Raw genomic sequence first — 72,089 nt, 5'->3', positions numbered from 1 at the left:
GATGCACAGAAACAGGAATTACTGTTTCTTCATAACCCAAAGCAACAGCCATTGTGTGTAAGTCAGAAAATTGGCAATCGTAAACTGGGAGAAAGGGGGGAAATAATCACTCTTCCACTTAACATCTCTAAAACAAACTCTGTCTCTACACCAGCTGCTATGTTCAGCAGCGGATGACATGGTAGGAGTCACTATTCACCTGACTTCTAGCCAATCACGCCACTGCTGCTTATGGGAAGTGGGAGGGGCAAGAGCTCTCAGTCATTCTCACTGGTAGAATGAATGAGAGCTCTTACCTGAGGGCCAAACTTACACGAGGGCCAAATGCAGTAAAAAGAAGAGTTAAAATACTTTTAAAGGAAAAGTTGGGATCCTCAGTACAAGAATGTCAGCTCAGCACAGAGAGATAAAAAGATTTCATGGCATTCCATTGCCTAATTCAACAAAGTGCAATACTATATGTAGTTGTCACTTTTAGTATTTAAAATGTTTTAGTGCCCCCTGAGCAATCTTATTTGATTAATAAGAAGCCAAATGAGCAACCCACCTCTTTTAAGTGTATTTCCTTCCATGAGGCCTCTGATCTATTCTATTGATTAACTTTCGGTTAGTTTCACTCTAATGTCTACAAATAGTGTCCAATGTGCTCCAAAGTCTATACTGTGACTTACGTTATACAGAACTCCCCTGGATTAATTCTGGATTTATCGTTGCCAGTTGTGCAGTTTGAGAAACATATTTTAAAAGCATTCAATATCAGTCATTCCACATTGTATTTAGATTGGTCAAGCCATACATCTTTTTTTTTTTAAAACCTCCAAGTTGAGACATCCTGCTTTTTGGTGGAGTCTAGCAATAGTGACATCAACTGAATTGGCATTTGTGACTATTTTATGTTCTCCCTTACAAGTGGTATAAAACTAAATGTAATTTACTGAAAACAATTTGCAGAGCTAGAGGCTTCAGACTCATTGGGATGAAGATATTGAAAGACCAGATCGTTCCTGATATATCAACAATGGGTATCACTAATAGGTGCCATAACTTCTGTTTATGAGTCTGTAGGGCATTTTTCTTTTCAATAAGTATTTTCCATGAAGATTTGTGATGAGGAAATTACCTCAGGCCTACAACACATATGCATATGCTGTACCAACTCTTTGGCTTATGCACTGAAAGCATGTGTATTCTAGATGTATTCTAGATGCACTCTCGATGTATTCTCAGTTTGCCAGCAAATTTGTAGGGATTTCTTTAAAAAAATAATAAGGCTGAACAGAATATCTCTACTATTTATTTATTTCAGGTTAGTCATCATCTCATTGCGAAAAGAGTCTTGAAATGACTTACAATAATAAAAATACACAAGAATACAACTGACTACATTCTTTAAAAGCAATTCAGCAGATATAATGGCCACCCAAAATAATCAATTGTAGACAAACCCCTCCCAAGCCTTCACCACTCCACACCTGGATGAATACTTTTCTATTCTTTCCAAGTCCTGAATAAAATCATACAAAGCTTTTCTAAAATTCAGGACACTTTCAATGAACCCACTGAGCAGTAACCATACCACATTCACATAAGGATCATTAAAAAAATGACAAGTAGAAACAAAAGTTTTCATGAGCAAAACACATAAGTGTGGCAATAACTGTTTGCTTAGCCTCAAGACTACAAAATGCATGATTCACTGCCATCACAAGCTATGTGCTCAAAAGCAACTGGGACTTCAATTATAGGTAGATCCGGCTGAAAGCCTCTGCTATAAAGACTGTATAATACAGATTGTGTAGGAAGCTAAATTATTTTGTGTTTGTAGGAAACTAATTATCTTTTGTAAGTTGCTTTGGGACAACTTTGCCTTGAAGGCTGGCATGTAAGGGCTAAGCATGAATGAATGAAATATGTAACTGACAATATTGGAGAGAAATGCAATTCAGGAATTAAAAAAATAGAATTCTACCAGCAGGACTTCTACATAACTACTGTATATCCACATATTGGTGAGTTGTGTCAGAGCCGGTACTCAGATCCTTTCAATGGGCTAATTTCCAGTGGTACTTCTTTTCACATGTACTCACAAAGTCTGTTTCCAATCTTTAGGGCATTAGAAAGAGAGCAATTAAAACCCAATTATTATCATTTTTATGGCTATTCCAAATGTGAACATATGATGTATCAGTGAAAAATCCCCCTAGGAATTAAAATATAGAGCTACTTAGTGTTCAGGGATGGATTAATTTTTGATCCCTCACAAAGTGTACACATTCCAGGGTACTTGAACTGGCCCATAAAAAAGTGGTTGCAAGTAACTACTTCATGCTTATTTAACTTTTTTGGATGCAAGAGCCCTAGTGTGAACTTATACTCTAAATAGGATTTTTTGGGATTCATATAAAATGTTTCTGTTTGGCTGTTCTAGTCATTTGAGTTAAGCCAGTAAAAGGGCTAGCATAATGGGTTCTAATAATATATTGTTATAGATCATGCATCTGTGGGATAGACTGTAATGTCTTATAATTCATGCATTCAATAGGACGTCCTAAACTTCTCTAGATAATACTGTTACGGGGTGGTTTTTGGAATTTGTTGTTGTTGTTGTTGAGGGATGAGTCTGGATTATATCTGTACGTCCTTTCGATTCCTATAATTCTGTGTCAAGGAGGTTCAGAATCTTGTAGAAGAGGACATTGAACTGGTCTGATATCAGGGACTGGGCAGAGGCGTAGTAGTGGTGGAAACCACCTCCCCATTCTGACCCTTCCATGGAGGAGGAAGAGGAAGACAGTATAGATTTACAACAGAGGTTTGCAGGAGGTCACAGATCAGAGGCAGATGAGGGGGGAAGTTGGGAACTCATGGGAGAGCTAGAGCAACAGCTGCCTGACACAGTGTCTTTAGAAAGCATTCCAGACCTACCATCTCCCAGAACCTGGTGGGCCTTAAAAGTAGGAGAGCAAAGAGCTCAAAGACAGAGGGCACATAGCAGCAGCCGTAGAGGAGGTAATGATGAATGAGGAGGTGGGAGAGAAGGGGGGTGGATATTCACTTGGGATGGTGCCATTATCCAAGAGGTTGAGTTCTATAGCCTCTCTCTGTAAAGTTTGAAATAAAAAAGGACTGTAAGAAACTTTTCCTTGTCTTTGTAATTTCCTGGGCAACCAGCCGGGAGCCGCTGACAGCACCCTGACATCTGACCACTTTCTTTGTGTGATAGTGGGCCTTAACTGGCCATTTCAGTGCCACCATTTACATATCCAAAGAGTTTGCCCTGTTGCTATAGAGACAAAGTTGGGGGAGGGATAACCCTCCTTCTCCTCCTCACCTAGTTGGAAGTTCCACCATCTTGTAAGGTGGAAGAACAATAGCCAAGGTTTGTATGTGAGTTTGTGGTGGGCTGGAAGCTGGAAGGAGAGACATAACTCTTTCTGGGTGCTGAATTCCAAAACGATGGCTTGCGGGCAGAGAGCTTTTCTCGAAAGTTAGGGGAATCTTGGGGAATCAAGATGTGTTGGAGCGTTAATGCTGTGAGCTCCTCTATCCTATGCTCAGGTAAATAAAACCATGTATTCTAGGACTTCCGGGTCAACGCCATCGACGAATGGCGGAGTTCCTCCAACCGGAGGAACAGGCTCCGTGGAAATTGGGTCTTCCCGCCGCGGCGAAGGCGGGGGCCCGTTAGAAATCCCAGGCGGAGAAGCCTGGGAACGTGGGGTTCGGCAGAGCACCAAGAGTGCCTCCCCTACTCATGAGGAAACCCCTTTTCGGGGCTCCGGAGTGAAGTGGGGTGAGCAGCGCGGTGCTGCGAACCGATCGCTATTTCCATGGAGGGAAGCCACGCAGCCATCGCCGGAGAGTGCTGACTTTTTCCTGATGGCATTTGGACTCAAGCACCCGTGAGTAAAAATGGAGAATTGGATTAAGAAAATTGCAAAATTTATGAATTAGGCACGAAGTGGGAAGGTTTAAACAGGAAGTCCACCTCCCGCTTTTTGTATATAGACTGAAGCAAAGACCCTGCAACCTAAAAACTGCTTTAAAATTGGAAATTTCCTGCATCTACAACTAATAAAACCCCCTTGGAAGCAGGAGAAAGGGGGGGGGGGAATTTGACTGTTCAATCCTGCAGGAGGAGAGTAAAGGAATTTAAGTTTCCATCGTCCCTAACCTGGGGACGGGGTGTCGGGACAGAAATTGTTTGAGACGTCCATTGATTGAAAGCGGAGTACTTTTGACAGATAGCTAAAGAGAAACAAATTAACTTCAACGCTACTTTCTGCATTTTTGCATTTTAAAGAAACAAAGTATCTGAAAATCGAAAGGACTTGAAATAAAAAGTAATCTTCTTTGGTGGATACATTTTAAAATTGGATACAAATAGAAATTGTGTCCCCTAGAGGGAGCCTGTCAGTTTGTTGTTGCAGTTTATTTGTAGACTCTACAGCTGCGAGATTTGGATTGTGGGACCAGCCATTTGACCTTGACAGAAATGTGTTGGAAGGAAGATTTGGTGTCTGCCCTTGGCATGACAAATGTTTTGCTGGAGCAGCTGCATGATAAAATGAACTTGATGCATGAAAAATTGGACTTGATGAGTGCTGTGGCCAGTGAATATGATTTAACAGAGAATAAGGATAAAGAAGCTATACAGCGATCAATTCAGGAATCTGGCTTAACAAGGCAAGTCCAAGGGCAGATGAAGAAGGAAGAGGTAGTGATTACTCCTCAAACAACACAAATGGAGAGATCCAAAGTCCTGCAGGAACAAAAGCCACTGCGTTGGAAGATGGAACTTGGAGAGTGCTGGGAAGTGTTTGAAATCAAGGAAGCTTTTAACTCTAGTGGGACCATGAAACAGGTGAAGAACTATTTTTTGGATAAAGTTTCTTTGGATTACAAAGATGTCGACGGGGAGTGGGACTGGGGGGAAGGGGCCAGTCTGACGAAGGAAAATGGAAATTATTACCAGATGGAACCCTCCGGAGACCCACTCCCCAAGAAACTAACAATAGACAAAGAAGTGCGTAAGCACAAACAAGAACAAGAAAATCTGCAGAAGGGGCCTAGAAGAGATTTAAGGGCCTTGGACATTAGAACACCAGATTGATGGACTGGATGTAATGGACAGAAAGGACTGACACAATCCGAAACCAGGAAGAAGGGACTGCTGGATAAAAATTAGAGATACAAAGGGAAATTCTTTTGTTAATTTTGGAATCAGTGTAATATAAATATTAGGGAATATGCTGGAAAGGAACTAAATTGGCTTTAGTAGAAATGATTTAAGGAATATGTATGAATATGATGTAAACTTTGAAATTTTAAGATTTTTAAGATAAGATAAGGTTAAAGAGATTAAGGTAAATTGAATAACAGATAATATTAAAAGATGGAAAGGTTATGTCGAATCAACAAATAAGATAGATTGTGAAGATTAATTATTTAAATTAAAATTGAGAAACATGGGAAGAATTTGCTGGAATAACAATTTAAACTAGAATACAAAAAGGGAGGTGTGAGGAGGTTCAAGAAATAAGCAAATGAAAATTGTAATCTGAGATTTGTATTTTTCTTTTTTCTTTTTTTCTTTTTCTTTTACTTTTTGCTGTATTTTTCTTTTTTCTTGTTACTCTTTTTTGTGTTTATGTATGGATGAAAATTTGAATAAATATCATTTTAAAAAAAATAAAAATAAAACCATGTATTCTAAAGACACTAAAGTTTCCAGTGACCTTCATTCCAAGGAAACCGAACCCTGGCCAAGCACAGGGACCCCCAAAGTCTCTCACTGCTTGGAGATTTGGGCATGCACAGCAATACACATGGATGTGGTGTATTTCCTTTTTAATTTCTAAAAACTGGTTTCTTAGGTGTAACTGTTATGTCTGAAGGCTGCAAATATTTTGAAAAATCAGTATTTGTATAAAAGAGTATAAAACTGATGGTTGATTGATTTTCCATAATGCAAAATGCCCTGCACTGCAGCAAAGCTAAAAATGAAAGCAGAAAAGTCTAGAAGTGCATCTCCTAAGACTTACAGCACAACCCTTTGAATGCTTATTCAGAAGGAAATCTCATGATGTTCAGTGGGGCTTACTCCCAGGTAAGAGTGCCATGGCTCTAACATTTGCACTTAGCTACTGTAACTTTGAAAAGTTTGCCATCTGAAGAATATGTTGTAAATCCAGTTCTCCAAGGATCAGCAGGAATTCAAATTAACAAGACTTTGACCAATGCAGGACTTTGGTGCCCTGTGGTTATATGAGGTACTCATGGAACATTCAGGAAAGCACACTTTTATACTACTATAATAAGCATTTTGGTTTCTCCAAGTACATGACGATCATCTCTTTGCTTTATAAAGAAGGATTTAAAGGTCATCGGTTCATTGTCCTTGAGAGCCTGAAAGCTTTTCAGAGTAATGTTTCTTCAATGGAGTGATTGTGCAGAATAGCCCAGGTTGAAATGAAACACTTAGGTTCGTTCTCTTCCCGAGCTCCGCAATCTAAACATTTCTTTCTCCATGAAACTTAATGCCCAAACCTAAATTAATGGTATCAGGGGGGTTTGCTAATTATGTATATAGGTCAGAGCTCATACAAGCAGGAGGTCAATTTGAAAACGTAGGTGTTTTGTTTTCTTTCCTGTAAGCATTTCATGTAGATTTGTGGCCTTCAAATTAAAGGGAACCTCTTTATTGGCATAGGACTAGGGTTCAAGCTGGGAGCATCCATATATTAAAAACATGCTATTGAATGAAACAACACAGCAGTGGCCTCCAGGATGCCCTACCTCCCCCCCCAAAAAAAGTGGCTTGTAACATTTGAAGGGTTTGACTTTGAAGCAAATGGTTGTATCCCCAGGAAAATGAAATATTACCCTATGTGGTTCCTGTAAGGGACTTGGCACTGTGGGAGGGAAGAATGTGAAATTGCCTTCTGAGTTCCTCTGGAGCAATATTGGGGCATGCATAATGGTGGTACCTGGCATAACATGTCCCACACACTGACTCTAGAGTAATTGCATTTTACACAGCCTGCTGCTCACACAGCACCTTTATAAGTGAACCATAAAGACTTGCCTTCTCCAACTTTATTAAAAGAATAAAACCAGCCGAATGATACTGCAGCGCTGACCCAAAACACATGGCTAAACAATAAAACACAACAGTAAACCAGTTTGGAAATGTTTGATGCACTATACAGTCTAGAATACCTATAAAGTTTTAAGTGAATTGTGGAAAAAAAAGGTTTTGCTGCTGTTTCCCAAGTGTTCTCAGACTTAAAAGTCTGACCCAAGGTTAGCTATAACTATGTTGTGACAGGCGCCACTGCAAAGTATTTGAGTGCAATAAACTTAGCGTGCTTCAGGTTTTGAATCTGAACAGAATATTTAATGCCCCGTTCCATAGTTATTTGAAACTAACTTACGTCAGAAAAATCATGGTTAATATTAGGATATGTGATGAATATATATGTGTGTTTCATACCCAATGTAAACGATATATTTGCAAAAGGTACTTTATGTCAGTGTAATGTAATTCACAGCAAAACTGCACAATAACAGATTATGCCATGGATATGCTCAGCATTATAGAATATTCAGCATCCTCGCTGTGCCATCCAGCAGAGCTTATCTGGGTAGTCTGGGTCCACTTGCAGTCTGGCCTGAAGGAGGTAGTAGTTCGCTTAGGGCTGCCATACGTCCTGATTTTCCAGGACATGCCCTGGAATTTGCATCCAATAATGGTGTCCTGGATTATTTTTCAGAAATCAGGCAAATGTCCTGGAAAACCAACAATGGGGGTGAAATTGGCTCTAAAACTCAAAAATTATTGTAGCTGGTGTCCTGGTTTTTACTTTTTGAAATATGGCATCCCTAAGTTCGCTATGACTTGTTTGCAAAGCATTTTGAGGACAAAACTGCTTTCATCCCCTGGGATCTTGACTCTGCTGTTATAGCAGATGAATCTGAAGGGGTGTCTAGAGCAATCTTTAGTCCTCTTACATTGGATGAGTTTCAGTTAGTAAGGCTCAGGAATATGGACAAGCTGCTGGATTGGTCGGCGCACTTAATCAATATAATGAAAATAAAAATGGGTTAAAATATAAAATTGGAATATATTATTATTATTAATTAAGTAAAATACAATAAATATAATAAATATTTATATAAATGTAATAATATTAATATATAAATACAAATATATTAAACATAATGAAGTAAAAATATATGCTTGGTACTAAAAAAATAGTATTCAGTAGACACTGGAAGCTGAATAGGAATGGGGTCTGCCTGATCTCAATTGGAAGGTAGTTCCATAATATCAGGTCTATCATTGTGAACATATGGCTCCTGGTAGATACTACAGTGGTAGCTTGGTTCTCGAACGGCTCCATTTTGGAAGATTTTGGCTCCTGAACACTGAAAACCCGGACATACCGTAAATGCTCTGGTTTCCGAACGTTTTTTGGAAGCCAAATATCCGACGTGGCTTCCACTTGAGTGCAGGCAGCTCCTGCAGCCAATCGGAAGCTGCGCCTTGGTTTTTGAACAGTTTTGGGAGTCGAACGGACTTCCAGAACAGATTAAGTTCAAGAACGATGGTACCACTGTAGTTGTGCATTTGAGCCACAGGGGACCACTAACCATGACTTCCTCCAAAGATCTCAGTGTTCGGACAGGGATGCAACGGATCAGGCAGTCCTTGAGCCTTCTGGGAACCATGAATGTGAAGAGTGCTGCTGCAGGCAGGCCCTGCTTCTGGATGTCCCATAGATATCTGGTTGGCAACCATTAGAACAGGATGGGCTACTGACCTGAATCAGCCAGACTCTCCTTTGTCTTCCTTGTTCAAACACCAATTCATGGCAAAATCCCTCAATTCAGAAACGAAGCCTGTTTTTCTTTTTTTAGCAAAATGGAAGCTTGGCATGCAGTAAACTGTGAACCTGGTATGCTTTAAATTGCTATCAAGTAGAACTGAAATAAATGGTGCATCTCAAAATTTATGAACCACATTCAAAGATATTTCATTTATTTGGACTACTGGTGAAATTTAATACATACTGTGTTAAATTCATTGAATTATGCAGTCCCCCTGAGTATTCTTTTCGGTTTGCTGAAATCTTTCACAAAGAAAGCCAGCAACAGAAAGCTAGCAAACCAGGTATTATAGCCACCTATTTGGACTTCATCTCCGATGTTCCTCACTATGGTCACCAAGTGAACAGCGTTAGTTTTCTCTTGGCTATGTCCATGAAAACAGCCTTTTCCTCTCTGTGATGTCTCTATGGTCTTCCTGACCAAACCAACCACATTCTTTATACCAAGTGGGGTGGTAAGGCAATTAGACATGGGTGATAGACAAGACCTAGCAATGAAGTAATTTATTTCACCTGTTCCTAGTCCACAGGGCAGGGCAGCTTCCAAACTTCTTGCTTCTTTTGTTTGCCGCGCTCCTGGATTCTTTCTCTGATGTCTAGCTCTCTGGCTCTCTTATTGGTTTATATATGCCCACAAACACACAATTCCAATTCCTTCTCCCAACCTCTTAACCAATCAGAAAAACTGTCAGGCTTTGGGGAATCGGCTTCCTCTCTCATGGCTATAAGAAGATCAAATGAAAGGAACATCTTACCAGTTAGATTCTTTAATTATCACAGTGAGAGACAACAGAACAGAACACGTCTCCCTAGAAATGGTGGTGCTCCCAATTAAGACACACCCCCTCCATCCCTATTAATCTACGTCACTCCTACGTTTTGTAATCTGAATTTGTACCCTCTGCGCTTCCTGTTCTGAGACTTTGAGCTCTTCTTGACCTTGGGGAGGGTGGTGGAGGAATGGTGTGCAGTGACTGTGAATCTGTTAACCCTCTCTCTTCCAGTGTTTCTTCTCCTAGCTGTTCCCTATCCAGTATTTCCCAGCTTCTGCCTTCTGAACTATGCCCCTCTGCAAACCACTGTTCCAAATCTATACTGTCCTCCTGCTCTTGGGAAGATTTAGGATCAAGGGAGGGGGTGGCTCCCACCATTGCTCCACAGTGCAGTCCTCCTCAGCACAAACCTGACAAAAACAAAACAAAAAACCAGAAGCACATTATAGTGTTGCTAAGTTTCTAGCTCTCATACAAATTAGGCTTCTCTGCCAGCTAATGTTTCAGTTTTCTGGGTTGACTTGTTGAACCTTCTGAGACACTCTGAACCCCTTGGCAAGAACAGCGTCTAAATAACCCCATGTATAAACAGAAGGGCATGTTTTATAATAACAAGCAAATACACAATGCCTGAACAATTTCATTCCTTCACAGTCTCGGCCTTTATATATGCGACTGTAATTATGGGATCTTGAAATCTGTGCATGCCACCCAAGGGCATGTTTTGGTGTCTCTCTCTATGCAAATTTCTCCTTTCTTTTTAGAAAGTGACTTTCTCTTTTATGTGGGATTCTTCTTTTCTCCATTCCACTTGAGACCATTGTCACACAAAGCTCCATGGTCAGTTGGTCTATTTTAATATTTTGCCTCATTACACAAACTGATAAAAGTTGCCCAGCTCCCTTGCATGCCAGATGTACTAAATTTTTATTTTGTCCCATGTTCTTTCCAGTCACTGCTCAGCCATTCACTCTTCCTGTGTCAGTCCCATTCATCTGGTGTTGAAGGCTGTTTATGTTATGACTTTCTGTACTAGAGGGTGAAACTGGTGAAGGTGATATCATGCAAAAATATTAGTGCAACCCAAAATATTTCATCAAGGCAAGCTGCTGGGGCTTCTGCTTCCCCCCCAAATAGAAAGCTGAAAAAGGAATGCCCGAGAGTAGAATGGGAAAAATATGTAATATGTATTCCAGCTACTACTAATACTACTACTACTACTACTAGAACAACCTGGTTTGGGAAGAGGTTAGATTGGAAGCCCATCTCCCTCCTTCTGAATGACTTACTTTTCATGGAGGACAGGTGACTCTCATGGATCTCTATTATTATTATTATTATTATTATTATTATTATTATTATTATTATGCTGCCCATCTGACTGGGTTGCCCCAGCTACTCTGGGCAGCTCCCAATAGAATATTAAAAACTCTGTAAAATATCAAACATTAAAAACTTCCCTAAACAGGACTGCTTCTGAACTCAATTCTATCAGCCCTGTGGATAGCTCAGTCGATAGAGCAGTAGACTCTTAATCTCAGGGTTGTGGGTATGATCCCCATGTTGGATCAATTGACCCTTGTGGGGTCAACTCTACAATTACATGTCACTAGTATAGGTCTAGTTTTTTTAAATAAAAAAATGGTTAAACATCTTCCTATCCAACTCAGTGTTCTTCAAAGGGTGGATTCACACATGCACCCCCCCCCAGTACAATTGACAACATGATTGTTTGACATGTTTACCAAGCATTAGTTCCTTTGGTCGGTGTCAACGTCCATCCTACAAGCCCCACAAGATCTGGCGTTTTTGTCACAGCCTCAAGCTTGGTTGTCTGCTAATCCATCATTTTGTCTTCCCAGAAACGACAGAGCTCGTTGAACCTGCTCTCCCAATAATCTTAGGAGCTTTCGATCTGAAAGAGAGGCCTGCTGATTTAGGTCTGACCTAAAACCACATGCACAGTCTTAGAGGCTGTAAGAAGAAAAGATAAATTACACATTCTACGTGGCTTTCTACAATTCAGAAGACTCCACTCTATAAACTTTTCTTAAGCTATATTTAGAAGTTATAGAATATAGCTTTATTGGGTGGAGAGTATATATATGGATTGGGGAGTGGGGCATGGTAACCAGGAATGACTAGCCCTCCCAAAAGTTGTGTGAACAGTCTAATCTTGCTTACTGGCTCTATGTGTAAAGACCACTTCCCTGTAGATATTCATGTAGTCTTCCCATTACTTTACACAAGAGCTGTAACTTCTGAATAGCTCCCTCTCCCTCCTTCCTTTATAAGCCACCTTTCTGCAAGCATCAATGGTGGGCATCATTGGGTAACTGCAGAAGGCCAAGTTCCCAGCAGGTTGCCTGCTGACAAGCCCCACCTGGACCTATTGTAGTGAGAGATAGGCTCACTGAGATGGGGGGCATGGAGGGTGTCTTGTGACTTGTCCAAGGGCCCTCCAAAATCTGGAGCTGACCCTGTGAAAAAAATTATTTCCAAAACAACAACACCCTCCCCTTCAATGTAGCAGTTTGGCAGCTGTTCTACAGTAGGAGAGATGGGTGATCATCTGCTTTGCCTGAAAAAGATCTCGAGTTCAATCCTTAGTATCTCCAGCTAAAAGAGAATGACTGATATCAGGATTGGGGGAGACCCCTGCCTGAGTACTTGGAGAGCTGCTGCCAGAATGGCTTAGATGGACCAGTGGTTTAACGTGGCTTCATGCATTCAGCTATGGGGCAACTACTGAGCAAGCCTTTATAAGTACAGTCATACCTTGGTTGTCGGTTCTGATTTGAAAGAGAGGTAGAGCTAGGTATCATCTGCATACATAGGCACAGGTCACAGACTGCATGGAAATATTGTCATCAGCTGCATCATCATTTAGAGAAGCTAAATGATAACTGTTTGCATATCTGCAAGCAGATATTTTATTCATAGTCTGGATAAAACATGGGGGGGGGGCAGACACAGAGGTTGGGGGAAACTTTGTTCTTGAGGTGAGGGCAAAAAGAACCTATGTATGTTTAGACTGAAATGCCTTATCATAGGCTAATCATTGGTGTGAAAGGATTCTTGCAATTACTGCTTCGTGCCTCTCTCCACCTTGACAAAAACCATCACATTTTGTTCCTTGTACCATTCATCTGACTAGAAATTTTGTGTAGTGGATAAGATATATGACAACTGTGTGGTTATATTTCCATACATATATATATTTAAAGCCACCCTGGTTTCAAAGAGTTTCTTCGTTTGGAAATGAAAAGTGGTGGAGGCTTTTTTTATTTTATTACTGCTCGGTGGCTTCCCTTCTGTGCTGACTGCTGATTTCCCCAAATCTATTTCCTGTAACTGGCATCTCATGCAGAAACTATCAATCTCTATTGGACACACATGGAAGATGGGATAGCCTTTCAATATTTTTAGCTCGGTGACAGAGAAAGGAGAGGGATGGTGGAAAGGAAGCTGTAGTGTTGAATCAAAAAGCTATTTCTGCTGGGGCCTGAACAACCTCTGAGCCACAATTTTCCTGTCAGTTTTGTACACTATGTGTGTACCTCTGAATAAAGCTAAGGAAACTGGAATTCTTACTGTCAACGACTAAGCTATATATTTTCTGTTCCTGAATAGTTTGAATGTAAATATAAAAATAAAAGTCTTTACCCTGCCCCAATTGGGTTCTGTTACCTTTGAAATTTCTCCCCCAAAATATATCAGAATCATATGCAGAAACTGTATTTAATCTTTAATGGAATAGTGGAATAGTGGAATCACATCTCAAAGCAGTTCTTGCAAAAGTATTGTAGCAAGCCACCCCAATCTCTGAGCCATGCAAGATTCCAGAGTTTCCAGGTCCTTGTCCAGGGTTCAGTTTCCTTGGAGTGACTGACAGTGGAGACTGTAGTGTCTTTATGATATATGTATGGCTTTTTTAATACATAACCTGAGCACTCCAAAAGGTCTTGCTTCTCCTATAGCCTCAGACTTGGCACCAAGCATAAATCAATCATGAGTCTCACTCTCTGGCTTTTGCCAGAAGCCTGCATATAGCCCAGCTCTCTCACACAACTCTACTCTGGCTATTATCCTTCTCATTACCCACCAAGTAGTGGAGGGGGTCCACCCATTTGTCTTCTGGCACAAAGCCACTTCTCTTGGGGCCCATTAACTCACCAAGAAATTTGCCCGGCCCCTTCAACAATGGAATCCCCCAAACTCACAACAGTATCTTGCATTATCTGGCCCTTTCTTAAAAGAACTTGGGAGCTACCACCACCACCATTTTACCCTCCCAACAACCCAATGAAATAGTTTAGGTTGTTAGAAAGTGGTCCCATAGTGACTTAGTGACCTTCAAAAAGTGAACATTTGATCTCAGGCCTTCCTAACCTTAACATCACACTGACTCTGGGCTATAATTCTCATATAAGGTGACAGATCCTGTGCCACCTATCTGTTTATCTATCTATCATCTATCATCTATCTATCTATCTATCTATCTATCATCTATCTATCTATCTATCTATCTATCTATCTATCTATCTATCTATCTATCATCTATCTATATCTATCTATCTATCTACCTATCATCTATCTATCTATCTATCTATCTATCTATCTATCTATCTATCTATCATCTATCTATCATCTATCTATCTATCTATCATCTATCTATCTATCTATCTATCTATCTATCTATCTATCTATCTATCTATCATCTATCTATCATCTATCTATCTATCTATCTATCTATCTATCTATCATCTATCTATCTATCTATCTATCTATCATCTATCTATCTATCTATCATCTATCTATCTATCTATCTATCTATCTATCATCTATCATCTATCATCTATCATATATCTTCCCTCTTAACACATTATCAAAGCAGCTTACAGTATAATAGGGAGACAGATCTTGTTATAACTAATACATGAAAATAACCATGCTTGATTTATGCCTTATGCCAAGTCTGTGGCTATAGAAGCAAGATCTTTTGGGGTGTTGATGCTTTGAGCTCTTCCATATCAACTGATAATTTTGTTCACTGTGTAAGGGTGCAATCCTGTACCTTAGTTATGCCAATTGAGACTTGGCTAAAGCAACACTACATGGGCAGAATGCAGGATATGCTTCTGCCATGATAGATACCCCAAAGGCACACTGTTTTGATGTTGTCACCTGTCATTCCCAGGCACACACAAAAGCTTTTTTGAGCTGGAACTCCTCAGAACTCAGTTCCATCACCTCTCAGGTGGGCGCCATTGGCATTCTAAGAGAATGAGGGAGATGTTAATGGTGAGTTCTGGGACATCTTTTTCTAGAAAAAATAGCACTGGCAAACAGGAGATCATTCACCCTTTTTTTAAAAAAAGGTCATGCTTGGATGTTTCCCCCTTTCCCACTTGGGCTGGGCATGCATAAGATATGGCAGGTCTCCCATCTTCCTTAATATAATTAGAATATAGAATTGCTCTGCCCAACTCCATTCTTCATCTTCCTTCCTTTTGAAATGAAACCAGTTCCCTTTATGGCTCAGCTCAACATATAGCCAAGTAAATTAATTTTACACCTTTAATATTAAAGGAGAGGGCTGGCATGAAAAATGGTTGAGTTAAAATCAAACACAAGATGAATGATGAGAAAGAATTAATTAGATTGAAGCAGAATTACATTCTTATCCTTTCCTCCTAGTTTGTGGACCTAGCAGTGTATACTGCTTAAAGCATCATGAACTCATCACATAATTGACATCAGGGTGCCATATTTAGACTTCTGCCTTTTTATTTCATACTGAGTTCCTTGTTCTAAAATAAAGGGACCCATGAGATTTATGTCAACATAGGAAGTCCTGTTGAAACCAATGCATGTTCATTTGGAAGTAATTTCCACTAGGTTTGATGGGACTTCCTCCCAAGTAAGTCATCACAGGATCACAGCATTAAACATAAATTAGAAACCTCTTTCCGCAATGAGAGATTACTATGGATAACAGATGTACAATGTACATCATTTCTCATCAAAGATCACATACAACTGTAAAATAACAATGACTGTATCCAGCAAGTCTGCCTGTGTGTGTGTGTGTGTGTGTGTGTGTGTGTTTATGTGAACATAACAGCATCACTCTTCAAGGAGAGATTGAATGTTTTTCTATTTATGTGATGGGATTTATAGAACAGCAAAAGTACTTTTGCCCTGTAATCATAATAAATTGCATATCATGGTCAACAGGGAGAATCTAGGAAGTAAAATGATTTGCTGTATTGTTGGGGTTTTGAAGGCAGCTGTTTTAACATACTGTATGAGAATATATCTCCCTTATATGCTCTTTTTAAGGGATAGAAAGTTGACCTGCATTGATGCAATTTTGCCTGGATACTGGCTTTACTACCCAGTATCTAATTGGTCTATTATCTGGCTTGGATTCCTTCCTTCCTTCCAATGAAAAGAGATGGAAGTCAAAATGTGGAGGCAATATTCCAACCAAATTTTGGGGTGAGAAAAAATCCTGTTGCCAACCTCTGTTGTATTTAACGCAGGAATCTACAACTAGGATTTCCACCTGACTTCTGCTGTGGAAATCATGGCACAGGTAGCACATCCCAGTGCACTGGGCTCAGCTGAGACTATCTGCTCTTTAGCTCATCTTTTACTGATACTTTCACTTCTTGGCTGCCATTGCATCTGGCGGCTGGCAAGGGAAATATGAGACAGGATGGTCCACCTGGCCTCTTTCCCTTAGACCTGCCTGTCTAGTAGCCATTTCACCTGAGCTCTATTTCAAAGTGGAGGGAGGGAAACAGCAGGGCTACACTCACTGGCCCAGGGGCACCAACTATAAGGGGGTGGAAAGGGCTTTGTCCCCCTCAATATTTGTGGGCAGGGGGTTTATCCCCCTAATATTGAGGGGACCACCATCCCCTGCTGCTGCTGGTTGAGTGCTTGTGCACTGGGTGAGGGTGGGAAATGTCACATAACTCCTCCCCCCTCCATGTGTGTGTGTGGTGGGGGGCAAATCGGCACCCCTGCATTCATGGGAGCTCTGCCCATTCACTGGCGAGCATGTTCATAGAGAGGAACCTGCTATACACACATAGGCTCCCTCCATGATTTAGAACCCGACATATTTGGGGTTCCAAGTCACAAGGGGAGTCTACCTCCACACAAAGAGAATGTCTCTACAGACATTACAGCAGGGGTGGGGCCAGTGCATTTGATCCTGCTGTTTCCATCCACACAACTATGATTGCATGGGCTCTTGGTCAACATCTAACTGGAAAATTTTGGTTACAGTTTGCTTGCTCTCCTCTTTTTGTGTTGTTATAACCATAACCAAAAGGCCATGTCAGAGTTCTGATCAATGTGTGCTATAGAAAATTTAAGATGCACACACATATCAGGGAAAACCCCCAAAAAGACTTACACATGAACCACCGTCTGAAGTGAATTCCTGGTTTGTTTGCAAGCTGCTGAACTCACAAAACTTGGGTTCTTTGCATGGTTTAGGGTTGGTTTTGAGAGAAAGCAGGGCTCTTGTGCCCTTAAGAGCTATGTGCAGGGTCAGAGCAAGGTTTGGTCAGCGGGGGCGGTCCGCCCCAGGTGCCATCACTGAGGGGGGTGTCATTTGGCATGCTGCTGGCCTGCGACTCCCGCCTACCCCGAGCTGTCGGGGGAAGGGGGTGAGTTGCGCTGTTTTGCCTTCTCCCCTTTCCCCTTCGTTTTGAGAGCCCCACGCTCCGGGGCTGTTGGGAGAGGCATGCAGGCAGACAGGGAGATGACGGAAAGCAGGCTGGCAAGCAAGCAGAGGATGGAGGGAAGGAGAGAACCAGAAGCTCCCTCAAGTCAGGACCCAAACCCTGTAACCCCCAAAAAAGCTCAACAACTTTGGTCAATCCTTCCCTTAAAAAAGCTCGACTCCTGGCAATGACAATAGGTAGATAACACCTAGTATTTTTATACTGTGAGTAGATTGCAGTCTCTTGGGAGTCCAACTAGATTTCAATGTATGTGTGTGTGTGTGGGGGGGGTGACAAGAAATTTTCTGCACTGGGTACCACCTGACCTTGCTATGCCACTGGCTGTGTGGCAGGCATAAATTACTAGTATCAGAATACAGTTATGGGAATTTCTTCACCTGTTGGTTTTTTTTTTTGTTTTTTTTTGTCTGACATCTTATTACTTGTGTATGTTCCCTGATTTGTTTTTGGTCCATCTGCATAAGAGAACACAAATTTCATTTAGTCAATGTGCACAAAAATGTTATGCAAATTTGTGTCTTCTTTTGCAGATGGAGCAGAGGACACAATCCACATGCGTTGTACTGTTCCCAGTCAACTCCTGTGACTAGGCAGCAGCATACCCAAAAGGGGGGGCGTTATGACAACTCTGAAATATAGACTTCTGCTTAATTTTGTGTGTTTGATGTGGGGCCGAGGCTGGTTAAAACTTACACTGAAAATATCCCTCACAGAACAGCCCGAGGATATGGTCAGTCTTGTTCCATTCTCCCTCTCAATGTCCCCCACCCAGCTCAAATTCAGCGTTCAGTTGCAATCTGAATCCTTGTGTTCCATTGACTTGCATGCAGACAAATCACTTATGAAAATGCTCAGAGAATACATTACAAAAGTAAGAGTGAAATTAGCAGTGAGCAATTTGCACCTTATGCAAATTAGGTTATTCAGACTTGGGAGACGGGAGAATGGCATCTCTCCATAACACACAAAATTAGCCCGAGAGCAGGTTGTATGAAATGAATATGCAATTTGTGCAGGTAGCAAAAGTAAGGAAAGCTAGCCTTCAAATCATCAACACATGACCAAGATCGCTACTGAATTGCTGGAAAGAATGCCATCATTTGTCAACCATGCAATCAAACCTTGGCCCTTGACTATTGTTTTGCAGATCATAAAACTGGCATCAGGAGTCCTGTGATCCACAACTTCAGATTCATGAAGTGTGAAAGTCTCCTTCAGTCAAGCTTTCATTAATGTCTCAAGAAGGATATTAATAAATGGAAGAAAGAAACTTCTGGGGAAAGAAGTATTCTGCAAAAGCTTCTTCATTGTTACCATTTAAATTACATTCTGTCTCTGCCACTTAATAAAACCCATTGCCTCCATTTACAGAAAGTGAAAATTAATTTGGTGTTCTCAACCTGAAACTACCCTCATCTGTTCACTTCTGAAAATTATGCACTTTGTGGTCTTTCAGAGGCATAAGATGGAGATGGTCCTTGTTGTCAGGACTGCCATGTGTTACAGAGAACGTTTATGGGGGAGCTTGACAGCTACCCATAAAACAGCCATCCTTAAAAGAGCCGTACCCAACCTGGTGCCCCCCAGTCATTTTGGACTACAACCCCCAGCAGCCCCAGCAGCTGAGCAGTGCTGCATGGAGCTGATGGGAGTTGTAGTTCAGAACACCTGGAGGGCAGTAGGTTGGGGAAGGCTGCTTGAAGGACACAACACTTCTTCTGAGAGAGTGTGACCAGCCTATCACTGTCATGACAAATACATTTTCTCACACTTACACGAGAAATCACTGCAGATAATGAAGGGCGTAACCAACATGGTGCCCTCCAGCTGTTGTGGGACTACAGCTCACAGTCCCTGCTAGTGTGGGCAATGACCAGGGATGATGGGATTTGTAGTCCAACAAGATCTGGAAGGCATATAGTTGCCCCTGCTATAGGTGATTGTCTTATTGAACTAGATGCCCCTGCTGTAGATAACACATGTAACAAGTCTCTTATAAAGGTAAAGGGATCCCTGACCATTAGGTCCAGTCGTGACCGACTCTGGGGTTGCGGTGCTCATCTTGCTTTACTGGCCAAGGGAGCATGTACAGCTTCCGGGTCATGTGGCCAGCATGACTAAGCTGCTTCTGGCGAACCAGAGCAGCACACGGAAACGCCGTTTACCTTCCCACTGGAGCAGTACCTATTTATCTACTTGCACTTTGACGTGCTTTCGAACTGCTGGGTTGGCAGGAGCAGGGACCAAGCAACGGGAGCTCACCCTGTCACGGAGATTCGAATCACTGACCTTCTGATCGGCAAGTCCTAGGCTCTGTGGTTTAACCCACAGCTACAGCAGGGCAAAACAAATGGGTCATATGCTGAAACTCAAACCTTTGATTATCTATTTTCCCAGTACAGGTGGCAACCATTTTAGGCACATCCAGTTGACATGTGAGCGCTGACATGCGGGTCCTTTTGGACCAGGAAGAGGGCAGAATGAGGGTGGAACAAGGGAAGGGCATAATTGAGGTGTAACGTGCTTATGCACACTTCGCTGATGCATGTGGGGCCGGGAATGGAATCCTCTGGCAAAATGGTAGCTTCTGGCACAAAACAATTCTTTTAATTGGTACAATAAATAAACATTTTAAGAACTTGATTTGTTCCGGAGATCTGTTCTTAACCTGAAACTGTTCTTAACCTGAGATACTACTTTAGCTAATGGGGCCTCCCGCTGCCGCTGTGCCATCACCGCACGATTTCTGTTCTCATCCTGAAGCAAAGTTCTTAACCTGAGGTACTATTTCTGGGTTAGTAGAGTCTGTAACCTGAAGCGTCTGTAACCTGAAGCGCCTGTAACCCGAGGTACCACTGTACTTATGGAAAATATCGCATGAAGGGCTGACGTGTTGTTTTGTTTCACGCTAGATGAAACAAAAATGAGCAGGTGTTTCAAAGTGGTGGCTGTTTCTTGCCTAAGATGTTGCATAATCAGCTGCACACATACATACAGACACACAAGCCATGTGGAAACTGCTTTTCTGCAATGTGTTTTCATGTTACTGAGAGCTGCAGGTAAATGATGTAATTATGTGGTTGAGGTCAATTGCACAAATCTTTCCCATTGCACACCTTGAATCATGCAGCAGGATGTCCTACATGGCAGAGAAGAGCACTCATAAGCACTCATAAGAAGGCGTAATGGGTAGCAGAAACATCAAGCTGGTGGCTCAGTGATCACCATCCAAATCTTTGCTAGAAGATGGAATCTCACTCAAACCTGTGTTTGTCCTTTGACCAGGCATGCTTCTTCATTTCCACTGAAGCACCCTTGGAGGAAGGTTGATGGCTTAACACTAAGTAATAATTATTTAAGAAGCATAAACAGAAACAATTGAAATCTAGAAAGAAGCATTCTGTGCTTCCTCTCAGGGGTTATAAAATAGATTCTAAATTTTTTAATCTTTGCCTCATCTGTGTGTGCTTCATCTAATATGCATGCCTAGATGTAATGAATATAAATTGTATCTAAAATAAACTAATAAATTGGATCCTTGATTAGCCAAAACAGTCTCATTTGTTGAAAAGTCAAATGCAAATTCTTCAGGGTCATTGTCTCAACATGAATACAAGTGAGGTTCAGACCTTTTTCTTGAGAACACATTTTCCCCCTTTTCTTAAGAATATATAAAGTGAATGGCTAAAGGATTCTTTTTTTTAAAAAAAACAAAAAAACCCAAGATGGACTGTTTTTTTCCTTACTTGCACTTCTCAACAAATGAGGCTGCTTTGGCTAATCAAGATCTGATTTATTATACAAAGAGCCATTCTCTCCCAATAACAAGCAAATTTGTTGCATCTGTATGCTTGTCCCATGCCTTTTGCTCCCATTGGCGTAACACCCACAGAAAAACTGACCCTCTTTGGCAAGTGTAAGAGGTCATCAGATTTAAGTTCCAAGGTCCATGTGAAATCAAACCCATTTATATACAGGGTAGCACTCTATGTGTTTCCAAGCAACACACTGAAAATCTTAAACTGCTTTACAATGAGTCCAGATAGCCCAGTTTTGTCTAATCTGAATGGTAATGGTTCTTCTGAGTTTCAGGCTAGGCATCTTGTACAACAAGAGCTCCCCTTAACTCGAGGTGTCATTGGCTGAACCTGAATAACGTCGGCATATGCAACAGTTGATTTTGTTCTCCTACCTTCTTAGAATCATAGAATCAAAGAATTGTAGAGCTGGAAAGGGGTTATCTAGTATAACCCCCTGCAATGCAGGGATCTTTTTTCCCCAAGAAGGGGCTCGAACCCACGAAGCTGAGATTAAGTGTCTCATCATCTACCAAATGAACTATCCCATCCTGATGAAGAGTAGTCTCGCACTCTCAAAGCCTTTTGCTAGAAAGGTGGAGGGAGACATGCACAATTAGGATATGTGAAATGGTTATTTCGGACACACATGCCTCTTAAGCAGAATTGCGTTTCATGGAGACTGGTGTTATAGCGTCCAAAGATCACTCTCCCTGACTTTCTTCAAGGGTTCTCTATATCTCTTAAGAATAATCCTTCCATCATTGTCCAGTGCTTGCAAAGATATGAATCACTGTGAAATTATCAAAGGTTCACTTAGTGTATGATTGTGTATTGAATACACTTGTGGGTCCAAGTCTTGAGAGACTGAAATTTCTCAATGATAAGAGCTGATGGGACTTCACAAACTCAAATGGAGGAGAAATAGCTAATGCAGAGCACCCCTCATAACCTAGCGCCCTTGAAAATATAAAGTAGTATGGGAAGCAGCTGCAGAAATGTGAACCTGGACTGAATTATTTCATTATGTGAACCTACTTCAGAAAGACACAGAACTGGTGTGAGATTGAGAATTTGAGTGGTATTGCAGAGTATTTCTACCTTTCTTCTTCCCAAATCAATAAGAATGTTGAAAAGGTAGATCTTGCAGTTCTTAATGCTCCCTTTCCCTTTTTTTAAAAAAAAATTTTTATTAAGTTTCCATTTACCAAATTAAACATATCATACCAATTAGTCCAAATTGTATCAATACATATCATAAAGTCCAAATGTTTTCCAAATTAAATTTTTTTGTGGGGGGTACCCATACTTCACGATCGGCAGGAGTCCAATCATCCATATTTCTGCTGCTTTCATGTTTACAATAATGTTTTCAGTCCCATCTTCTCAACTCTTTGTCGTTACTCATTTTCCTTTTCAGTCACCTCCAAGTTCTCTCCACAAGTGGATTGAAAGAAACAGTCTTATTTATATCTCTGTGTGGGCTTTGTAATGCTCTGTCGTAGATCTCTCACAGAAATCCAATAGTCCAGGCTTTCGTTCAAGCAGACATCCGCCATCTTGCCATTCCGATGAAATACAGTCTAAATGTCCGCTCATTAACTTTCCAGACCCGCTGCATCATAATTAGTCTCTCCAGGAGGATAACAGCCCTTTCAAATTTACGATCCCAGCCTGATAACCGATCCATGGCTCTTCCTCCCTAAGATCATATATCGTGCAGCAAAGGTCTGCCTGTCCATATTGGGTCACATTTCTTGCTGCGTCACAAAGAGAGCCTCCTTTCTTTCCAAATCTTTCACAAAACAAAACCTTTAATTCATGTTATTTCCCCCCCACACAATTCATTTTTAATCCCACTTGCAAAGTGGTCGTTGAGACGGTTCTTTAAGGGGGAGGGTTGTTAGGTAATCACATGAAAAAAAGTCTCCTCCCCCTTCCGTTCCGTTCCACCTACCAACATGTCTGCGATTCTCTGATGTTATCTCTGTTCCTTCCGTCCTTCCGTCCCGATCTTCTTCATCTCAGTGGTAAAATTATTAGCAGATAAAAACACTCCTGACCTCTCTTGAAGCATGTGCGTTTACTTCTCCAATTCCTTTCTTCTTTTTAAACAACGCAACCAGGCTCGCTCCTTAAAGCAGCTGACAGGGAGCTCCGAGCCTGTACGAGGGCTTTCCGTCCAGTGCCTCTCACCCCCTCCTTCATCCGAACTCGGGGGTGATTTATGGCAACTGCGGGCGAGGGCAGCATCTTTCACTTCCTTGGAAAGATGAGGGAGACTGATTTACTCCCCATAATCAGCTTCTAATTACCTCGTGCAAGCTGGATAGATGGTATTGGCAGCAATCTTCCAAGGCGCCCCTAGCAGCCCCCCCCTTAATGCTCCCTTTTCCATGTAGTTTTGTAGGTGCACTTGCATGCAACCATCTAAGAGAGAGGGGGAAGGTTGCGTGGAAATATTTAAGGTACACAGGTCCCTTCCAGCTCTACAAGTCCATGATTTCTGGATCATGGCTGATATTTTTTCAACTGTCAAAACCACAGAAATGGCTGCAACTACCTGAGTGTAGCCTCCTGGTTCGCAGCAGCCTTTTCTGCATCGGGTCTTGCATCCAATATATGACTGAATGGATTAAAAATGGCCAGTTGCATGCATGAACTGATTCTCATTATGTAATTGCCTTGTCTTCCTAGGCTCTGAATAGTGAATTGTTTTATGCCTGATGTTTAGTCAGGTAAACTGTGTATCTGTAAGGAACAGATTGTTGCTGACCAATCAGGCACTAATGTCTTTCATGGGATTTGGCAATGCAGCTTTTGGGGAAAAAAGAAAGTAAGCTCACATATTCAGCAAAGTGCTTTCTGGAAGGCTGACCCTAGTCTGCAAAGCGTTGGTCCTGCCTTCTGTCCTCACACAACCCCATCATCATGTTTCATTTGCTAGTCTCTACCCTGCTCCAATCCCCATAACTATGATTTATGTCTATTGTAGGTAGCAAGCCTAATAAGAAAGACTTGTACCATAAATTGTACCTTGGAATAGATGGATCAGCCTATTTTCATTCTTTGTCAGTTTCGCATGAGTTTAGTTATGTCTCTTCTGGCTGGATTTTGGAATATATTTTTTTAATGCATTGAAGATTCACATGTATATCGTATGCATTTTTGCATGCACATTTCTCTTTTAAAAATGTGCTTGTTTCTCTCGTGAATTATGCAATTTTATACACTAAAAAAGCCCTGCGTTGCAAACTTTAGGGACATGCACACTCAAATTGTTCACTGTTCATCTGCTTATATGCCCGAGAATGGTGAATAAGGTCTGTTAACTTTAAAATGCAGACCAAACAAAATCATCACTAATTGCACCATATTCAGTACAATGTTAGCCCTCAAACCCTTTTGGCCAACCCTGAAGAGATGCTTCCAGTCAGTGCATTTAATAGTGAGCTAGATGGACCAATGACTTTACTTGCTATAAGGCAGCTTCCTCCCAGGAAGGCTAAGAAAACTCTTCGATGTGAAGCTTGAAACCATGCTGTGCAAGCACATTGCATTATTTTAATTTGCTATTTTAAGCCAGATAAATGAGTTGTGTGTGTTTTAAAAAATGCTAATATGTTTCTCTTTAAATCTAATTTTGCTTTACTGTAATGCAGAAGGATATTTCCAATAATTGTGTCCCAGATAATTTGCAGATTATTGTAATGGGCACGATGTCCTCAGACCCTCAGCAATGGCTGTGGCTTTCAGATTTCAGTACAAAAGAGACGTGCTGTACCACGTCTCCATGTGGCAGGGAAGGAGGATCGTAAAACCCACCTCTCTCTCATTATTGAAATTAACATTCATTGATTGCATGTGCCCAACGCAGCACTCAGGCATTCAGTGCACATCAGAAACAAATTTGAAAATTAATGATATCACTTCTAAGGCATGAATCCCAATAAAGGCAATTGGAAAAAAGAAAAAGGAACAAGAAAGCAAAACTTTGTGTGTTCACTGGTGTCTCTCCAACACACACACAGAGAGAGAGAGAGAGAGAGAGAGAGAGAGAGAGAGAGAGAGAGAAGAGCACATGAAATATTGACAACAACATCACTGGCCAAAGGACTTATTCTTTGTTCTAAGGTACATTACCAGTCCTTCTATGTTAAATGCTGGGGAAAGTCTAATAGAATCAGATTGACATTTGAGAGCAGGCTGCACTAAAATAAGTAGTGAAGGATAACAGAACAGAAAGGTAAAAAGGTTTTGACTCCACAACATCACTTCAAACGGGGAGCACGAAGGATGCAATCATAAACCCACTTATTGGGGAGTAAGTCTCAATGAATATAGTGTGGCTTACTTCTAAGTAAACATGTGTAGGTTGTGCTACATGCCAGGTACAATCTGTGCATGTAGATGGTGCTACACATCTGGTCCAGTGTACTTATGGATTCTTTGGTTTGTCCAATCACATTAAAATGCAGAGCTTTATTTATTGTGGGATTGCAGAATGTTCTAGAGGCAGATACTTTCCTAACCCACTCTTCTGACAGCTAGTTAAGCGAAATAATCAGGGTGAGGTATTTTGGGTGGTGATGGTGGTTTGGACTAGGTTGCCCTCATACAATCATATACAGCATATATGAAAGTAAAAGCAGAAGAATGGAATGTACACTTTAAATATCAGATGACGGAATGATTTAGCCTGTGTACAAAAAATGCCTGCAATCAAAATATTTTCAAGCTTGAGCTATGCCAAGCCTCCTGGGGCAATATTTTGGGGAAGGGTAATAGCTCAGTGAAGGGACACGGGTGGTGCTGTGGGTTAAACGACAGAACCTAGGACTTGCTGATCAGAAGGTCGGCAGTTCGAATCCCCGCGATGGGGTGAGCTCCCGTTGCTCGGTCCCTGCTCCTGCCAACCTAGCAGTTCGAAAGCACGTCAAAAGTGCAAGTAGATAAATAGGTACCGCTGTGGTGGGAAGGTAAACGGCATTTCCGTGTGCTGCTCTGGTTCGCCAGAAGCGGCTTAGTCCTGCTGGCGGCATGACCCGGAAGCTGTATGCCGGCTCCCTCGGCCAATAAAGCGAGATGAGCACCGCAACCCCAGAGTCGGCCACGACTGGACCTAATGGTCAGGGGTCCCTTTACCTTTATTAATAGCTCAGTGGTAGATCACCTGCCTTGCATGCAAAATGTCTTGCATTCAACACCCTGACCTTGCTATGGACCTTGGTTGGTCGCCTGTTGAAGGGGCCTGGTAGGAATTTTCCCACTTGGCAGATTGGCACCAGCCACTTGGTCTTTGCCTACCTCGTAGCAAATCATCACAACTTTGTAAGGTTTGGCATTGGAAAAGCTTGTTTATGGGAGGGGAGGTTGTAGCCATCACCTGTCCCTCCCCTTTAAGGGTATTCCTTTAAAGGAATCCGGGGGTCGTGGTTCCTGTCTGAAGCCTGGGTAGAGGCTAGGGCCATGGCACGACCTCTCTGGTGACCCTGAGGGGAGCTCTGAGTTCATGTACATCAACAGGGCTCCCCCTACTGGTGGTTAACTCTTGTGAGACTTCCTGCATGGCGGGCAGGAGCCAGATATAGTCGGTTTGGGTCCAATGCCTAAGCCAATGCCACTCACATTCTGTAACCAATAAATTTGTGGCCTTTATTAGCCCATTAACCTAAAATACTGGTGTCTACGTGTCTTATTCATCAAATGGTGGGTGGGGGTGGGGCCTTGACACGCAATACCTAGCTAGGAGGACCAATTGTCTGACTAGGTATAAGGCAGCTTCCTGTTGTCCCACAGCTGTAGAGCAATCGCCGAGAAAGCTTCTATCCATGCCATTGCAACTGTAGAGATACAGTTATCAACAGAATGTAGAGTCAATATGTCAAATCTTTCACACAAGATAAAATTGAAAGCCGTGGCGAGATCTCATAGGATCAGTAGCAAATCAAGATCAACAGAATCAAAAGCTGCAGCAAGAGCATACAATAGGATCAGCTGGGTAAAATGTCATCTCTCGTTCCAAGGTTGAAAACATGAACCAAAGCCATCATAGTCTCAGCGCTAAATCCAGGTCAAAAGCCAAAACTATCTTCAGGAGTATCTAAAGCTGCACAAGCTGTGTGTGTGAGACACACACACAGAGAGTGAGTGAGAGAGAGAGAGAGAGAGAGAGAGAGAGAGAGAGACAGACAGACAGACAGACAGACAGACAGACAGACAAAGACACACAGAGAAAGAGAGACAGAGAAATGGAGTGTTGCCTGTCTAAGGTTGCAAACATAAACACATTTTTTGGACATTATCCCTACTGAACACAGTGAGGTATTATTCTGAGTAAACAGGCAGAATATCAAGTAGCGAGTCAATTTTTCTTTCCCAAGCATATGTTTAGTTACAGCAGATTTAAGGCTGCTTGATCTGCTCTCTCCCTTGCCCTCCACGAGGCACTGGCAAATCCAGCCAATACATGACCCAGCATATCTCAGCTGATTTTCATGAATCAGAATGGACCTAGGTCCAGGTTGTAACAATCAGTTTTGCTTCAATACAGTGGACAACACAGATCATTGTAAATTCTTGAAATGGAATTCATTTTAATTTTTTTATGTATCTCTTCCACCCATAAACATAGAAATATGGGATTTTCAGTTTAGGAAAAAAGTTGAGCAAAGTGGTGACTTGATAGAGGTTCACTTTGCCCCCTCAAAAAATAAATATTGTGGAAGCCCCATTTTCGCTTCACAATAACCTTGGGTATTAGGCTAAAATATGCTAAATGGACCAATGTCAACCAGTAGGATTCATGGCTATGTTGGGATTTCAACTGGTTTATTTATCCCTGGTTTAAGTCCACCTCCCTTTATATTATAGCACACTGGCTCTAAGTGAACCATCAGTTCCTTTCCTGTCCTTCCTACATAGTTAAGAAATAGGACAGTTTTGGATTATACAATGTAGTCTCATGGCCCTTTCTTTCATATAGTAACCATTGATGTAAAAACATGTGTTTGTTTTACGGTGACAGAGTAATGGCCTTGTCAGTCGATAAATGAATGAACATTCAGAGTGAGTTGCTGTATTCAACTTATGCTTCTGAGGACCAAACACCACACAAAATGTCACAAATGTGCTTGTGGTTGATAGAAACCAAACTCAATTGACAAAGCAACCATATGCATACCTACTCAGAAGCCTTACTGAGTTCAGTGGGGCTTACCCCATGCAAGCTGGTATAGGATTGCCAGCTTCAAGTAGTAGCCTCAGTCATTTGGAGAGCATAGGACAAGATCCTGCCAAATACTGTGGTACCTTGGGTTAAGTACTTAATTCGTTCTGAAGGTCCGTTCTTAACCTGAAACTGTTCTTAACCTGAAGCACCACTTTAGCTAATGGGGCCTCCTGCTGCTGCTGCGCCGCCGGAGCCCGATTTCTGTTCTTATCCTGAAGCAAAGTTCTTAACCTGAAGCACTATTTCTGGGTTAGCGGAGTGTTTAACCTGAAGCATATGTAACCTGAAGCGTATGTAACCCAAGGTACCACTGTAATAGCCCCTTAACTCCCTTTGTGTGTGTACATGAAATCATGGTGTCTTAAAACTGCTCTGCTTTGGCTAGATCATGACCAATATTATTGGAGTGGAATGGAAGATTATTTTAAATGGTACCCACATAATAATCTTTCCTTGTGTCATTTCTTATTTTTAATTCATATCCCTGAAAGTCAGGGGGTGAGGCGTAAATTTCCGAGAATGATTTATAGAACAAGATAATTAGCTAGAGGTGACATACTTGAGTTTATTATGCCGGAGACCGGAGATTCTTTGTACCACACAGTGCAGGTGACTTTTCCAAGGTTGCGCTACCAGTGAGTGATTGCATAATGAGTGATATGAGCTGTCATCCATCCTTTCCATAATTTGCAAAGCCCTGGCGTTCACAGAGTTCTGAGAACACAAAGCAATGAATGAGATATTAAACCATCTAATCCTTTCCTCCCTAATCCCTCCCCCCATCCAGTGCTTGCTTGAAAACAATGGTAATGAAGGGTAGGGATTTTGTGGTTTGATGCAGGCTCCCTGTGGTATTTCTTTGAAATGCTGAGACGCTGGAGCTTGCTCTCCCTTTCTTGTTTAGCCCAGTTTAGCAAAAAGAAAACAAAACAAAAACCCCTTCTTGCTCATCATAACCACAAGACTCCAAGGAGAAACACGAAGCGGTGTAGCTTTAAAGGTCTCATTAATTTCCTTTGTACTCCAAACCTGGAACATTAGAAATTGTGATAGCGCAGATTCTATTCCAAAGTCAAAAATTCACTCCAATTATCCTGCTATTTACATCAAAGAGAGCCTGAAAGGGATGCACACGAGAATTACATTCTTGTGCTGAAAAATTAATACATCGTTGACACTGACCCATTTTCCTGGCTTATGAATTTTTCAAGCTTTTCTGACTTGTAAGACAGATCCATGCTTAAACTTGTTTTGGGATATTGTCCCTTGAAAGATTAAAGAGCAAGGCCTGTTGTTCCTTTGGAGGACGGATAATGCATAAAATAAAAAATATTTTTAAAATGGTCTTCGCAATGCCAATGTCTAGACTATTTAAATCTCAAGCACTTGTTTCAACAAGGAGGCAAATTGAGTACAAATGCACATATGAGTTCAGTTACACAAAATAGCATTTACATCATGATAGCATTCTATAAGACAAAGGCTGAATCTACACTTAGAGATCTGTAACATCTCAGTCACCCTGAATCAGGCTTCCTCAACCCCAGCCCTTCAGATGTTTTTGGCCTACAACTCCCATGATCCCTAGCTAGCAGGACCAGTGATCAGGGATGATGGGAATTGTAGTCTCAAAACATCTGGAGGGCCAAGGTTGAGGAAGCCTGCTCTGAATCCTCATGACACAATAATCAACTCACTGCATTCCCATGAATCCTACCTCATTATTCCAATATTCTCCTGACCCAATTTGTGAGGGTTTTTTCCATCTCTTGTGCCTAATGTAGCTAAGTGACACATGAATCTTATGATGGGAGTGGATGATATCTACAATTTCATGAGGACTTTCCTCAAACACACCCTTGACGTGTCCAGAGGAGGGCAACCAAAATGGTCAAAGGCCTGGAAACGATGCCTTATGAGGAACGGCGAAGGGAGCTGGGCATGTTTAGCCTGGAGAAGAGGAGGTTAAGGGGTGATATGATAGCCATGTTCAATTATATAAAAGGATGTCACATAGAGGAGGGAGAAAGGTTGTTTTCTGCTGCTGCAGAGAAGCGGACACAAAGCAGTGTTTCCAAACTACAAGAAAGAAGATTCCACCTAAACATTAGGAAGAACTTCCTGACAGTAAGAGCTGTTCGACAGTGGAATTTGCTGCCAAGGAGTGTGGTGGAGTCTCCTTCTTTGGAGGTCTTTAAGCAGAGGCTTGACAACCATATGTCAGGAGTGCTCTGATGGTGTTTCCTGCTTGGCAGGGGGTTGGACTCGATGGCCCTTGTGGTCTCTTCCAACTCTATGATTCTATGATTCTATGACTCTGTTTTAGGAATGGGTAAATAGGCCAGTTTCAGTTTCTCTTTCTGATTTTTTCCAAAGTTAAAATTGGTTATCCACATTTCCACATAGTATTCTGGAAGCTTCTCTGTGTGAAAGAAATAAGCAAAAGCTGGCTTAAATTGGTTTGGTTATTTCTTTCAGTCAAGGTCATGCTAACTATAAAAGCAAGGCCAGAAGAAGCCTGGGCTTCACTTTCTCTTTCTATCTCTTTTCCTTCTGGTGTGGTGTCCTGTACGCAGTATGCTTAGTGTTAAGGTTTATACTTATTATAAGTTATTGTGTAGCACCCTGCTTGTGGTTAACGCTTAGCTGGAATGAAATATTCAACGCAGCAATAGAGAAATTAAAATAATAATTTATTTGTCAGACAAATAAATAAGAGGCACAGTGGTATATGGTTACCAAGCTCTGGCCTGCCTTCCTGCCATTATGGCCAGCACTTATATTCCCTCAGCTCAGCCCCCTTGCTCCTCCTTTGGCTGCCTCTGTCCAATCAGCCTGGTTAAAATTCCTATTGGCTGTTTGCTAGAACCAATCATAAAAGATACACCCATTTCCTATTACCTTTTATGGGAGACAAAGAGCTATATTTCCTTCTATTTATAATTGGCAAATAAGTAGTCATATATCTTACATTTACCTCGACCAGGCACCTTAATTACCAGATAACCTTTTGCCCTAGACTAGGCGCCTTAACTAACATTTCATCTTTTGCCCTATTGCCCTATTCACTCCAAAACAGATGGTGGCTAATTTTATCTGAACAGATCTTTTTGTTCACCTTCCCACACATTATCAATGAAAGATCTCCTTCTTTGGAGGTCATTAAGCAAAGGCTCAACAACCATATGTCAGGAGTGCTCTGATGGTGTTTTTTCTTGCTTGGCAGGGGTCTGGACTCGATGGCCCTTGTGGTCTCTTCCAACTCTTCTATGATTCTATGATTTCTTACTTTCTAAATCCTTTGCATAATTACATTTAAGCCTATATTTCATACATATATAGTTTTTTAGAAGAAAGGGAACTTAGTAAAAGCTAAGCTAAATTCTAAATTCTAAAGATTCAAAGCAGTTTCAGAGAGAAGCCTCTTCCCTAGCCAGCTGCTGTTTGTATTAGCTCTTGCCCTTTTAACCTTGGGAAGATGTGGCTCAAGTTTAATGGGAGGCACAATAATTATTACTATTTGTGTTTTTGCAACCTTGATTGTATTCTATAATTTGTATGCTCAGTGTGACCTTTTGCTCCTAGCCTGTAATTTCCTTTTACAACCCTGAGACACTGCTATAGATCAGGGGGGCCCTTGATCAAGAAGATAAACAGCTGCCAGAGTATGGTTTCTGCCTGGCATGAGAGATACAAACATTTACAAATATATATTTCTTTAAGGTCATTTTTAGAATACAGGAATCTGATCAAAATATAAGCTTCGATTAAAAGTTTTACTCTGCCAATTTTCACTCTGAAATCTACTCTGGATCAATATTGAGTAAAATTTCAACGACAGCCTGACAGTGCCATGACATCAGGCCATCCCTCTCTAGGAATAGGTGTTTTTTTTTTGGTGTGTTTTTTTAAAGTAAAGGATCCCTGGACAGTTAAGTCCAGTAAAAGGCGACTGTGGGGTTGTGGGGTTTATATCACTTCAGACTGAGGAAGCTGGCTTTTGTCCACAGACAGCTTTCTGGGTCATGTGCCAGCATGACTAAACCATTTCTAGCACAATGGGATCCCACGACAGAAGCCAGAGTGCACAGAACTCCGTTTACCTTCCCGCCACAGCAGTACCTATTTATCTACTTGCAGCAGCGTTCTTTTGAACTTCTAGGTTGGCAGGAGCTGGGACAGAGCAACAGGAGCTCACCCTGTCGTGGGGATTCGAACTGTTGACCTTCCGATCGGCAAGCCCAAGAGGTTCGGTGGTTTAGACCACAGTGCCACCTGTGTAGGTGATGAAACAGACAAAGCTGGTAGAAGGCACTCCTAGCTGCAGAGGACACTTGTTTTTTCAGAGGGAGTTGAACCACTTCCAGATCAGGCAATTTGCCTATCTCCTGGACATGGGTACCTCCCACCCACAACCTCCATCTTCCCTGGTTTCAAGCTTTCACAGCCTCTCTCAATTCACATCCTAATTTACATACCATATCAATGATCCCATCCAATGAAAAGGAAGGATGTTTCCAAGGTCCACAGTCTTCAGAAGAGATTTCAAAATTTAATTCAGGATTCCTTTTAAAACATTATTCATTCATTATTCCCACATACCTTTGTTGTTGCCCATATTGGTTATAAACTGCATTTGGGGGTCCTTTTAAGGGCTGAAAGGCGGTGTACAGGTATTTTCAATGAATAAAGGAAAAAGAAATCATTATATATGATTTGTGCCAAGCGCTAGACGAGCCAAAAAAGCAAGTGCTGTGTTTTGCTAAGCAGATTCTATGTTAGGAACATTTAATATTTGTCCGTAAGATTTCATCACAGCCACTTTTGGAGAGGTGTTTTTGATATATTAAAATTGATTAGATTGTTTTGACAGCTTTACTTCTGCTCGGAGATTCTTACTGTTGCTTTTCTGCAGTAATCAATCTCTAGTCTGAAAGATTGTGGGTTGGGAAGGAGGGGGCGAGAGCTTTGCAAGATGCCAAAAATCATATGAAGCAAAATGAAACACAGTGTGGTTGTCTACTTAGTTCTCCTACTACTCCCCCCACCCCACCCCAAGAAAGAAAACAGCCAGCTCAGCCACAAAATCAATGGCTTTGGATATATGACCTCTGGCTGGCTGAGAAGACTAAAACCAAATGTGGGATTAGGAAGGACAAGACATGGAAATTGTCAAATGTAGTAGATCCTCCTTTTCAAGAGTCAGCAGGATGACTTGAAAAATTAACTAAAAATAAGTTATGTATAGCATCACCATACACATACCTAAATAAATGGAAAGCATATGTTACAATCTATACAACCTCCTGCAGTTCTGGTTATAAAGGGAGGGAGAAAAGTGCTGAGTATATAAAAATGGTGGAGAATTTGTTACATTTGTCTCCCCCACTGACCAACAAATGAATTTTATATGAAACATACACTAGACTTTCACTGTCCCATATGTGACCCCTCCTTGTGCAGGAAATAATCAGTTTAGAGCTCATAATGTATGGAATATTAAGCATTTTCCATAACAAGGCATGGTGATGGAAGAATCAAGTTGATGTGTGTCCTGAGCTATAAATTTGCTATGGTCATTTCATATATATGAAATGGAAAAGATTGCTGGTTGCTGGAACATACACCAACTTTCAATTCCCTGGTTTTATTAAATGCATTGCTTACATTCTGAAAATTCAAGAAAATATTTGCTTTCTCCAAAAGGATAAGGTGAAAGATTCCTGCATTGCAGGAGGTTGGCCTAGATGACCCTAATAGTCCCTTCCAACTCTACAGGTCTGTGATTCTGTGATTCTACTCAGTTTTCTTGTAGCTAAAGAGACTGTATGCAGCGTGTAGGCAATATGAATCAATAGTGAAGACCTAGCAGGAGCATTGCTAAGTATGTCTTTAACAGTTCATTCAGATGGTTGCATAAACAGTGTAATATTGTGGAATTCAAGTAATACCACAGCAGCAACTAAGGTATTCTGATTAGAAAAAAATACCCCATAGTGAATGAAATAAGAGTTTTGTCCATACTGGAACAAAATGTGGGTATGCATTTGCCTGTCTCTTCATTAATACTGGGGACCCTTCCTCCTTCAAATTTGGTGGGTTTAAAAAAATGGATAGGATGTGGTGGTGGGGGGAGAACCCGATATTTAAAGAGGGAAAGATAATACTAAGGGGGAATATTAATGGGGAAATGGGCAGTTGCAGATCCACACGAACAACCCAAGATTTCCATCTACCCATCCACTCGCTTAGTTCTTTGGGTTAGAAAAATATCATCCCTCAGAGAAAATATTCATGCAAGTGCATGAAGATTCACACAACTGAGTGTTGCATATAGTTTGGCCACGATACACACAGTTTTAAAGACTGGATTCAAAGCTTGCATCTCCACCTTAAACACTGAAGATTTCCAACACAGAAAGCATTTCTGTGTAATTAAAGAATAAGACTAATATATAGAACATTGTGTGAAAACACCGTTGGCTCCAGATTTTAAATTTTTTTTTGGAGGCAGGGCGGGGAGAGGGATCCTTGGAAAAGATCCCCTATGTGGTCCCCACATCTTGTCCACCATTCCTCTCCCTCTCTGGCCCAATTCTTGAGAAGAAAAGGTCAACTAGGTCAGGAGGAAGATCAACTGCTGGTCCTCCTCCTTGCTCACATATTTACTTGCAAGTGTCAATAGTGGGAAGGGCAGCAGTGCCAGTGGTGGTGGATGTTTCATTTGGAGAAATGGATCACTGCCTTATGAACCCCAATCTGCTCTCAGTCAGCCCCCACCAGCCTGTCAGCTTCCTCCTCATGGGCCTCAGTGTTGCCCTAGTAGAACTTAGCAGGCAGTTAGAGGATAAGGACACAACTTGAATTACCGTATTTTTTGCACCATAACACTCACTTTTTTCCTCCTAAAAAGTAAGGGGAAATGTCTGTGTGTGTTATGGAGGGAATGCCTACGGGTGGCATGCCTACGGATTTTCCTCCTCTAAAAACTACATGCGTGTTATGGTCGGGTGCGTGTTATAGAGCGAAAAATACGGTAGTTGGCTCTGCCATTCATTAGCTCTCGCCCTACCTACTATTGGTCTCTCTGCCTTCTGCCCTACCAGTCCCAATGAACAATGATCACTACTGACTCGGCTGATCAGCTGTAGGTACCATGCTGATATATGGGGCCTGGTAGATGCTGATGACACCAACTCCCAACAACCTCTACATGAGAATCGTAGAGAGTTACTCTTGTGTAGACATCGTCTACATGTACTGAAAAGTCAGGGCCTTTTGCAGGTGCACTTGCAATGAAACGGAGATTTCACAATGTCGTACATGAGAACTTACACATGGCTTTGTGTGGGAAATATTTCATGTCTGATGTAGGTTTCGGATAGTCATTGGAGGGTTATATTCAGGGTTAGGCAAGGACCGCAAGCTGAGGGGATTATAGGAAACTGACAGATTTTCTGACAGAGGGCAACCTTCCAAACTGATTTATCGAAGAAATAAATTAGTTGACTGCACTGTGCTTTATTAAGTGGAACATTTTTCAGCTTTTGACATTTTGAAATTGGTATCAGCCACAAATGTTTTCCTAGCAAAGAGGACATGAAAGTTGCTCCGGTTAAGTTAAGGGTCCATGTTTTATTTTCTATTTCCATGCAGCAGACACTTTCAAACAGCACCAAGCCAAAATGAGGTGTGTGAGTGTGTGTGTGTGTGGGGGGGTATGTTATGTGAATATTTTCACCATCTTTATGTATGTTGATTTTGTACAGCCATTCATGCTTCCCCATCACTAGATGTGAAAGGGATGTTGAAAACCAATCCCATTTCAGAATACTGAAAAGGTCAAGGTAGTATACTTGATAAATATATGAGACGTTATAACATTTTTGGTATCTAATTTTCATGTCTTGCACAGCATTAATCTTATCGAAAAGATGAACCGTTCTAATGAGAACTGGAAATAGTATAAATCTGGCACATTCCCTTGCATAATTTTTAGACTGTAGAGGTGCGAAACTCACCTTAGCTGGCATATATTGTTTCTGTGTTAACAAAAGTGTAAGAGTGATGCTAAATTGAAAGCATATTTCTTCATCCAAATGAAGGCTAATTTTACCACCGCAAAGGCTTGTAAGCTATTTTCATTTCTGTATACCGCAGATCAACTGCTTGGAGGATTTTGCGATGCTCAAGTTCAGTCCTTTGTAAGATATGTAATTTTAGTAAAAGGAACAACTCCCTTATTCAACACATTGAATACAAAACATTTAAGTACTCTGAGGTCCATAGGTTCTGAGGAACACTATGTTTCTTTGGGAAGGTGGGGAATGCCATATTGCAGACACCACTTTCCCAAGATGCATGCACAAAAATTCAAAATCTCAAAATCACAGATAACTTTTGCCCGAGCTTGTAATGTTGGATCCACAATTTGGCCTGCTGGTTATGATTTCAGACTGCATAAGTTCACCTAGCTGTGTGGAACAGCTAGAAAGGATATCAGCTGGCACACACTTTCAAAATCAGGCTGCAGTTGTCCCTGGGAGGACTGGACATGATGGAGTACTGCCTCTCTTCTGAACTTTGAAGATGGATGGCTGCTGCCACAAGTAAATCAAGGGGTTGAATTGTGCACCATTCCATCCCATTCTTCCACAGTCTATTCCCATCCACAATGTGTTCAGCAACAGCACCTAGAACTTGTTAATGGGGAAAAAAAGTTAAAAGGCAGCCCCGGGACACCTCATAAAATATGAGTGTTTTTTTAAAAAACACACACACACAAAACAAATAAATTTTCATGCAAGGATTTTTTTAAGTCTGCACATAGGAAGCTTCCTTATACTGAATCAGACCATTGGTCCACTTAGTTCAGTATTATCTACAATGACTAGAAGTGGTTCTCCCAGGTTTCAGACACAAGCCATACTTAGGATTTTTGCACCCAGAGCAGAGACTTTACCACTGAGCTAAGGCCCTTTCCCAATGGCAAGGTTGTGTGTCCCAGTTGTGTGTCAAGCCTCTCCCCTCCTGCTTTTGGTGAATGCTGTATGAATATCCTCATCAGAAGATTTTATGGTGCACTTAGGGCAAAAGTTGAACACTATGCATAGCAATAGAGATGGCCACTGTTGCATCAGGAACGGAGCAGATGATGTGACTCAGTGATGGAACAAAATCTTATAAATTTTTCCCTTAAGTGATCTTATAAACTCTGGTAGCAAATTACTGGGGGCATTGGTTACAAATGTCAGATAATATGCCAGAGTTAGAGGAAGCTGTGAATCTTTTGGAACATATTTGTCTCAACGTTATTGAAAGGGCTTTATTTTTTTCCTTCGTTAATAAGCTTTGTGCTGCTTTTGTATTAAAAATAAGCTGCTTCTTGTGAATGAAAAGTGATGATACTTACATTTCTTTTGATCTTGACAAAGGCCACAATCCTTTTGAATGCTTTATAGTTTATTTGGCTTCTTTCTCTCTCTTTCTCTCTTTCTCTCTCTCTCTCTCAGGTAGTCCTGAGTAGTGGATATATCACATCTAATTCTCTTGAAACTCGGCCAAAGGTCAGTCTGGTGCAGGAGTGATACAGGATTAATGTGTCAGTAAATTGCTCATCACTGCTTGACATGAGAAGTAGCTGGACTGACAGAGTGCTGGCAGATGAGCCTTTAGCCAAGGAAGTTTTCAGCTGAAGGGGATTAAGACTAAGGCTAAGCCTTATGAGACTTTGACTATGCCACATTGAAAGAGAGAGCCCTGTCCTTTGTCTTTATATGTAGACAGCTTTCCCCTAAATTGTGCCTTGTTTCAATGCATTCAAGCCCTTGCAACTGGAGAAAGTTTAGCCCAAGCTTTCTCTGTGACACTTTTTAGCATCTGTGCCAATTATCTCTCCTTAAGAGATTTTTGGGGTGGGGTGGGAGGTTCTGAATGCCTGCTGTCAATAAATCCACCATTGTTGCCACAGGAGGGCACTGGCAGTAAATATGAACCTGAGGGTAGCAGTAGGTGACTTTATTTTCCCATTATAATATGATTTTACCCCATGGTTGTAAGGAGCCAGTTATATCAAATCACACATCAGGTTGAGGAAAGTGAGCAGTGTGGGAGCAAATTTGTAATGAAGAAAGAGTGAAACATTGTTTTATATTGATTTTAGAACAGTTGGCCAAATAGTAGGGGGGTATTTGAAAAAGCCATTAAAAGTGTATGGAGGTCTTATGGAGGAACTGGATAGGTGTGGGAAACCTGTGACTCCCTAGATATTGCTGGACTCCAGCTCCTAGCAAACCAGCCACTGGCCATGTTGGTTGGGGTTGATGAAAGTTAGAGTTCCCTAACAGGTTCCCCAGCTCTGAACCAAGGGATGAAGTAGGCGAACACTAGATTTGTTGTGGACCAACACGGCTACAGTTCTAAGTAAATCACATTGAAATCAAGAGTGCTTAGTTCTGAATCAAGGTGGTAAGGATTATGCAGTAAGGTTGATTCTGGAGACTAGGAACTCATGATTTAAAATGGTGATATGAAGGTCACAAAAAATCTCTTTGCAGTTAGGTGGCCCATGGACTGCAGGTTAGCTGCCCTACTCTAATCAGACTGCGTAGTTGGCATTTCTTAAATCATCCCATTGTGGGATTCAGCTATATGTGGATCTCATCCTGAAAGGGTGGCAAGAAAACAGTAATAACACCTGAAGATTGCAGGCAATGCCTCTGAAGTTTCCACAGTCCAGCAGCTTAGGACTCATTGTTTTCAGGGGGACTTGCACAGGGAGCTGTATCCTGGATAAGACTGAAAAGGGCAATAGTAGGTTCATGATCCAATGATCTGTGTGCACATTACTTTGAGTACCGATATCTCTGAATCACGTCCATAGACTTGCATGTGCCATTCTGCTTGGCTGTAGAGATGCAAAGATTAGATAGTGAGATGTATTCCATTGGCTCAGCAGAGAGATCAGCTGCCATTTGGGTCCTCCCTCCCTCCCGAACTGTTTCCATTCCATGTGATAATCATAGAAACAAAAAGCTGCATTGGTTTTAGACAAACAATTAGTGTTTTGTGTGGAACTTGACATCATAATTCATGCAGCAACAAGACCCATGCCGTCTTTTATAAAGGAAGAGTGGGGCCTATTTACAGGTTTAGATTACATATGAAAGTTGGGTATGAGGCAGGCAAGTACAATCCCCTCCCTCTTTTCATATGAATCTACCTGGGCCCCAAAATTATCACCTGAAGCCCTTCTTCATGTGCCTCCTCCATGGGAGGTCCAGAAGATGGCAACATGAGAACGGGTGTTTTCTGCAGTGGCTCCCAGTTTGTGGAATGCTCTCCCCAAAGAGGTTCACCTGGTGCCTTCAATATATATCTTTAGGTGCTAATGTTCCTCTTCAACTGGACCTTTGGCTGATTAACACCCAACAGCCTTTTAAACGTGTTGTGGGAGAGGAAATTCTTAGTTTTCTTTTTATTTGAATTATGTATTATTACAGTGGTACCTCGGGTTACATACGCTTCAGGTTACAGACTCCGCTAACCCAGAAATACTACCTCGGGTTAAGAACTTTGCTTCAGGATGAGAACAGAAATTGTGCTCTGGCGGTGCAGCAGCAGCAGGAGGCCCCATTAGCTAAAGTGGTGCTTCAGGTTAAGAACAGTTTCAGGTTAAGAACGGACCTCCGGAACGAATTAAGTACTTAACCCAAGGTACCACTGTATTATTATTATTGTTATATCATATTTTTATGTTGTGAACTGACCTGAGATCTAAGGAAGAAAGGCAGTATACAAATTTAATAAATAATAATAATGACTTATTATATAATAATAATGACTTATTATTATTTTTATTCACAGTTAGTGGTAGGGGAGAAATTCACTTCAGGTCTCATCTGGAGCCAGACCTACCAAATTTGTACCTTCCAAAACAAGATGAGAACTGAAGCACAACCATCCTTCAAAATTCGTGCTTAACTGAATTTTGCTACGCAGTTTGCCAGCCAAGCAATGTTTACGAAAACACATATACTAGGATAAAGTGTGCAGAAAAAATGGATATATTGGTGAAAATAATAAACTAAAATGGATCATATTAGGTTAATATTCTGGTAACCAAATGAAAAGGCCCATATGTTGTGTGGAAAGTCCTGACTCAAAATTATTGTAAAATATAATAAAAATGACATGAAAGCAACCCTTAAGCAGATTTTGGCTATGAATGCATAGGAAAATGTCCTGACCATTTTATTTGAGAGGAAAGTTTTCCTCACAATTAATTACTTATAAATGTTATCAGATCACTAAAAGCATCAGCTTTGTGAAATATGCTTTCTAATTTGAACATGCTTGCTGAACAAAGAGGCTACTAAAAGGAAGAAATGCATTTGAAGTATTCCAGGAGTGGCCATGTGTCCTGCTTTAAAGCCCTCTATTTCAAGGGCTGTCTGATTTAAAGAAATGTAAGAAAGGAGTGCAGAGTTCCTGAAGCAGCTGCCTGTCAATAGCCCAAACTTTATTCACTATACCAGACTGATTCATTATTATACCTTCTCTCTTCAGGTGATTTTTTTTCTAGTCACACAACATTTTTCCTAGTCCTGTAATGACATGCATAGACTTGCATCCCATTATGGTCTGACTGAAAATGAAGGCAAGTACATATTACTATAGAGGACCTTTGCATGTTAAAGTGCACCTTATAGATAATTGTTGAAATAAAAAATAAAAATTGTCCAGTAGCACCTTATAGACCAACTGAGTTTGTTCTGGTATAAGCTTTTGTGTGCATGCACACTTCTTCAGGTACAATGAAGCAGAAGTCACCAGACCCTTATATATAGTGGGAGGGTGGGGTGGGGTATTTCTCAGAAGGGTAGGAGGAGATGGGTGATTGGCTCAATGGGTATGGTAAACCTGTTGACTACTTATAGGTAGGTAGCCATGCTGGTCTGCCGTAGTTGAAACAAAATAAAATAATTCCTTCCAGTAGCACCTTAGAGACCAACTAAGTTTGTTATTGGCATGCGGGTGGCGCTGTGGGTTAAACCACAGAGCCTAGGAATTGCCAATCAGAAGGTCGGTGGTTCGAATCCCCGTGAAGGGGTGAGCGCCTGTTGCTCGGTCCCTGCTCCTGCCAACCTAGCAGTTTGAAGGCACATCCAAGTGCAAGTAGATAAATAGGGAAGGTAAACGGCGTTTCCGTGTGCTACTCTGGTTCGCCAGAAGCGGCTTAGTCATGCTGGCCACATGACCTGGAAGTTGTACGCCGGTTTCCTCAGCCAATACAGCGAGATGAGCGCCGCAACCCCAGAGTCGGTCACAACTGGACCTAATAGTCAGGGGCCCCTTTACCTTTTACTAAGTTTTCATGTGTGCATGCACATGAAAGCTCAGACCAATAACAAACTTAATTGATCTCTAAGGTGCTACGGGAAGGATTTTTTTTTATTTTGTTTCTGTTGACTACTGTTAATGACTGTTAATGACTGCAATTAGTCCTACAGGAAAAAGCAAGGGATAGTATGCAGATGCTTATAGATAATTGTCATGAATTTATTTATGGACAAAAGAGAGCACTTCTTTACACCATGTAAGGTGTAATTATGGTACCCTAGACAAATTCATGGATGATGGATGATGATTCAGTGGCTACCAACCATGATGGCTATGTTCTATCTCCACATTTGGAGACAATATGCCTCTAAATAACAGTTACTGAGAACCACAGGTGGGGTGAGTGCTGTTGCACTAGGTTATGCTCGTGGGCTTCCTATGGGCATGTGGTTGGCCACTGTAAGAACAGGATGTTGGACTAGGTGGGTCTTGATCCAGCAGGGCTCGTCTTATTTTCTCAGTGGACTACTGTGCTTATTCAGGGTTTGGTCCATGTGTTTTATATTCTGTTAAAAGGGTGCATCTGGTAGATCAGATGAATCTTCAAATCAGTACAAAGATCTTTTTGTCTCTGATGGAGTATTTTGGAAGTAGAGGAAATAAGTGTTTTGAAAACTAGATAGGAAATGGGGTGGGAAATAACTTGTCTGGCACTTGTGAGCAGAAGGAAGTTTGAAGCCAAGGGTAAAAGAAGCCACACACACAAAAACCCACATGGTAAAAAATGATCAGGCAAGAAGCTTGAGGAAAGGAGGAAGAAACAAAGACTTAGATGGATTTTTAAACCACCAAGGAAGCAATGCTGGGTTGTTGAAAGCATAAGTGATAAAAGCTGAATTGTTGCTGAATTCACAAAGAAGCCACTAATGGAAATCAAAGAGAAAAAGGTAGGCTAGATTCTCAGGGTATTAATTTAAACCATATCAGCACTGGACATAATCCAGTCTTTGCTGAAGGTGCAGTGGATTTCCACAGGCCCCAAAGAGCAACGCATCTTTTCTTCTAGAAGTTGGGTGGCATCAATGGCGGTTTCTGATGGTGATGCTCAAGGTCTCATATGTGGTTCTCTCCTCCCCATATAATTCTCACAACAAAGCTATGAGGTAATTTTGGCTGGGAAACAGTGTTTGACCCAAGGGCACCCAGTGAGCCTTATGTACATGAAGTGCTATCACTGTGACATTTGCTCTAACTGTGTAGAGAGGAAAGTGGGACAGTGTCTATTGTCTATTGGTTTTGCATCTCTAACAGGCCATACATTTGGAAGAATATCTGCAGAGCCTGTATTTGCATGCCACCTAACCCTGAAATACAGAACCCTGCATGATCAGAGTTCCCTGTCTCTGGCAGAGCTGATATTTCTCTGAGGAGTTGCCACCACAGACTACCTGAATGAACCACAGTTGGAGAACCCCTGATCTCATTATACACAATCTTGCCTTATATTTCCCAAAGTACACACAGAAATACCCGCCCACCTCAGCTACTTCTTGTCTAGTCAACTCCTTATCCCAGTGCTTTTCAACCAGTGTGCCATGGCACCCTGGGGTGCCTTGAATGATGGTCAGGGGTGCCACAGGTAACACTGGACTCTGTCCCTCTTTCCTTCCCTCCTCTGATGCCATCTTGCATCTCTGCCTCCCAAAGGGTTGCACAGCTGTTTGTTGCAGACGCTCCAGCTACAAGCTCTGCAGGCAAATGGTGCCTCTGGGGCTGGCCAGGGGGTGCTGGTTGCCAGGAGCTGAGGTGGCCTTGGAGTAAGCAAGCAAGTGGGTGAGGGAGCCCAGGCAGCCAGTCTGCCAGGCCTTGCTGTTGGGAATGGACAGAGAAGTCCCAGGCCCCGGTAGGGCAGTTGGGAGGAGGCATCTCTCTCTTTTTTAAAAAAATATTTATTAAATTTTCCAATTTTTTAAACAAACAAACAAAAACAAAACAAACAAAAACATTAAAAAAGGCATATAGTTCATAAAATGTACTTTTCCATAACAAATTTCTCAGACCTCCCCATACTTCTCCTCCTTGTATTCCAATTGAAATTATTTGTTCAGCAAATCCTTCATTTAAAGCATTACAGCTTATATTATTACCTTATTTTTCAAACCCTTTTTTCCCATCTATATTCATTTATAACCTTACAGCTAGAAACCACTCAGTTTCAATCCAACACCATCAACATTCCTTAATTTTACAATATTTCTGTAAATAGTCCTTAATTTTTTTCCAATCTTCTTCTGCCGACTCTTCTACCTGGTCACGGATTCTGCTCGTCATTTCTGCCAATCCCATACAGTCAATCAGTTTCATCTGCCATTCTTCCAGAGTGGGTAGATCTTGCGTCTTCCAGTACTTTGCGATGAGTATTCTTGCTGCTGTTGTAGCATACATACCAATTGGCCAACCATGCCCAAGAGAAAGGCCTCTGGTTTCTTCACAAAGGTGTATTTAAATACCTTTTTCAAAGGTGTATTTAAATACCTTTTTCAATTCATTATATATCATTTCCCAGAAAGCCTTAATCCTGGGGGGGGGGGGAGGAGGCATCTCTTTTTGGGGTGGGGTGGAGGCAAGCTCAGAGGCCAAGGGCACTGGCAGCAGCTGCCCGGAGGACTCCCAAGGAGAGGGGAGAGGAGAGGAGGCTGAGGGTACACTCCAAAAGGGAGGGTGATTTTAAAAAAGGTGAGGCTGCCAGCTCTGCAGGCAAGGGGTGACATAACTGGGCTCCTGAGCCACACAGTGGTACCGTAGAATGAATGTAGTTGGTCAAGGAAGCCGTGCACTCCAAAAGGTTGAAAAACTCTGCCTATCCTGTTATCACAGTGGCCAACTAGGTGCATTTAGCTAAAACATTTCAGCTCCCCTGCTCTCTTTCACATACTTTTTCTCCCCCTCTTCTCTAATGCATACATACAGATATAATTTTATATGTATGCCCCCTTTCCACAGTTCAAACCATGCTCAAGGTGGTTTTTATATGTGTTAAAAGCCACCCAGAGTGGCTGGGGCAACCCAAACAGATGGGTGAGGTATAAATAATAAAATTCTTAGGGTTATTATTAATAATATTACAACATGAAAAAATATGCAACTTCAACACAACAAAAGTAGTTAGCAACAATAAATAAAACATTAAAAAACACAGAACCAAATTGAACAATTTCCACATAAATCACACCAAGATCTAAAAAATAGATTTAAAAAAAAAAACGGCAAAAGGAGCAACAGCCCCTGCCCCCAAATAACACCCCAATCCAAGAGTCTGTTCAGCAGCCTCAGCTTATGTGGCTGGAGTCTGCCCATCAGTCAGGGCCTTGTCTTCCCAGGCCTGATGGAAAAAGGCCTGTAATATAGGAAGCAGGTCTTTCTGCACATATCTCTGTTCTCAGATCCCATCCTGCGGGTAAATAGTCCATTCAGACAGGAAACTATTCTAACCATTAGCCCCTATTAGGGACATATCAACTGGTCATCCTTGACTATTAGCAAGCCATCAGCTTAACAAAGCAGCCCTAACAGTATGAACATAGAGAAGAATGGCATAAATACAGGAAGAAAGTAGAATCAGGGATTCAGAGAGGCGATCAATATATGGAAAGGCAAGAGAACTAGCAATGCTGATGAAAAGCAACCATAAAGAGTAGGGTAGATAAAAGAGGGGTGCATAATAAGATAGCAGTAAATAGACAGATAAAAGGCAAAGTTCTGACAGGTAGTAAGGCAACAGTCAATAGGGGAGGGGAGCACAATTAATATGGCACATAATAAAGTGCAAATCAATGGGACAAAACTCAGCTAATTCAGCAAGAGGCAAAGGGTCAGCTAATATTAATAATGAGAACAACTACTAAAGGAAAGCCCTACTTTTCTATAGCTCATTGTAGATATATCAGATAGATCACTTCATTTACTTGGTGACCTTGGGGGGGGGCAGTCACCATTTCCAAATCAAACTTACCTCACAGGTTTGTTGCAAGGATTATATGGGAAGAGAGAAAACCACTTTCTTTGTTCTTGACTCACGTTCAGTGCCATCATTTACAACATCAGTAAAGTAAAATAATCCCTTTTACCTGACTCCACTATTCTTTTCAACCGCCAGCCCGAAATTTAACTGCCACTTTGTTGTGTGTCAGTTATGTGTACCCACATAACTAAACCACATGACTAAACCACCTAGCCTTTTGGGCTTGACGATCGTAAGGTCAGCAGTTCAAGTCTGTGCCATGGGCTCAGCTCCCATTGTATATGCCCAGGGGGTGCAACTTCAGGCCTTCGTTTCTATGTCTGGAGCATTAAACACCCAGTAGTTCTGTGCCCTGTATGTGTGTGTAAATTCTTGGGTAGGCTTTTTCAGTTATTTCATCCTGTAAACATTGTTGTGCAACGGGCCCCAGAAAGCCCTACTGTTGCAAAACAAACAAACAAACAAACAAACAAACAAACAAACAAACAAACATTTGTTTCCTCCTTTACAGCAGGATACAATGGAGCTAGATTCTGTTATTAGTTGCTGAAGTTTTATCTGGGTACATCACACATATTTAATCCCAAAGCATCTCTGTGAGAAAGCCAGCAATGCAATGCTATTGTTCTGGTTTCTTATTCATTGTGTTAGCGTCTACATCTTCATTCAGAGCTATTTTCCATGCTTATGAATTTTCTCACCCCAGGATTATATATCTTTAACATTTATCTCAAAATTGCCATATAAAAATAATGATGTTGGAGAAAAAGGTGGAGAGAAACCCACTGACGGGAAAGAGCTAAGCTGTGTTCTGTAAGCTGATTATTGGTAAGAGGACTGGAAGGTGAGACAGAATGTTTATTTCAGCATCTGGTATTAGGGAAATCTGAATCATTCCATTGCTATACTTTATTTTCATGTTTCTGATCGCTGGTTCACACTCCCCCCCTTCCCGCTGGTATCTGCCTTCATGAAATGAACCACACCTCCTGATCCTTGAAAGGTAAAGCCAGTGTCTCTAAGGGAAGAGCAGAAGTTTTGTGTGATTTTTTTGGGGTGGGGTGGGGTGGCGGGAGTGGAATCCAGAAGAGATGGTGGAGGGGGAAGATGCAAGCCATGAGAAAAAGGGAAGGGGAAGGAAATGGGGTGAAGGGAGGGATGTATGGAACATAGAAGCAAAGATGTGCATGGACCAGGGCATGTTGGGAACAGTCCCAGTTGCAATGGGATCAGGGGCTTATGGAAACCAGTTGGAGTGCAAATCATGAGACAGGAAACTGGGTTTGCATAGTTGTGGGTATGTGAAGTAGACATGGTCAAAGCAGACACCTTGGTTTCTTTCATTTTTCCTTCTACACATTTCCAGGTCAGTTTTGCGACTTTTTATAAAATAAAATAAAATCATTGTGAAATTGATCAGTGTTTTAGTGCAAATTTATCCTGATATATACGGCTTAATACATTTTGGTTTTTTTACATGTTTGAGCAAGGGGCTTCAATGAATGTACCGTGGTACCTCGGGTTACATACGCTTCAGGTTACAGACTCTGCTAACCCAGAAATAGTACTTCGGGTTAAGAACTTTGCTTCAGGATGAGAACAGAAATCGTGCAGCGGCAGCGCAGCGGCAGCAGGAGGCCCCATTAGCTAAAGTGGTGCTTCAGGTTAAGAACAGTTTCAGGTTAAGAATGGACCTCCGGAACGAATTAAGTACTTAACCCGAGGTACCACCGTAATGCATTTTGTATGTTACTTTCAGAAATGTATTCATTTAAATGCACATTTTAGCCTAGTAAGTGCATTTTGTACTCCTGGCTGGAGTACTGCACTGCAAAATTTCGCTTTCCGGTTGCATATTGTTTCAGGAATGGCCTCATCCACACTTCCATTAGTGTTGCAATACGTAGGCACAGGTCCATGCTTTGGGTGCTGAAATGGAACAAATACTAAAACTAGGTACATTGACATTTGTTCCGATTCAGCAGTGGGTTTTCTCAATGGGGCAAAACACCCCCCCCCAAAAAAAACCCCTGCTTCTACCTGGATCTGTGCTTGGATCTACCAGGATCTGTGCCTACAAACCACTGCACAAATGGAAGTCCGGATGAGCCCTGTGCAAATTAAGTAAATTAGCATTTAAATGTGAACTTAACCAAACATATTTCCCATTCGTAGTATGAAAGAAGCTCACAACTCCCTAGATCTGCTGTGGCAGAAATGTTTGCCCAGTATGGAAGGGATGTGTTTATTTTTTTATTCTTTTAATGGATTCCTGCTAAGCCAGTCCTGCATCCAGACATGGGGTAGAAGAAATACAGATTTAGTGGGAGAGAAGACTCCTGGAGAAAATGAAACAGGAGTGATGGGGAAAGGGCCTGGGGGCCTCCCTTCACACCAGTTGATGTACCCAAGACATTTCACAGACTTTTCACTAGTCGTTTTGTAAAACTTACAGAGCAAGAAGGAAACGACATGAGAGAAACCCTAATATCCCAGGGCTAGCTTTGTCACTTATACTGATAGCTTGCGATGATGCTTCATTAACTAGTGCAAACGCTATAACATGATAAAGCTGCTGTCTCTCTTACTGTTGCTATAGCTCAGAGAAGGTTGAATGGGCAACTATCATACTATCTGTTTTTGTCGACTAAACCCAGGATATGTGGCTATGGAAAGAGCTCTTCTTTCTTCCTCTCTTCGCCTCCCCTCCTTCCTAAATTCTCCAAAACCCCCTTGACAATCCCCTAAAAGTGCACGTTCTTAATCTTGCATTTTCAGTAATGGTTTTAGACTGTATTTATTGTAAGCCACCAAAAGAAGTTTATGTTGCCAGCGAAGTGTTTGACGGAAGGTAAAGCACATATACCACCCATAGCCATAAGGTAAGCTGGAATCTGAACCCACCAAAATTAGAAAGAAATTATTAAGCACTTTGAGAAAGAGGCTTTCAGGAAAAGTTCTGAAAAACTGGAGGCTGTGATTTGGTACAGCACTAGCTCCATCACTGCTTTGTAGTTTAATTACAGCACAAACACACTTAATTTAGTGAGAAGGTGCAAAATATTGAACTTCAGTAGTGGTTGGGTTCACTGCTGGGGTTCTGAGGCCCATCTTGAATGTTTAGAAAGCAAAAAGTGTGGTATTTTAAGATAATTCATTATTAGTATTATCTTCCTGTGTGTCATATTAACTATAGCAATGTTCTCCACATAAGACAAACAGGCACATTTTTTTAGGCAAAGGGATTTGTGCTATTGGCATGCATACCTATTTTTATAGCGCCTTGTAATATATTGCAACCATTTCGTGTATAGAACCTGTGAGCTAGCCAGAGATAACAGATGCTCCGGAGACCATTCTTAAAATGTTCCTCCCGCTGAGATACAAATCACTCTTTTTATCTCACCATATATATATATATATATATATATATATATATATATATATAATCTGAATTTTAACCAAATCTGTCAAGGTTCCTCAAGAGTTAAGCTTCTTATGTAAGCTTGAAGCTTCATTATTCTTTTGTTCACAACTTGGAGAATAGATGTAAATTTTAGACGATTAGCTACTTTTGACTGACACATTCCATTTGCTACATTTTGCACATCTTGCATTATTGTTTCCACACCTTTTTGTTGGCAGATCAGCCTACAAAAGACCAGCCAAGATATTTGGAGTCTATGAATTCTATTCACACAGAGAGGTTACCATAGAAATGAAAGAGAGATCTCATTTACACATCTCGGCAGTGCATCTTCTGACAGATGTGGTTGACACGTTTGGTAGCAACATTTCTGAAAGATTTATCTTCCAGAAAAAGGAAACGGAGCATACTGCTAGATAAAGAGGTAAATGATTTTATAATTCCTCATGTTTTCCTCATATGCCCCTCACATGCCCAGCCTCCTCCTTTGGTAGATGAAAGATGAAACTGAAGACCCCCTTTACATTGTTCTGTTCAGTATCCCAAGATACTGAAGATCCTCCCCATATGCTATACAAGCCTAATTGTTACTGCTAGTTTGAGATGAGCAACACAGACATCTTCAAGTAGTTTTTCTTCTTCTGGGAAGACTGGTCATGTATCCCAATGTCCGGGCTGCCATATTTTGTTAGAGAAATGCAATATTCCCCTTAGTTAGGGTATCTATTGTGATTGTAGGTTCTGGTTGAAATGTAAGTTGTAGGAGAAGACATAGCGATGAAGAATATCACCTCTTTATGATGAGATTGAAGATTCCTGTTACACCATTCCGTCTTCAACCCCAAACTCTCCAATCCTTTGTACACTCTTACTCATATTTTGTTATATATGGGTAGCATAGACATCACTGGATATAAGCTGGATATACACACACCATATGCCTACAAATACACATCCAAAGAAAAGCATAGCTCATCAGGGTTTTTGTTTTTTATAACAATCAGAAGTTGTAGCCACCAAGGCTGCCCTTGTATTTATTTACTTAGGTTCTTTCTATGACATCAGTATTTATTACAAGGTGGCTTGCAATACAGAGCAAATGTTAAAATCACAATTACAGTTGCATTGCCCAACTACATAAAGTAAAGGTAAAGGGACCCCTGACCATTAGGTCCAGTCGTGGCCGACTCTGGGGTTGCGGCGCTCATCTCACTTTATTGGCTGAGGGAGCCGGTGTACAGCTTCCGGGTCATGTGGCCGGCATGACTAAGGCGCTTCTGGCGAACCAGAGCAGCGCACGGAAACACCATTTACCTTCCCGCCGGAGCGGTACCCATTTATCTACTTGCACTTTGACGTGCTTTCAAACTGCTAGGTTGGCTGGAGCTGGGACTGAGCAACGGGAGCTAACCCCATCATAGGGATTCGAACCGCCAACCTTCTGATCGGCAAGTCCTAGGCTCTGTGGTTTAACCCACAGCGCCACCCGCATCCCAACCACATAGTGGCTACTTAATTAAGAATAAGAATAACCTTGCTCTTTGAATGCCATATCTTTCCCTACCGTGGTTCTAGAATGCATATCTCCTTCTCACAACACCCCAAATAGCATACCCTCCAACATTTCTCCGGTGAAAATAGGGACATCATATTTCATACCCTCCAACACTTCTCTGATAACAATAGAGGTTTCCACTCCAATATTTCTCATGTGAAGATAGGGATGGCCTAAGGAAAAGCAGGAGATTCTGGTATTAAATCAGAAACTGGGATGGCTTCTGTAAATCTGGGACTGTCCTTGGAAAATAGGTACAATTGGAGGGTTAGAAAGAACTTCGTGGCTTACCCTTGCAGAAGGGCCACAGCTCCCTCTAGAAAGTGGAGCTGCACTAATGCAAATAGCAGAACACCACATTTTTAATCATCTGCAAAGGCCCTAAGCAAGGGTCACATCAACAATTTCCTTCTTTTCCCCCAAAGCAATATAGCAGATTTTTGAGCCTTCCAGTACAGTACGTTGCCTCCCAATCCTTTCAAAGATGTTACTGGGCACGAAACAGCACGGTGGGGAGCATGTGCAGATTAGTTCCGTAAATGAAAAGCTTGTATTTACTTAATGTAAATATTGCACGGGAAGTGACACATTTGCTTTGTCACATTGTCAGTATGAGTTCCAGTTTTGCACACAGCAATTAGAATCAAACTCAAAACCTTTCAGATTCGCTCAGCATTGTCGTTTGAGTGATGTCTCTAGCCAAGTCTGGGTTCCAGAGTTCAAGGAAGAATGCAGAATTCAATGTTGCTTTATGAATGGTGGAAGAATAACCCATTCAGCAACTGAGGCCAGTTTTGAAAACCACATGAAGGGTGACTGTGCAGGCTGAAATAAACAGTACCTTCTTAGTGCAAACCAACCATTTCTTTCAGAAAATGCTTAAACGTTAGCCCCATGTGACTTAAGGATTTTAATTGAAGCTTGCCACCACCACTGATTTTTTGTTGTTGTTTATTTCTCATTTAACATATACACATATATCCTTTTATTTTCAGGACACCTTCTCATAGTTCAAACCATGCTCAAGGAGGCTTACAACATGAAAACATTACCTAATTACAAATATAACAAAAGTAGCCATAAACAATAAATAAAACACATTACAAAGTACACAGCCAAATTGAACAATTGTCACATAAATCATACTAAGATCTAAAAATAAAGTTACAAAAATTAATATCAATTAGAGCAACAAACCCTCCCAAATAAAAAAACGAAACCCAAACAAGACCCAAGAGGCTGTTCAGCAGTCTCAGCTTTTGTAGCTGGAATCAGTTATAGGACCTACAACCAAGGTGGGCAGGCAAACCTGTATTATAGTCATTTTCTTATAAGTAACTACATTATATATGAAATGGATGAACTTGATGGTAGAGAATTATTATTGGATTCAACTATAGAGAAGTGGCAATGGTAAAAGATCCAGTCACAACATTTAGGGTAGAGTGGTGCCATGTTTATGGGGAGAAGAGAGCAGAGCAACTGTTCTGCATGCAGAAAGTTGCAGATTGAGGACCTGACATCTCAAGATAGGGCTGGAACTCCTGCAGGTTCTGCTAGTCAGTGTAGACAATACCAAGGTAAAAGGTAAAAGTAAAGGGACCCCTGACCATTAGGTCCAGTCGTGGCCGACTCTGGGGTTGTGGCACTCATCTTGCTTTACTGGCCAAGGGAGCCAGCGTACAGCTTCTGGGTCATGTGGCCAGCATGACTAAGCCACTTCTGGCGAACCAGAGCAGTGCATGGAAATGCCGTTTACCTTCCCACCAGAGTGGTACCTATTTATCTACTTGCACTTTGACATGCTTTCGAACTGCTAGATTGGCAGGAGCAGGGACCGAGCTACAGGAGCTCACCCCGTCATGGGGATTCGAACCACCGACCTTCTGATCAGCAAGTCCTAGGCTCTGTGGTTTAACGCACAGCACCACCTGCGTCCCTTTAATACCAAGGTAGTTGGACCAATTAGTATAAGACAGGTATATCCTCCCAACAGATGGGTATGGCCAGGGGGCTCATGAGGAATGGCCTCTGTGGATTCTGGTAACACACATACACATGTGGTTCCCAGACAGCCTGTCCCTGGGCTCCAGAAGCAAGTGGATGTACCAAGTGTTCAAAACAGCAACAATTGTTCCAGTTGCAACATAGTCTAGTGTGTGGTTGACACAGAGACAGTCAAACTGTGAGAGAGATATGGGCGAGAGAGGATGTGGCTTTCTCAAAGGTTACATGAATATATAACACCCACGTTCTTGATCTGGAACCCAACTCAATCAGCCTGGGGCATGATAGGACCTATGCTGGCCAAAGTGGAGGGCAAGGTGGCACCCACCCCATTCCAAATAAGCACATCTGGCAGATGAATCTTACTCCAACACTGGCAACGGAAGAGCTCCATTTACCACGCCCAAGTGAGACATGCTAATTTAGGTGGCAAAGGGCAGAGATTGTGTGGCACTCAAAGGTATCTCCTCCCAACAGATGGGTATGGCCAGGGGGCTCATGAGGAATGGCTAGAGAGCTGCCCTGTCATCTTCCCAGGATCTGCCACCTGAGATGACCATCTCCCTTTGTCCTCTTCCACCTGATATATCATCAGTTAATCATGGGGAACAGTGACTTTATTGCTCAGCTGGAGTCCCTAACAGGGCCAGCAATTTCTTACCTATACGTCATACTTTTGTAGTTGAATAACAACTCATTCCAATGTTGCTGGGCTCTCATGGGGTTTGTAAAGGTAGTTCCCAGTGGCTCATGATCTGTCAAAATCTTTGCAGGCATGTCAAACAAACATAGTGATGGAACTTGATCCTGGACATGGTGAATGCCCTGTGCGAACTGCAACAACCAGTCCTAAAAGTTGTGCGGAGTTAGCCTGGGCTAAAGTCCAGGGTATGGTATTTAATTTCTCTGATCAGATGCCACAATGCTCTCTGTACTCCACATATCACAGCCCTAATAATTGGAGTAGAGGTATGCTGAATCTTATAGGAAGGAAATATGTAGTTTGATTTCCACTGAAATCCAACAAACCTTACGTGTGGTTCATTGCAAGCTATAAACCACTGCACTTCATCGACAAACACAAGCATAACAAATGGGTGACAAGGGAATTTCACAACACTCAACAATGAAGTGGTTTGGGTCAGCAAATTCCCCTTTTCTCTAGTTCAATCCATAAACTCATATTCCACTACCATCCCTCATACACAGTTGACACATTAGGAATGTGCCATTCTGCCCTTCAGCCTGTCAATTTCCAATATGCTGTAGTAAGGAAAGGAAAAGACTGTCTCCTCTGGCTTCTCATTGAGATATATTGTTCTGTGTTCCCAGAAACTAACTATCTGGGTGGTATCTCATGCAGACTTGAAGAATAGTCATTCCTTTTCAGGAATGCATGAAAGAGTGATAAAGGGGCAACAGTGACTTTTCTTGAGTCCATTCATTCAGGTCATGTCCTCTAGACCAGCAAAGAGAGTGTTTGCTCCATCTTCTACATGACTGAACTTTCAGATGCTGGAAGATGGGACAGTGGTCCTTCCCTGTCCTTCTCCATGCATTCAGTATCTTCTGCTTAGTCTTGTTAACAAGGCTATTATAATTCCAGTCATTGAAAGTTTTCAGCAGCTGTACTGTGAGCAACTAGAGAGAACTGTGGTTTGTGGCTTTGCTGAATGCTAGTAATAGCTGGAGTAGTGTGCTCGAAGCTACCAACATGAGTTTGCCCAAATTGCGGGAGGCAGTGGAAGACAGGAGTGCCTGGCATGCTCTGGTCCATTGAGTCACAAAGAGTTGGACACGACTAAATGACTAAACAACAACAACAAAATTAACAGACATGACTAACTGAAGTCTATTAATTTCAATGGTCCTCTCTGAGTAAAACACAACGGAATTGCAAGAGAAATCCATGTCCCCATACCTTCTGTGATAACTTAGTAAGATGCAGATTTTAGAGGGCTAAAGAGATGCGGGTGGCGATGTGGTCTAAACCACTGAGTCTCTTGGGTTTGTCGATCAGAAGGTCAGTGGTTCAAATCCACATAATGAGATGAGCTCCAGTTGCTTTGTCCCGGCATAGCAATTCGAAAGCACGCCAGTGCAAGCAGATAAATAGGTACCACTGTGGCAGGAAGGTAAATGGCATTTCCATGCACTCTGGCTTCCGTCACAGTGTTTCATTGCGCCAGAAGCGGTTTAGTCATGCTGGCCACATGACCTGGAAAGCTGCCTGTGGACAAACGCTGGCTTCCTCAGCCTGAAAGCAAGATGAGCACCACAACCCCATAGTTGCCTTTGCCTGGACTTAACCATCCAGGGATCCTTTACCCTTACCCTTTTAAAAAAAGTATTAGGGAGCATTTTGAACAGAGTCCAAAAGCTAGCTAGAAGCTGGTGTGGATGAGCAACCAAAGGTCACAAGGAATGAATTTTCATATTATGCAGAATGGGAAAGTAGTAGGCCGAGTAGAAAAATATATATACTGTATGATTTCAGACCCTCCAAGTATCCTTATTTTCCAGGGACAGTCCTGAATCTGCAGAAGCTGAAAAGTGAGGAGGGAGAGAGGGGGAGGGAGAGAGATGGGGGAGGGGGCTAAATATATTTCATTCTATTGCACAGGGTTTGTGCATGGTTTTTGTGTCAGGATCATGTAGGTAGGTCTCCTCTCTCTCTCTCTCTCTCTCTCTCTCTCTCTCTCTCTCTCTCTCTTTCTGCGTTGCTTTGGATAAAATGGGAGCTTGTAAATTTCATTAAGGGTGCCCCTAACTATTTTCTGATAATCCAAGCACCAGGGTACTTCCTTTTTTATGTGCTTAATGTGGAAATTAGGGAGAGGGTTTGTCAAGATCAAAAGCTAGAAGGGAAAAAAGGATGTGCAGTGATAGCAATTATCCAATTTCAGCTTTCAGGCTTTCAGAGGAAGGGCAGTAAAAATTCTGCTCCTAAATTCCAGTAATTTTTAATGCTGCAAAGTTTCCATATCCTTTAAAAATATATATGCTAAAGGAAAAGGTATTGGTTCAGTCCGGAGGATGAATCTCTCTGAATTGCAAAAACCAGGGTGAGAGGAAGGAAGGTAACAATCCGTAGAGGAGCATATTTCAGTTTTGAATTTTTAATGGGCCATTATAGCATAAAAAGCTGTGGGCAGAGAAACCATTTTAGAGTAAATTAAAATACCTTGACAATATCAATTGAACTTTAGCAGAGCAGCCAAGTGATCCAAGTGAATGAAAAGTGATGAAAGCAGGGGACATGTTTATAAATATGTGTGTCACCAATCCATTTGGGTTATGGGATCATTTTGCCTTCTGGGGAATTAACATGTCATGTTCACCTGAATGTGTCATAGATCATCCATTAGTAAACCATTCTTATGATTCTATGCAGTCCCTGATCTTTTGTCAGGACACAATGAAAAATAATTGCTCACTTAACCAATACACTTAGAACCGGAGAGCATTATAAATGGGTGGCTTTTGGAGGAGACTTTGGTTCACCTTTACTGCCCATAATGCTTTTACTATATACATTCTGTCCTATTTTTAGATGGGCTTAGACAGTTCCTAAAAATGCACAACTTAAATACTTTAATGCCTTTTAGTTTATTATGGTTAGTTTGCATTTACATTTTAACTTTCCATTCTTTCTTGTAAACTGCTCTGGAAATGCCATTAACGGCTGTCGCAAAAGTACCTTTAACCAATCAACAAACAACTAAAAAATATTTGAGTCTTTGAGCCAGTCAGATAAACTAGGATAACAGGACTTTTGCATGACTTTTAGGGTGCAAAAAAAGAAGAAATAAAACTTTTAATTGTAAAGTATCAAGTAATAAATGGTGTGGAAACATTGTCAGATAGATTTGTTATAAAATAAGGCAGTTATGTGATGATTTTGCCCTTTTCATTTAGTTCCGGAGAATGGGAACCAAAAGAATAATAATAATAAAAAAAAAATCAAAATGTATTCCTGCATTTTTGTCTTGCCTTCTGCCTGTTAATGAACTGCAATAACTGGGCAACTAGCAGCATGTTATGGATTAAATGAGGATACAAATGCTTGATTTACTGACTAAATTATAAGGAGTGGTGGATGAATCCTCCTTGATTTTTGAAGGCAATTATTAAAATCACAGTGTTTTATTTTTATTCTTAAAATCTCATTGTTGGCATCTGTCTGTCTCGAGAGACAATGGAGTATGCCTCCAGGGGTGAAGTCAAACGTTTGCATTAGCAGCACCAAAGTGACCTCCCCGGGGCAGAAGTCTGGGCAGTGTGTCTGGAGGTATAATTAGGTCATCCCTGCTAAAGGGCAGTCAGCAGTTGTGGGGGAAGAAGGGCAGGCAATAATGAAACAGTAGGGCATTAGGACCCAACATGCATTCGTCGAATTCTATTCTGTAACACAAGAATGGGAACTGAAAGGAGTCGGCTGAGAAAACTGGAAGGATAAGAGACATAACAAATGGATAAGAGTGAGTGGAAGGAGAGAGAGGCTGCTTATGTTTGTAGGTCCCCCAGGTTACAAATGTGTCCGAAGGATCCAGGACTGGTGGAAATGTATAGTCCCAAAGGAGACTTCTTTTTCATTTTTCTGCCTCTCTCTTGTGTGAAACAGCCATAACAGATCAAAAACAAGAGGCCATCCAATGTCATTCCACAACATTGGAATTTCAATGCAGCCAGTATTTTTCAATGGAGCCAGGTCACACAATCAGATATATGCCATTTAGTGAGGTCATAGAACAATATAATGTCAAAATTTGTTAATTTTTTTACCTGTAGATGCAGAAACTTTTCCCTTAAGGTAAAAAGGTAAAGGACAGTTATGTTCGGTCAAAGCCAGCTATGGGGTTGCGGCGCTCATCTCGCTTCAGGCCGAGGGAGCAGGCATTTGTCCACATACAGCTTTCCAGGTCATGTGGCCAGCATGACTAAACCGCTTCTGGTGCAATGGAACACTGTGACAGAAACCAGGGCACACTGAAATGCTGTTTACCTTCCCGCTGCAGCAGTACCTATTTATCTACTTGCACTGGTGTGCTTTCAAACTGCTAGAGTTTGGATTTGGATTTGATATCCCGCCTTTCACTCCCTTTAAGGAGTCTCAAAGCGGCTAACATTCTCCTTTCCCTTCCTCCCCCACAACAAACACTCTGTGAGGTGAGTGGGGCTGAGAGACTTCAAAGAAGTATGACTGGCCCAAGGTCACCCAGCAGCTGCATGTGGAGGAGCGGAGACGCGAACCCGGTTACCCAGATTACATGACTACCGCTCTTAACCACTACACCGCACTGGCTAGGTTGGCAGAAGCTGGGACAGAGCAACAGGAGCTCACCCCATCGTGCAGATTCAAACTGCCAAGCTTCCAGTCGGCAAGCCCAAGAGGCTCAGTGGTTTAGACAACAGCGCCACCCACTCCCTTATACATCCATGGACTAATGTGTTTTCTGCCTTGTCTATACTTCCTTCCATGCTATTCAGGAGTTGTTTTGAAACCTCTGCTCTATGGTTCAGGTTTACAGTGCTGCAACAGATGCCTGCCCTCTGCCCTGATCATAGGGGCAATTTACACCAGTTTAATTCAAGTTGGCAGAAATTCTGCAGGTTCCTATACTGTTACTATCTGACACAGATCTAACCATGTGGGAAACTGGTTGTTTAGACCATGTGGCCACAAAGGAAGGCAATTCCCCCCCTTCCTCCCAATGCATTCACAGTCTGGATCCTGCCAATTCTTTATAAAGTGGTGCTACTAAACAACCAACAAATGCACAGCCAACCATAAAGCATGGATCTGGTTAAAATGCCACACCAGGTGGAAGCACACTACTGGCTTCTTAATTGCACGTGCATCACAGTATGTTTGAAAGCATTGAACATGTGGGATACAGTTGTCTGCACCTAATGTGCAAAATATGTGTGTAAATCAGCCCTTTGTCACTCAAGAAATTAAGAAGTAAAATCACCTGTTTTAGCTTACTCAATGCATTTCCCCGAGCAGTCAAATTATATCTGGCATTCAGCTCTTCATCTTTTGTCCATGCGGATATCTGCACATGAGCCCAAGGAAAGGGACATTGATGTGGTTGTCTTAGCTCTCCCTGTGCTTGTCTAAAAATCCATTGTTTGAATGGCTACTTGTCAATGGAGGGGTTAAAGTGGAGCAATTTATCTACTTGAATGCTGGGAAAGGGGGATTCAAATGTCTTTCGGCTGCTGATCCACATTCAAAGGTACTTACTCTGTATAAATGGAGGCAGAGAATAGACTAGGTTGTTTTTGGGATAAAAACCAGCATAAATATAAATGGGGGGGGGGGGAGAGATTTTCCAGAACAAGGTATTCCAATTAGTTCAGCCCAATTTTCTATTAAGCTGTGCACTGTAGATAGACATATTGGGCCTTTTATGAGCTTCATTGTAATGTTTATCATTTATTTGTTCATTACAAAAATTTCGCTTCTCTCAGCATTTGAAATGCACGGAGATGCTTTCTTTAATCTGGGGATATTAAATTTTGAACTGCAGTTACAGGAAGAGCCAGCAGAACTGCTTCTAAGACTGCAGGAGTTTTTTGCTTCCAAGAATACATATTGCTGATAATCTTTAAATTCACCGTAGGTGCCCGACTATAGGGTATAATAAAATCAATTGTCGAAAAGGAAATTGACTGCAGCATTACACGGAAACGTTTGTGCTTAAGAAAGCCAAGCATATATTGTTTTGCTGTGGGCAAGAAATATTTCAGAAATCTGTTCTGTGCTGTAGCAGCTGGGACCAATTCAAGAGAGCATCTCCTGATAGAGATACCTTGCAGGCTGAGTGAGAACCAACCTCTCAGCCTCCCTTTCTTGTTTCAATGGATTTGGGTTGGAACTGCCACCAGGCAACTACTAGCAAGAGGTGGCTGCTTTCATCACCAGCTGAGTGAGATCCAGTTGATTCTTTGTCCCACTCACTAGCCCCAGAGGAATTTGGTGGGAGCTACTGTGTGGTAGGAAACCAGAGCTGGATGACAAGGTCAAGTTCAGGAAACATTACCTGGATAATTCTGGTTACATAAGGACATTGGCTAATTTCTGTTCTTGCACTACTTGATTCGAACGGGACTTTTGTTTTGAGAATCTTTTGCAAGCCACTTTGAGGGGCTATAAAGTGAGATGTAAGCCTTTTGTGTAAAATGAACCAATATATTATGCCTCGCTGCTATTTGTGAAAGTCAAAATATATCTTTTAGCCTCTGCTTTTAGAGTCAAGGAATATTATGCTCATATGCACAAATGAGCGACAAGAGCTACAATGAGCTGCATGAAGTACAAGAGAAGGTTGAAGAGGAAGCCAAGCCAAGCCTTTCCCAACCTTGCTGAACATGGTTTAAAGCAGGCCCCAGTGTCCTCATCTGCTCTACCACTGACTCTTTAGCCTTTCAGTTAAAATTCATGCTCAAGGAGCAGTGTGGTGTGGTGTGATGATGTTGGGCTATGACTTGGGATACCAGACTTCAAATCCCTACTCAGGGATGAAACTCACTGGGTGACTTTGGGCAAGTCAGTCACTCAGCCTTACCTGCCTCATGTGAGGATGAAAATGGAGAGGAAGAAAAACATGGACGCCCCCTTCTGATCTTTGGAGGGAAGGTAGAATACAATTGTAATAAGCAAACAAACATGGAGCCAGGTGAAGTTATGCTATGAGCTCGCTGCTGCCCATGGGTAATGAAATTGTTCTTGTGTTGACTTTGGGGATCACTTTTGGGAATCAGTATGGTTTCTATTGGTTATTCTGTTTTTGTGTGTTAATAAAAGTTTGAATATGTTGCCTTATTTCTGCCCTCTTTTTTGGTAATGCTCAGGGATGATAAGAGTTGCAGTCCAATAATACCTGGACAGCCACAGATTCCCCAGACCTGCTTTGGTTCATCAACTTTTTGATGACTTACGTTAAAGGCAATAAATCCAGAAATCAGCGGCACAATACTCTGCTATTTCCGCAATGATGCAGATAGTAGATTTCAATAATTTATTCAGAAATTTATGTATGTTGAATGTCCTTCCACAGTGTATAAGGACTGGAAGTAATGACTTTATTATGATATTTCAAGATTCCTCATCTGGAAATTATGGGTGGAAAAAACAATCATTCCCCATAAAAATTGCAACCAAATCTTTTGTATATCCACATAAAATATTTTTTTGTCTTGATTTAGTGGAAACAAGATATATTTGACCTGAATTTGAAATAATAATTCTGAAAGACACTTCTCAATGAATTAGTCAAATATTGACGCTGTACTGAATAACAAACTGTGCAAGCAGTACTATCGCTTAAAGGGCATGGCAGATTTATTAGTAAGGATAGGGAGGTGGAAGGAGAGGAAAGATGGGTTTTCTTTCATAATTTAGAAGTCCTTTAAGATGATACAGTGATCTATGTTACAAGGTCTCAAACCGAAGAAAATATACTTACCTTTGATGTTGATTGAAGTAGTACTAGACAAAACTGAAGAATCACTAAGTGAGTCTAAAGTCACAATATTTTTGTTAGCTAATGATATCATGATAGCTAATCTATGGTAAATATCAGCAAGGTAATGCTCTTGTTTCTTTGTACAAATTAAATTAACTATTCCCCATCATGCTTCCCAACATCTACATGAACCTACCATGTGGACGCCTCCATTGAAATGTCACAGCTATGCTAATAGCCTATGCAGATCTTTGTCTTTTTTCCATTTTCTGAGTCTAAGAAGTGCTGAACAAGTATGGGGCAGGTTTTAGACTGAATGGGAGTATGGAAGGGGGAGAAATTAATTCAGTTTTTGTGTTAATATGAACCCTACATAACTCACACTTCTTGAGCTATCTGAATTTCTCACTTCACCAAATTTTTTGATGAAGTTCTCCAACCAAAAAGTTGTGTACGAAAAAGCATGCCAAAGGTAAAGTGTACACAAAAGTTGCATATTAGTGTAAATAACATGCAAAAGTGCATTAGGAATAATTTCTTATAAATGAGTGAATTAAGAGGAAGGCACTCAAAATGTTTTGAATATTTTTGCAAACTATTTTTTTTTAAAAAAAGAAACCTTTGTGGAAAAGGAGCAACCTAGGATTTCTCATTTAAACTGAAAGATTTGCCCATCCCTAGATGAAAGCAAAGAAATGGAAACTTGCTCAAGACAAGATGGAGGAGCTGTTGGTTGGAGAAAATATGCATGCACAGCCAATCTTTCCTATTGCCTCCACTTCCTCATAGAAAACTACAAAGCAGCCACAGCAAAAACAGATCGCTCTCGATGCCCGTTGTGACTCACCTCTCCCTGAAAGCTTGAAGAAGGAGGGGCATCTTTACCTGCTGAAAATATAAACATTCTTGACTGAAACCCTACACCATAAGGAAAATTAATGTCTACATCAGAGTAAAGGAATGGAAATGGTTGCCCACCTGGTCCTGTCTAGCTTAACTCAAAACATTCACATCACATTCAGCATACAAGTTATTTCAATTATATGCTACTTTTGAGTACGTAACTCCTGCTGAGGAAATGTTGGGATCAGGTGCGAGTGTGGAAAAATAATCACAATATGCCATCAAGAGTCCCAGTGCATAAACCAAAAATACATTTCGCCTCTCCCCCCCCCCCCATTTCCCTCCAATGTAAAATGCAACTCTGGCTATTGTACTTATGCCTCTTTCCAATGCCTGTGTTGTTTAGATACTTTTGTCATGATAGGCTCCAAGGTTAGCCTTTATTCATAAGGTTCAGGCAAGAATAGCTGGAAGTGAATATATATTGCTGTAAAATTGCTATTCATATTGATATAGCCATACCTGCAGCTATTGTGTATGACAATATTTAGATCATAATCTGGTTATTTTGTCCTACACTGAATGTAAGACAAAGCATCAAAGATATTTGGATTTATATTTAGACACTATCTCGCAGCTTTGGGGCTCCAGTCTTTTAAAGCCCAGCTTTCTTAAAAACTGCATTGTTTTTCAGCAGGTCTGTGCAACTTGTTGAAATCTCGGAAGCCAAGCACAGCTCACAGTGCCGCATCTGCGAGTCCACTGGGCCTTCCGGAGGCTATGAAACAAAACAGAAGAATAAACACCACAAGAGAGCTGTCAAACAATGGACAGGTCCCAAAACTTGTCTGATGGAATTAGTTTGGTGGATCATGTTGTGCAGGCCTGATCTGGAGGAGAAAATTGAAGGGAGGGGAAATAAATTTGCAGCATGGTCATCTAAAAGAAAACTTAGCACTGAATCCAAGACTGGACATCCTTTTGATCATCTCCACAGATTTACAACTCATGCCACCTTCAGTGGCAAAGATGGTGGCTGGCATCCCATAGACTCCATCTTGGAAGTGCCATCTTTCCCATCCACCATCATGAATGACATTCCATTGTGAGAGAGGAGCTAAACTTGGAATATAGTAAGGTGCATCAGAAGGGAGCACCTAGACAGAGCTTTTAGCCTTATTATCTATTGTGACTGACCATGGACTGATGATGTTGCCTTCCAGTAATAAATGTACCAAGCTATGCCTCTGTTTGGTCATCAACTAGGAGAGAGAACATCCTTTTGACACTCATAAAACTCTTCACAGATCTACTCAGTCTTTACTGACTACAAAAAGGTGCTAGAATTTAAGATCTAACCACCTTTCGAATCCAGGTATAAGTATGTCTGTGGTTGCTTGAAATTGGACTCTATTGGACTATAAATAAGGAAGTTATAGTACACCATTGAAAATGGGGGATTCTATAGGCTTGGTTTTAATCACAGCTATCCCTGATTGATGGGCTTCCCTTTGTAATTTGTTCTACTGCCGACTATTCTCATGATAAGTTAACAGCAGAACAAGTAACCATGGGAGGTAATGGAGTCCCTCAGAGGATGTTTCACAGACTAGGCAACATTAACATCTGTAAAGTACTTGTGATTCTTCCCAAAGCCAGTGAGTTATTCAATCTTAGGCTCTAAGGATTTATAACATCTTTTGGTTTGGGGGACATAAGCATTTGTATTGCAGCTTTTAGTTATGGCTGTTTCCTGGAATCAATTGAACAGAGCTGCTGTTTCTGATTTTTCTCTGTCTCATATTATTCTTGCTATACCAATTATTAATGGGTGTTCTGAGATAATCCAGTATCTGTTATAGCCTTGCTTCTGTTTCTTATTTGCAAAGCACCAATAACATGATGCACATTAGAAATACGCAAGGCAACATTAATTGTTTTTCAGTATCATCATTCAAACACGAATACTGGTTTACTTTCAGTCAAACAGTCAAATCTGAAATTGTATCGTATGTTCACTATGGAAGTTCATTTTAACTGTGTTACAACAAATGGATTGTGTCTAAGGGGTCAATTTAAATTTCAGATAGGTGCAGAGGGGTGTGCGTATGCCTGCAAGGGTAGTTTTGAAATTTTCAGAGGAAGCGATTTGCTTACCCACCTCTCTCTGAATTATTTTGGGAGGAATTTGCCTGAAAAGAGAAGGGAGGCACAGAAAGGGGTTCACAGCAGATAACAGAAAATACCAAAGTCTAACAATGAGGTAGGTTCAAATGTGGATGCTCATGAGCTTAGAGGGTGACCAGAGTGGGACCGAGAAAGCTCACTGGGTGACCTTCAGCCAGTCTCTTAGCGTAATGCACCTCAAAGGGTTGTCAGAAAGGTACCTGTTCAAACCAAATGCACACCCTTAACTGTACATAAAGATAAACTTGAAGTCAGACTAGAACAAGGGTAGCAAATATTATGCCCTCCAGATGTTGGACTACAAACCCTGACTGCAGGATTTTTCTCTTCTGCTGCTGTTACAGCAGCAACACCACCACTCATCACCCTCCTCGCTCCCCGCACCCATTGGATAACATTTGAGAGGGGGCAGTACTGCTTTGGAGTGGGAGCCGGGCTTGGCCCTCATCTGTGATGGCCACGGGCCATCTATCTTAATTTATTCAAACCGGAAAGTCCTAACTTATAGATTAATTAAATCACTTGACAGATCTCTCCAGCCTACAGATCATGAAACGTGTGGATTCCATAGATCAATTAGGCTGGGTTCTCTCTATGTTACAGAAATATAGGCTGAGGCATTGCATTTGGGGTAAATTAAAATGGTGCAGGACCATCACAGATGTGAGCCAAACTCCTATTGAAAAGCAGCTGCAATGCCAAACCTGGTTGGCTGAAGGCTGAAGGCCTGGTCATTCGCACTTGCACAGAAACCATGTGAAAATGCTAGATATCATCTATTTGGAGAACTTCTGGGGGGGGGGGGACAAACAGGCCTCAAATGAGTCAAGGCATGTGAGGAAAAAGTTCCAGCCAAGAAAGTTAACAATGCTGTAATTGTCATTGCTGCAACTGGTGACAGCAGTCACCACTGTCAGAAATTAATCTGCAATAAGGATGAAACTCTAGCACTACCCTGTTTACACAATGGAGTTACATGGAAGAAAGCAGGAAGGGATTAGGATTAGCTCCTCAGCGTCTAAATACTCTGTCTCCTTGACTGAAAGCTTCATCTTCAGTTAGAACATGAGCGGCAATGCCAGAGGGGATTTTAAAAAGATATTTTCTGGGGCTGGGCGAGGAGAAAGGAGATGCATAAGCAAATGCACTCAGGATAGTTGCAACTCTTTCATGGCTGTATCTAGGATTCACTATCCTCTTTGATGGGATGTTTAGTTTAGGTGGGATTAATCTAATCTTACCCTTTGATGTATGCACAGCAGTATTTATAGATATTAGCTAATCTAACAAACACAATAAAAAATGCTTTAAGAAATATTCTACATTTTTTATTTTTGCAATAATTTTACAAAATATTTAAGAAGAGCGCTGCCAATTTTGGTATCTGAGTGAACAAGTCATGATCATTAGATCATGTCATTTTGCAGGCTCTGTTGCAAACCTTTTAATTAGCTTTAATTATTGCAAACTGGACCTGGAACATAGACAAGCCTATTTTCTAGAATAAGTGACAAATCAAAGTAAAAAAGTAAACATGGGCATGTGGAACATAATCCTTTTGTGGACGAGCAAGAGAGAACTGCTTGTATTCAGCAGACAGGATGAAACCGAACTTTCTTTGTCTCTAAGGGGTGAATGCACTAGTTTGCAGCAAAAGAAAGGATATATTATATACAATATTTCTTTCTGGATTGGTAATTTTATTAAATGCATCAGTTTTTGAGATATTGGATTCCATTACTTCCAGCCAACATTTGTAGATAGGCAACACACATATACAATGTACGGAAGTTATTGCATAACCCCCACTGGAGGGTTTGTAGTACATTGGAACCTCAGGTTTCAAACGTACTTCATTCCGGAAGACTGTTTGCATAGCTGTCAACTTACAGATTTGAAAATAAGGGACCCGCAGCCTCAAAAATAAGGGATCAGCAGCCAAAATAAGGGATTTCCTTTCCCCCCCACCATGTGTCCCCGCTCCAGACAGACCCGGCAAGGGTGAGTGGGCCGTCGATGTTAAACTTCTGAGCCCCTCTGAGCCAAAGGCAGAAAGCCCAGCCAGCAGCCAAACAAAGCCTCAAGCAGTGGTTCCCACAGCGCAGCAACCCGGCAAAGGGGATGCAGCAAGGAAAACCACCGTCACCTCTCCGCTGGGAAGCGCTGAGCAAAGGCAAGTCCCCAGGCAACGCGGCCGATTTGATCGGCACAAGGCATGCAAGCTCCACCCCCCAGTTGTTCTTAGACTCCTTATTGGGTGAGCAATGCAGCCAAGCAACACAGTTGGAGCCTCCCTCCTCCCTGGCCGGCAGGGAGGGAGGCAGAGGAGCTGCTTCCTTTGAAACCCGGGAAATTTATGGGATATCATCAATCCGGGACAGCAGCGGGACACGGCACTGGGATAAGGGAGTTTCCTGCCAAATAAGGGACGGTTGACAGCTATGACTGTTTGTCTTCTGAAACATTAGAAAACCGAGGATCAATGGGCGGTTAGCAAAAGCCATTAAAAAAAAATGGAAAAACATGCAGCGGAAGCCATTCAACTTCTGAGCTGCGTTTGAAAATGGAAGCAATTACTTCCAGGTTTTTGGCATTCAGGTTCTGAAACGTTCGGCTTCTGAGATGCTTGAAAACCAAGGTTCCACTGTACAACACAATCCTAGATTTGCAGGAAGTCAGGGTAGAAAAGGCGAATAAAACTGAAGGCAGGTTGCACAACAGCATTGGGCGTGGGAGAGAGAAGGGGAGGGAGAAGAGAAGAGGGAAAAGGTGCTTTAAAACAATGCTCTCTCTCTCTGCCTCATGAGACCAGGGCCCTGCAGGATCTGATTTCTTTCGGCAGGGCCTGTAAGACAGAGTTGTTCTGCCTGGCCTTTGGCTTGGAGCCAATTTGATTCCCTCTCCTTCTTTCTTTTTTCTTTTCCTTTCTCCTCCTGTGATGGGGCTACATTTTAATATTTTAATATTTTAATGTTGTATTTTAATGTTGTTTTTAAGTTGTATTCATTCAACTTGTTTTTATTATTGCTTGTTAGCCGCCCTGAACCCAGCCTTGGCTGGGGAGGGCAGGGTATAAATAAAAAATTATTATTATTATTATTATTATTATTATTATTATTATTATTATTATTGCTATTACAAATGGCAGAGGTTTGCATAAAGTGCTATGGAATATTTGAGGGCTCCACATTCTTTATCTCTCTCACATGAGGCAGCTGAGGAATGGAAGAGGGATAAGTTTTTAGTATAGTGAGAAGGAAGGAACACAGAAAGGGGTAGGAATGGCCGTTTTAAAGATTGGCAGAAATTTGAATTGAGGGTGGAGAAATACAGAAAGGAAAGAAATTGAGAGGATAATGGAAGTGTTACACAACAACAGAGGCTTCCCCCCCATCTGTGATTTTCAGCAACTGATATTCAGAAGCATAATGCGTCTGATAGTGGAGGTAGGGCATAGCCATTGTGGCTTGTAGCCATTGATAAGAGTTACCCTCCATGAATTTGTCGTAGCCTCTTTTACAGGCAGTCAACCTGGTGGCCGTCACTGTTGGTTTTTGTTTTGGTTAAAAGAAAATATATATGGTAAATAAGAGGAAAATTCCCTGGATCCATAAGATCCCGGTTTGGGACAAGTACTGTTTGGTGAGAGAACCCAGCACAGATTTAAAACCACAAAATAGTCAGCCAAGTAAACAGTGGAAACATAGGCAGTTAGACCTTTAAACATCCCCTTTGATTTCAAGTAAAGGATGTACAGTAAAGATCAAAGGATGTCCAGGTGTACAAAAAAGAAAAACTTTAAAATTGAACAGTTCCCCTCTTTCCTTAGCAGAGAAAGAGACCACACATTTAGTAAGTTAAAAGTGGTTTACTTACAAACCCTTCAAAGGTCAAATTCATGCAGCATTTAGAAAACACAGGCAGTAAATCCTATGCCCCAAAGTAGTGGATGTTTCTAAATTATTTGTATAGAAACACAAAGATGGCTTGCTCAAGCCTCATGGTCTAAGCTTGGAGCATCTAGCTTAGACTTCCTTGCTGGTAGAGTTCACATGGTGGAATGAAAAGAACAAAGGCTTGATAACCCTTCCTCCCAAGGTGAGGGAAAGTAACTTAGCCAAGTCTAGCAGGATATCTTTCTCTATGGTCTTAACTCCTTCATGCATTAATTAGATTTAAGTATATTGGTTATATGGAGCTGAATATTCCATAATTAGTACCCTTTGTGGCAGGGACTTTCATAGTTGGATGTTCCTTTAGTTCTGGCTCCTATGAGAGAGGGAAATATCCAATGTTGAAAGATAATGCAGATGTGTTTTATGTGATAGCACACCTCCATCAAAGCTTATAATCCACTCCTCCTTTGGCAACTGCTCCCACTGAACTGCAAGCTGCAGTTCTGGAAAAACTTGAAAAGGTGATACACATACTGATTTGGCAGCCATACACCCAAATGCAGTAGTTGGGTTTAATGGTTTAATTAAATTGTTTAATTAAATTAGCAATGTTCAATTTTAAAGTTTTTCTTTTTTGTACATCTGGACATCCTTTGATCTTTACTGTACATCCTTTACTTGAAATCAGTGCTATTTTTCTAGAAAAAGAAGTGCCAGAACACCATGAACACCTCTCTTGTTCTCTTATAATTGCAAGCTGTTTATTATTATTGTTGTTATATTAATATTGTTATTTTATTATTGTTATTAATATTATTATTGGTTTCTTTTGATTTATTGGTTTGTTTGCTGCTTGTATATGATTTTTTTAAAAAAAAAAATGTTTGATGTTTTGTTGCATTTTATATATGTTGTATGCTACCCAGAGTGGCTGGGGAAACCCAGTCAAATGGGTGGGATATAAATTAAAAAAATTTGTATTATTATTATTATTAAAATGGCCCATCTGAGAGGTGTGTCAGAACTGAGTTCTGGTGAGTTCCAGCTGAAAAAAATGCCCTGCTTGAAATTACAATTACACCACTGTCATAAACTGTATATTTTCCAGCTTCCTATTTTAGCTCAACTATCATCACTTCTTTGCCCAATATCAATGAAACTGCATTCCTTGACTGCTCGTCACCAAAAAATTGCCAGAATAATTTAATATGTCGAGTATATAAGCTGATACTTAGCAAGGATAGCAAGAAATAAAAAATTAAAATCCTGTCCTCCATCCTGCGGCTTTGACATATAACAACCAGTTCTTTCGCAGAAGCTCTTCTGAGAATTATAAGGAGTGTATTTTGGTGTCATTACAGAGAAGGAGTTTAGTAGATCTGTATTTGTCACTCTTTTACAATACTCTAGTGACAACAAGATTCTAAAATGAATACTGCCAGCCGTTAACTAAGCTGAAAATAATATGCTTTTTCAAAATAGCCTGATTCATAGAGCTCAACTGGTGACAGCCTTCCTTCTGAGTCATTCATATCCAAGGGCACACTCCCAAACCAACTTGGACCAAATTCTCGTTTCTTGCTATGTGGTTGATAAAATGCCAGATTCTGCTGGTGCAATGCATATAATTTGAGGCAACGGCCCAGAACGACATATATTTAGAGCAGACGAGAGAGAGAGAATACTGGCAGCCATTGTGCCAATGTACATCATTCCAACACAAAGTCCCAGTTCACATAAGCAACTCCCCGCACTCCTTATGCAACTTCAAACAGTGCTACAGAGGCCACTTTTGTGAAGTGGTTCCTACATCATTGCGAACCTTATGACAAAGCCAGGGTGTCTTTGCCAGAAGGAGTGAGCAATCAAATCACACAGTCACCTCAAATTTATATTGCTAAGCCCCAAATTCATTGCTGAAATAGTATTTTATGTGATGGAATCGGGTAGGAAAGGTCACCTACAGCTGAGCTGAAATTCCTTTCATCTCCCGCCGAGCTGAATGGCTTTCTCCTCTCTGTGGCTCTTGTAAGTTCAGGTTCACATATTGAAAGGCCAGTGTACATCTATGATTCCTCTATTCTGGGAATAGGCTTTGTTTTATAGAAGAAAAAAGGCTGCCCGCCTTCAGATGACCTGCCTCAACACTTCTTATATCTGCTGCCTAAGTTATTTGACTCTCTGGCTTTTGTGGAGCAAATCCCAATAGCAAAAAGGTCATCTTCTCTTCAATCTAGCTGACTTCAAACTTTCATCCCATGTTAAAAGTGGCTTTTCGGGGTGTGTGTTTTTTAAGTTAATGTGCTGTGTTGGTTCCATAGGCTGGAGTGTTTATGAATTACTGGCTCAAGAACAGAAGAACAGTATCTAATGTGTCACAGAATCATAGTGTTGGAAGGGACCATATCTAGCCCCACAAAATGCAGCAATCTCAGCTAAAGCATCCATGACAGATGGATGCTTAAAAACCTCCAAGGAAGGAGAGTCCACAACCTCCCAAGGGAGACTGTTCCAACAACCAGGGGGACAAAAGAATGTAAATATCACTCAAACAGCATCAACGTATCTTTCTAACACTTAAATGAGCCCTACTTTTCCTGGTCATAAAACCATTGGTGTTTGCCTAAGTTTTTGTTTTTCTCTACATTTTTTCTAGGGAAGTTTTGTTGTGATCCTAGCATTTCCCATATGCACGTGTTAATTTTTCCCTGTTTCTCGCTTCCCTTTGTATTCATTGAATTGGGAAATTCTGGCATGGTTATTCTCATCATGCACATGGAAGCTCCTGCACACATAAGGCTCTGGATCTTACCCACTGCCCTTTCCCATGCGTCTGAAAATATTAAAATGTTTTGCAATGATTGCTTCCCCCCTATGTTTTTAGCTGTTTCTAATTTAGCAGTAAGCTCCCTTGAGTCCCTGTCAGGGAAAAAGACAGGCAATAAATGAATAAAAGAAAAGAAATGCGAATAGTCCTTATGATCCATTTGCTTTTCTCATTCCTCAGTCTAAGATAGCCATGATCTTTCCTATTCTTTCTTTCGTCCCTGAAGACAGCTATGGCAGTGTGTGTGTGTGTGTGTGTGTGTGTGTGTGTGTGTGTGCAGGCAGGCAAGGTGGGAGATTATGCCTTACTGCTTTGACCCCTTACAGGGCTCACAGTCCCAGATGGGATTTGTACAGATTTAGATGTGGGTCTTTCTTTCATCTGTGATCCTCCTTCAGTTTTTCATCAGATCCCCTGCTACTGCTTTTTTCCTCCAGAGGAAAGGCTCCAGAGACCTATTTGAGCTACTTATTTTCAGTCAGGCCTGCCTGAGAGGGTCAGAAGGTGAGCAGCTGTGATAATGGACTAGCAAATGGCAGGGAAATTCGTGAAATAACTGCAGTGCTTTAAGCCATGTTTGGATTGCAGTGTTTATTAAATGTAATTGTTTTTGTAACTCATGGGTGGGCAACTGCTACTTTTCAGGAGGGAAAAAACCCTTTTCTTTACTAGTTTGGTTGCTTAAATGCCTCTGACCCTGAATCAACCACAACCAATCAAGATGGAGTCAAGGCACTTAAACTGTGATTATAGAAAGAATATTAGATCCCATAAACTGCATAGCTACACACCATCCCATTTTCTGCCTTTCTACTCACCGAAGCCAACAAGCAAAAGACAAGTGAGTGCCAACATAATATTGCACAGAGACTTTCCTGCACCTTAGGATAAGCAATGCCTAAATATAATGAACATCACCGTTGTAAACAATATAAATTGGAGCTGAGATGGGGAGAACTTTACCCAAGGCACCGCAGCTTATTGCATATTTCTGTCAAACTGGATCCTAAAGTGTTTCACAGAATGAAATAGTGCAAGACCCTTTGTGGTATG

General features: G+C 41.3%; 1 long non-coding RNA gene across 2 annotated transcripts; it reads left to right on the top strand.

Moving 5' to 3' along the window:
- Nucleotides 1-37,969: 37,969 nt before the first annotated feature.
- Nucleotides 37,970-63,371, top strand: LOC128423532 (uncharacterized). Of its 2 annotated transcripts, none has more exons than XR_008332788.1 (3): nucleotides 37,970-38,024; nucleotides 49,466-49,671; nucleotides 62,821-63,371. It is a non-coding gene; the product is annotated as an uncharacterized LOC128423532 (long non-coding RNA). The 2 variants fall into 2 exon arrangements; XR_008332789.1 differs by lacking the exon at nucleotides 62,821-63,371 and adding an exon at nucleotides 60,670-60,757.
- The last annotated feature ends 8,718 nt before the right edge of the window (nucleotides 63,372-72,089 follow it).

The sequence above is a fragment of the Podarcis raffonei genome, chromosome 11 (genome assembly GCF_027172205.1).
Source record: "Podarcis raffonei isolate rPodRaf1 chromosome 11, rPodRaf1.pri, whole genome shotgun sequence".
In the NCBI taxonomy this organism is placed as follows: Eukaryota; Metazoa; Chordata; class Lepidosauria; order Squamata; family Lacertidae; genus Podarcis; species Podarcis raffonei.
This window is presented reverse-complemented; position numbering and strand designations above follow the sequence as displayed.